At 42.5% G+C, this 72,089-nt stretch overlaps 1 protein-coding gene across 1 annotated transcript; it reads right to left on the bottom strand.

Moving 5' to 3' along the window:
- Nucleotides 1-28,267: 28,267 nt before the first annotated feature.
- On the bottom strand, nt 28,268-67,218 carry MEOX1 (mesenchyme homeobox 1). The gene is made up of 3 exons (XM_069952757.1): nt 66,537-67,218; nt 32,748-32,920; nt 28,268-28,933 (listed from the first exon to the last, which is right to left on the bottom strand). The coding sequence occupies exons 1-3, from the start codon at nt 66,982-66,984 to the stop codon at nt 28,811-28,813; spliced, it is 744 nt and encodes a 247-aa protein (XP_069808858.1). The 5' UTR covers nt 66,985-67,218; the 3' UTR covers nt 28,268-28,810.
- Between the last annotated feature and the right edge of the window lie 4,871 nt (nt 67,219-72,089).

The following is a 72,089-nucleotide window of genomic DNA, read 5'->3' as shown; positions in this document are numbered from 1 at the left end:
GGAAGTGGTGTATTATTTCCAGTCTGACACAGTGCTCTCTGCTGCCACCTCTGTCCATCTCAGGAACTGTTCAGAGCAGTATCTCCGTAGAAAACCTCTCCTGCTCTTCATGCCTCTTAATGAAGCCGGCTGACCTTGCACCTGTACGGAGCAGGCCTAGGTTATTGCATGGTCATCCATGATAAATTAGGCCACGCCTCCTCCCAGCCTTGCTGTTCCCACTGCCCACCCAGTGGGTGAGAGGTGGGTTACGGCCCGGGAGAAATTAAGAACCTGCATATTCTCTGTTTTGTACACCATCGACGCAAGTTTGATAAATCTTCCCCAAAGTATTTAAAGTTGGCAAAATGTTAATTTTTTACATTTTTTTTTTACTCTACCCTATTACATGGGATGTTATCATACGGAAAATTGTTATATCATTCGAATTTAAACGATAATCTTTGTGAATGCGGTCAAACGACTCACTGAAATTTGTTCACGTGTCGTTGATCGCATCATCTTTTGAGCTGATCATAAAATCGGTGTTAATCTTTCGCTAATCTTTCAGTGTATGAACAGGTCGTTCATGATTGTTAGTGGTCATAGACTTTAACCCTTTAAAGCGACTCTGTACCCACAATCTGACCCCCCCCAAACCACTTGTACCTTCGGATAGCTGCTTTTATTCCAAGATCTGTCCTGGGGTCCGTTCGGCAGGAGATGCAGTTATTGTCCAAAAAACAACATTTAAACTTACAGCCCCGTGTCCTATGGGAGTATCTGTGCCCTAACTTTGCATTTTGTTTATTTGGAGGGTATTTGTTTTTACACCGTGGGGTTAGGGTTATTCCCCCTGGGGATGGGGTAATTCCCCCTGGGGATGGGGTTATTCCCTCTCGGGTTAGGGTTATTCCCCCTGGGGTTAGGGTTATTCCCCCCAGGGGTTAGGGTTATTCCCCCTGGGGTTAGGGTTATTCCCCCTGGGGTTAGGGTTATTCCCCCCTGGCTTTAGGGTTATTCCCCCCTGGGGTTAGGGTTATTCCCCCCTGGCTTTAGGGTTATTCCCCCCTGGGGTTAGGGTTATTTTCCCTGGGGTTAGGGTTATTCCCCCCAGGGGTTAGGGTTATTCCCCCTGGGGTTAGGGTTATTCCCCCTGGGGTTAGGGTTATTCCCCCCTGGGGTTAGGGTTATTCCCCCCTGGCTTTAGGGTTATTCCCCCTGGGGTTAGGGTTATTCCCCCTGGGGTTAGGGTTATTCCCCCTGGGGTTAGGGTTATTCCCTCTCGGGTTAGGGTTATTCCCCCTGGGGTCAGGGTTATTCCCCCTGGGGTTAGGGTTATTTCCCCTGGGGTTAGGGTTATTTCCCCTGGGGTTAGGGTTATTCCCCCTGGGGTTAGGGTTATTCCCCCCCTGGGGTTAGGGTTATTCCCCCTGGGGTTAGGGTTATTCCTCCTAGGGTTAGGGTTATTCCCCCCTGGGGTTAGGGTTATTCCCCCTGGGGTTAGGGTTATTCCTCCTAGGGTTAGGGTTATTCCCCCCTGGGGTTAGGGTTATTCCCCCTGGGGTTAGGGTTATTCCCCCTGGGGGACTTCTAGTATAAGCACACTGATCTCTCATTGAGATCTATACAGTATAGTTATACAGCATAGATCAATGAGATGCAGCCGAAGATGCAGCTGCAGACGAAAGCAATCGAGTGCCGAGCCGGGATCATCGCTATTACGGCATTGACCCCGGCCGGTGAGAGATGTGTGGATCGCTCCTCCGCGACAACATCCGGGGAGGCGATCCACCCCACTAGACCCCAGGGATGAGGCTGCATAAAGGATTCAGATGCAGCTGTCAACTTTGACAGCTGCATCTGAATTTTTAATTAGCGGGCATGGTGATCGGACCTAGCCCGCTAATTGCTGCGGTCCCAGGCTACATGCGGCACCCGGGACCGTGTCGGCTCACAGCGGGGTTGCTGAGCAGCCCCGCTCTGAACTCCCCGAGGCGGCTGCAGGGTGTAAATAAGGGGTTAAAAAAAAAAAAAACGTTAAAAAATCTTTGAGGATAGGCTGACCGCCGCTATGATTGCAACTAACGACTATAGTTGCGTGTATTGCGGTGAATGATTACGGCATGTTCACAAAAGTGCTCGTTTTTCGTTAATCGTCAAAAATGAAACGTCGCTTTGTCTAATAGGATCCTAAAATTTTCTTTTTCTTTTCCTTGACAGATGTAGAGCTGGGTGGACTGAGACTTACGGCCTGATAGAATCATATCTCCAGACTTTAGCCAAACTTGAATTAACATCAAGTTTAGGATTCAGATGTCGCAGTTCTTATGAAATGTACCTGCAATAAATGTGTTCAGATAAAGTTCTGAAATAAAGGAAACTCTAGAAATATTTATTTCCTTCCTAACTACTAATATTCACCTGATTTATATGACTCCCGAGTCTCACTGATCACTTGTCTCTATCAGTATCTCATCTACTAAGATTCTTGTGTATGTCATCTATTATAGTAAATCTGACTTGCAATATATCAGCTGTACATGTCTAAATGTTCCATATGGGATACATTACTTTCCCTCCTTAATGTTAGTGAATATTCCTGCATACAGGTACTTCATATCTTACTCTTTCCAGATCCTATGACTTCATATGAAAGTAGGCACTGGAGTTGAGCAAACTCCGAGCACGCTAGGGTTTGTCCCAATCTGAGCGTTTACCATTTGATTACCGGTGGATACTGAAGTTGGATGCAGCCCTAAGGAGTCCTGGAAAATATGGATACAGCCATAGGTTTATGGTTGTATCCTTGTTTTCCAGACGGCCTTAGGGCTGCATCCAACTTACTGCTAATCAAATGCTGCACGCTTGGGTTCGGACAAACCCCAATGCTCAACTCTAGTAGCCACCATGACATAATGTCAATAGAGGAGGAGAGAACTTTGGTGAACATTTTGTTGTCTCTCTTATTGGTAGCACCATGTGGTTCGAGAGTGTAAGAAGTGTAAAGATTTAACCATGTTCACCTCCCTTTCAACTCTATGGGCACTGAATTGGCAGCATGTAAGATTGAAAGCAGACAGTTCCATAAGGTCCTTACAGCCTAAATGTGGTGTCCCACCACGGGTGTTACTGGTCTTTACTAGAGATGAGCGAACTGTTCGGACTTTTGGTTCGAAAGCAGTTCGCTCTCTCGTCATGCCTGTGATCCCGGCCGCATAGCTGCGCTCCCGGGAATATGCGGCCAGGATATTCCAAGGAATCGATGTTGAAATCCCTGGAATATCCTGGCCCTATATTCGCAGGATCGCAACTATGCGGCCGGGATCACAGGCATGACGAGAGACCAAAAGTCCGACGGTCCGCTCATCTCTAGTCTTTACACCCCTCGCAAAAGCCTGTACTACAAGTACAAGTGGTAATGAAGTTGTACCTAAGTTTTGCCACTATATGTATCTGTACTTGTATGTTGCACAGCTGCAGAGAACAAGGGGTATTGTTTGGTTGTTATCAACGTACCAATGAGAGCTTTTTTCTCTTCTTCACCTATCTCTATTCTCCTTCTTCTCTCTGCAATTTGTTCTCCACCACACACAGGAGGTATTACCCACCCTGTAGGAAGTTGTCATATAGGGAGAGGAAGTAAACACTTAGGAGTCTTATCCAAGTTTTGGTGGAGAGAGGACGCAAGACAACACGGTCCTTACTGTAGTTCAGCTGGGCCCTGGCTCTGACGGGTGCCCCACCAGTCCAGTGTAGTCTAGTCAAGAGTGTGGTAGTGGACAGCTGTATGGGAAGCACTAAGACTCTTTTCTTCTCCATAGCAACACTTACCCTTATTATGCAGTGCTAAATTGCTCAGGAGAGGATAAGTTAGAAATCACCCCAACCCAGGCCATGAACATCTCTAAAAGTGCAGAACAGTATCCCGAAAGAAGAGGAACTGATCCGGATAGAGCAAAGTTGCTACAAGCCTACGTACTCTATCTTGCAGTGCAGGTGTAACCAGGTAATTTGGCTACCTAGCTCAACTCAGGTAATAAGTTCTGGGGCTTGTGTCACCCTAGGAGGACAGGTCACCCCACACTGTAGGGCAACAGGTGGTACAGCAACAACAAAGGTTGAAACACGGGCACAAGTAGTCTTCTATTCTCAAGTCTTCAGTATTCTACTTCTTCTTCTAAAGTTCCGGCAGAGCAAACTTCCACCCTGGGTTTGACTCTCAGCACAAACTCCTTTCTACTACTCTAAACCCTCAACACAAACTCCTCAAGAGGGCACGTTGGTATGGTGGTGGTGGGGATTAAAAAACAAAATTAGGTTAATACCATTGCAGTAGGAACATACAGTACATTTTACCACCACAGATTGAGCCAGATCCATATACCTTAGTGCTATTAGATTACTAAGGTCTAATCATCCAAATAGCATAGTCCAAAACTCCATAGAGCGCCATGTGTCACTTGTCACATATCAAAAGCTTGTAGAGTTAAGCTAACCTCGAGCATGCTCAGGTTCATCCTAGGAGCAGACTATTCCTAATCTCTGAGTACTTTGGTGGTTGCTGTGCAATACCCAATTTTCTGTATACGTAAAAAAAAAAATTACCGTTTTGTAGTCATTCTAAGTAAATCGATATTTTTTTTCACTGTTCAAATGTTTCCCACCGCTTATGTGCAAACACGTCACTGACATAAGAATAAACTGCCTATGAACTGTCAGACTTTTTCCCAAGTCAATGTAAAATGAATGTTTTTGGGGCGTAAACCGCCTAAAAATCCAATCCAGTTAATTACATGTGACCATTGCCTTTGTAATAACAGGGAAGGGATGTAAAGCCCTCAACTATCCAGGTCAGAAGTAAGAGGTCATGTAATAACAGAATCAGCAGCAGGAACAGTCCAAGGGTCAAACAGCCAGGAGGTCACGTATCAGGAGAATCAGCAGACAGAGGGTAAACAGGGAACACTTCCAAGGCAAGAGGTCGAGATGATAAGGAATCAGCAGACACAGGGTAAACTGCAATCTAAGCAGAGGATAAGAAACACAGGAGGTCACAATACAGATCCAAATGCTACTGAAGTCAGTGGGAGAAATGACCACAGGCACCTGCCATGTTACATAAGCCAAAATTGGCACAAATAGGCACTGCATAGTGCTGAGTGGACCTGTCAAATTTGGAGTCCGCCAACATTCACCAAACCTGAATGCTCTGCATTTGATTCCTGGGGGCTCCAGAAGTTGGATGCCACCCTAGGACTAAAAGAAATACATGGATATGGCCTATGGCTGTATCTCTGTTTTCTAGGACTCCCTAGGGTGGCATCCAACTTTGGCAGATGTGGGGAATCAAATGCCAAGTGTGGGTTCAGAGAATGTTGCCGAATCCTATGAGTTTGTACACTACTGTAGACTACTCAGCATCTCTATGTTGGGATTGGCTAAATAGGCCCTGCTCGCCCAGCTAGGAGCCATGTTGATGGTGTGACACCTGACCTCAGCACATTGGAAGCAGCAGGAGGCAGCATAGGCAATCAGCAACACTTAAAGAAGGTCCCAGGCCATTTCCTGGTTTGAGTGAGGACATGGCGTATCAGGTCCAATCAGCCAGTCAGCACCCAAGGACCCCACTATGGTTGCTAACGTGACACGTCACGTCCCAGGTCCCCTGTCTAACAAGAAAGTGGCCAGGGACCAAGGAACTGGATTGGCGGTATACGGCCGCCAGCACTGGAGCCAGGGAGGTAAGAGCATGAGCTCTGAGAGATAGGTGTTTAATGACTGGTTTGCATACAAAATCCCGAGCCGTATTATGCTATTTAAGTGCAGTTAGAAGCTGTTGGCGCTCTTTAAAGAGGAACTATCAGCAGGTTAGATGAGTCTAACCTGCTGATAGCCCCCTATAGCACGGTGGACCCTGAAGAGGAAGGTATCCCTATAGCACAGTGGACCCTGAAGAGGAAGGTATCCCTATAGCACAGTGGACCCTAAAGAGGAAGGTATGTGTGTTACCTTCCTCCTCCGCGCCAATCCCGGGCAGTAAGTTGGGGTAAACTCTGGAGCACTGGCGCGTCATCCAGCCCGCCCCCCTCCAATATAAGAAGGTGTTTTATTTTTGCAGAAATATAGTACTGTGCTTCACCCTTTTTTTTTTTTTTTTGCTACAACACTTTGGATCTGATGTGTTCTGACCCTGACTTGTTTCCTGGAATCCTGCTTCTGGTTTTGGCCTTGATATTGCCTTCAGGTTCTTGAGATTGTCCCCGACCTTATGTCCTGGCTCTGACCTTGGCTCTAACAATAAGCTATGGTCCTGATTTTGGCTTACATTCCTGTTAGATTTGTACCTAGCTTGCTAACTATCCTATCCTTCCCGCTTTTGTGCACTTTGTGTTTGGGGACATTGTCTTGGATGGATACTCCAAGTCGATAGGGTTAGGGGAGCAGGTGATATTAGGTCCTCTATCATTACATAATGTTTTTGGTTTGCCACCTGCCACTTTTTGGGTCATTGACAGTAACTAAACTCAGTAAAACTGTTCATGATCCCTAATGGAAATAGAACAGAAGAAAAGAATACAGCAGTATGACCCTTTCAAATATAGTAATTAAAGAAAATTATCCTGTTGTCAAACTACATCAACTAAGCTATAACATGGGTCTCAATGGGAGCCATATAGTTTTTCATCAGTCATTGTGTATGTATATTATATTTTGAGGACAAAAAAAAAACTACTCATGTAAGCTGGGAGTATTGAGTGATGCCCATAAACGCTACTGAAACCGAGTAGTCCACAGTCATATATCCTGTAGTGATGTAGATGAACAACCCTGTCCTTTACAATACAGTCTGGAGACGTGAGATGACTTTTGAAGTCATTTTTCTATAGGCTATAAAATTGCTTTATGTTCCTCAGCACAATGTTAGATTCCAGTTCAATCACAAAAAATACACCTACCATGTAAAGTATAGGCAGCCAAAGGCAGGATTCCGTGGAGCAGAGGGGGCTGTGAAATGAACAGATCAGGTTTCCCCCAAACCAATAAACATTTTAAGTGCAGGAACATTAGAACGGAAGCACAATGTAAATCATAATTTTTCCACATGTCTTCCCCCATGCAAAATTACCACAATTTTTTTCCCTCCCCAACCTTACACCACAAATTTATTTCATCCGTCGATATAGAGTGACATAGTATTGTGCCGGGTTCTGGCTTTCACTGCAAAAACATTGTCGAATAATTTCCCTTCTCCAAAAAACATCACCCCCCACCCACCCACTCCAGATCCCTGCAGATAAAGCGGCATTGTCTGCCCCGGCAAAATCCTGGCATCAATTATGTCCAACAAACCTTCGGAGAGGGAGCGAAAAAACGCAGGAAGGGCAGGTAATTTAATGTCGTGTTGTGTGATTGTAGCTTGTCCAGAGTGATTGGGCCTGCTGGAAATGGTAGTGTTATCCGTCCCAGAAGGATCGCAAAATTCACCGTTTCAAAAAAAAAAAAAGAAGAAAAAAACAAGCAAACTGCTCTTGGCTGTGTCCATCTTACACACGCAGACACGCAGGCCTTGAGATTTCTTTTGCTCTCCGAGAAATAGGCCTCTGGAGAGGATGTGTGCAAGACAGCGCAGTATTTTTTTTTCATCGACTTTCCCAGTTCCAGAACAGTTTTACCATTGTGGGATCCTGTCAGTAAGAAAAAGAAAAAAATTGGGCAGGTGGTTAAAAAAAAAAATAAAAAAAAAAAATCAAAAACATTAACAAGGATATGTCATAGGTTTAAAGTGTTTGAAGGGAAATTGAGCTGTTGCTTTTAATTTTTCACCAAGCTGTCTCCCTGATGAAATACAGTCATCCCCACTTAAGTAATACGTTTCGAAGAAGGAAGTATAGTATTTTTATTGGACACCCTTATTACGAGGGTTAGTGAAATGCACGCTCTTGCAACCAGGTATCCGTTCTAAAATCCTTTCACCAGCCAGTAATCTTGATAGAGGGAATTTTCAATGAGCGGGACGAGAATGTCGAGCAGGACGGAGACTGGAGTGTGTAAAGTCGAAACGGCTAAATGGCCCGGGATTGAATTCGGCCTCTACGGATACACGTAATTTATGAGGTCTAATGCCAGCGTGTGCGTCTTGAAATTATCGATACCGGTGCTTGCAGCTAAATAGTTTCACTTATTCTTTGGTTTGTTCCAATTTTTTTTAATTTATGCTAACCTAGAAAAGGGCTGGAGGAAATGCATCATTAGAACTCCGATTCGCAGGTAATCCGTCATGCTAACTACCAGATATGACAGCAGAGACAGTGCGGTAATTACACGAAAGTCTGGAATCCAAATGCTACCTTAAAAACAAGGATTTGGTTAAAATCCTATAAAATCCCCACATTCATGTTGTTAATGTAAGGAGACAATTGTAAATATTTTTTAAGCGGTTGCAGAATATTTTGTCCCGTGGAGCCTGAAGAAATTTTTTTTACTTGCGTCTCATTTCAGTTTTGCTGCTGGCTGCTTGCTGAGCTTTTCATATTTGATGTTGTGTTTGGCCAAAGGAAAAGTTAAAAGTATAATGGACTTCTTTATACTTTTAAATGTCTTACATATATGCTTTATGACTTTGTTACTCATTCTGATGACACACGCTAAGGCATGTGAGTACGGCTTTGAGATGAGCAAATCAATTTTACATGAATCGGATGGGGACCGAATTTCACAAAAATGTTTACTTGTTAGAACTTGAACTTTTTGTGTTTTGTTTTGATTAAAGATGAGCGCATGTCCGGCATACTGGACTCTGATTGTTCGGCGGTTGATTACCAGTGGCTGAAGAAGTTGGATGCAGCCCTAGGGAGTCTGGGAAAACATGGATATAGTCATAAGCCATAGGTTGTATCCATGACTGCCTAGGGCTGCATTCAACTTCTTCAGACACCGCTAATCAAATGCTGAAGGATTGGACTCGAGCATGCTTAAGTTGCACTCATCTCTAGTTTTGATACATTTTGTCCCTGCCAGTACATGACCTGGAAGTAAGTGGCAGTGCTGTACTTATAGCTTTTTCCACTTACTACAGTTGTTGGGCTGGGTATTCTGCACCAACTCAACTTTCCAGTGTACTGTACAAAGACAGGGATTCCCGTCTTTAACACAAGTCCCTGCTACTGTGCATACTTTGGTGGGAAATGACTGGGAAATCATTGCACTTCCAGATCTAAAGTCGAAACAAGTCTGATAGTCAGATTGGACCAAATTGGACATGAAATGAATCTCAGGAGATTTGCTCATCTCTAACACCAAAATGTATGGAACTATGCTTGCTACTCTTTCCAAGTGATGACCCCAGAGTAGAGATGAGTGCAACTTAAGCATGCTCAAGTCTGATTTGAACAGCAGTGGCTGAAGCTATTGGATGACGCTCTAGAGAGTCTGGGAAAACATGAATACAGTCATAGGCCATAGGCTGTATCCATGTTTCCCTGGACTCCCCTGGGCTCCAACCAACTTCTTTAGACACCGGTATTCAAAATGCCAAATGATCGGACTTAAGCATGCTCGAGATGTACTCATCTCATCCATGACACTTGTGAACAGGTTCTTTAGATCACCCTCTATATATAGGCTGAATTTACAATGATATCCACTCTTAAAGAACCCAACAGTAGCAAAAAACAAAAAAAGAGGCAGAACAACTAGTTCATAGACAACTTTCTCAAGTATTGGGGGTTAGATGTGTTCAATGGTATGGAATAACACCCAACACCATAGCTTGACTTAAGCTCCTTTATTTATACCCATGATTCAATGCATTCATAATTCTAACAGTGGGATGGTTACATTTTGTGGTTTTATGGTTTTAAGTTAGAGTAAATAACCTCCAGAACTAAAAGAATCCAAAGAGTAATCTCACCCCTGTATGAAGAATCAATTTCTTCAACCACTACCAATACTACTCTCGGTCTACGGGAATAAGCATCACAGAAACTCCATAGCTTTTGCCTGGTACCTGTCTCTGGAAAGGAAAGTACACATGGCTATCACATGACATGAATAGATAGAATTGATTCTACATGGCTTTCACATGCTGTATATATGTAACAACCTTAAAGATTTTAAGAACTGTTTAAAGTTATGTACTTCCATTTGTGTGAATGAAATTACTTGGTTTAGTTAAGTTAACTGTTTGCAATGTAACACGTTCCCTCCTTCTTCTCTAGTTCTTCCCGATACTGTATACATCCCTCCCTCTGCAGTAAGGCCCCTCCACACTTTATACCTCCCTCCCCCCTCTGTAGTCGTCATCCCCATACTGTATACCTCCCCCCTCTGAAGGTAGTCCCCAAACTGTATACCTTCTTCTCCCCTCTGTAGTTGTTCCCCAATACTTTATAAATCCACCTCTGCAGTAAGGACCCCCATACTTTATACATCCCCACCCTCCGTAATTCTTCCCCCATATTGTATACCTCCCTCCTCTGCAGGTAGCCCCTATACTTTATACATTCCCCCTCTGCAGGTAGTCCCCATATTGTATACATCTCCCCCTCTGCAGGTAGTTCCCATACTTTATACATCCCCCCTCTGAAGGTAGTCTCCCATACTGTATACCTCCCTCCCTCTGTAGGTAGTCTCCCATACTGAATACCTCCCCCCCCCCCCCTGTGCAGTTAGTCCACATACCGTATACCTCCCCCTGTGCAGGTAGTCCACATACTGTATACATCTCCCTCTGCAGGTAGTCCCCATACTGAATACCTCCCCCCCTCTGCAGGTAGTCCCCTTATTGCATACATCTCCCCCTCTGCAGGTAGTTCCCATACTTTATACATTCCCCCTCTGCAGGTAATCCTCATACTGTATACCCCCCCCCCACCCTCTGCAGGTAGTCCTCATACTGTATACCTCCCTTCCTCTGTAGGTAGTCTCCCATACTGAATACCTCCCTCCCCCCTCTGCAGGTAGTCCCCATACTGTATAGATCCCCCTCTGCAGGTAGTCCCCATACTGTATACATCCCCCTCTGCAGGTAGCCCCCATAGTATATACCTCCCTCCCCCTCTGTAGCCCATGTACCCTCCATCCCCCCATATACAATGTCCCCTACTGTGCATCTTCTTACCCCTCCTGCCTCCCCTGCACTTTGTGTTAAGCAGAAGGGGGCGGACCATAACAAGTTAGGCCCTGATTGGCTGATGCTCAGCACCCAGTGTCAGGGAGCTGATCAGCTGACTATAACTAGAGCTTATTATTGGAGTAGGCCTTATATTTCAAGCCAGCACAATAATGCTAGGTCTTATTTTCGGGGTAGGTCTTTTTTTTTGTGGAAAATTGTGGTATACCTATACTAGTCCGCATACCAACTATGGTAGTTGTCACACACTTTGTACTTATTATTTGCACTTTTACAGGCCTATACTATAAGTGCTATAATTGACCAAGTTACTGTTGACCTCCCGTAGCCATTGCAGACTACCCTTACAATTTTGATGAATACCTCCGTTTCCATGACGTTTTCCATTCTGAATGATGATAGGATGAGTCGGGCGCTGCACTTCATTGACTAATCAGTAACTGATTAGAACAGGATTAAAGTCATTTCCCAGCGACTTCTCAAATGTGTCCACAATTACGGATGGTAATGGTTCATTTTCCTAATAGGAGCCATTACGCAAGGTGTTTCCTATGTATAGAAATGCCTCGGTAACGTAATGTCTCCTCCACTTAAACTGCCCAAATTGTATAAATTGTTTTGACATTCACCCAAATGTTATATTTCACGGGCTGGATAAAATACTGACTTTATTTTTGTTATTCTGACTTCTTTTTAACTTTTGCTCATTTGCAGATCCCTCTAATCTTTATGCAGAATGTAAAACCGATAGAGCCGACACAATTTTCCACATCTGTAAAAGCACATTAAGAAATCAGACTTTTACAATGTGTGGGTTCACTTTATTTATGACCTCTTCTAAATAGCCGGCAAGCCTAAATAACAGATATTTATGATATACTTTTATTAGCTCTTGAACTTAGCCGCTTTGTCTATCGCATCTACAGCCTCTGGCAGGTGGTAAAATAAAAATACCCTGTAACCTACAACCCTCTATCTATAGTGCCGGTATATTCCACAGCTCTGGGCTATGATTGTTAGGACACACTTTCCCATATACAATCTAGACTTCCTCACTAACACAGACATATTTTATAGGTCACCATTTAAAGGAGAAGTCCGGCCATTTTTAAAATCCGGCATCCGGCAGGGGGGAGTACAAACTTACATCTCCCCGTGCCCACGGTGAGCAGCGGGACCGGCCTTGGACCCCCCACCGGGATGTCTGTCCCGGCTGATGTACTGGCCGCTTAGCCAGTCAGTGACTGGAGAGGCGTCACGTCACAGTCACTGACTGGCTTAGCGGCCAATCCATCAGCTAGGTCGTGATTTGTCAGTGCCGGAGATCCTGGAGCCTGGCTGGGGTCCTAAGACTGGTCTTGCCACTAACCAAAGGCTCGAGGAGAAGTAAGTTCCTACTCCTGATCAAATTCTTCCCCTGCCCTTGCCGGCTACCAGATTTTGAAAATGGCCGGACTTCTCCTTTAACCGATCTGTATAAATTAACATTGTGTAAACTGAACTAGACACTTGTCGAAAACCCACACCAACACAGTAGAAATGAACTCCATGTAGATGGTATTATCCTTATATAATCCTAATTATATCCCAGAACCAAAATACTGCACTTATTTTTATTTATTATGCTGTAAAGCTGTCTGTGTAGTCTGGACCGCCCCCTTCACCAACAGTTAGATGTCATCCACATGACAAGGGCATGAAGCCCATAAAGAAACAAATGTAAATGCAACAATCCTGTACAGAGTTGTAAACACGCCGTGTGCCTCCATATGATGTCTCGGTATGGTGCCACATTACATGTTCATGGCAAGCTATTACTACAGTGGTGCCTTGGATTACCAGCATAATTCGTTCCGGGACTGCGCTTGTAATCCAAATCCACTCTTAAACCAATGCAAATTTTCCCATAAGAAATAATTGAAATTGATTCCACACCCCAAAAATAATCATTTTTTTTTTTACCAGATGAAAACAGATGAAACAAACATTCAGAAACAGCAGAATATGTGATATAAGTTACTGTACAGTATAGAAATCAGCATGTGGTGTATAATGTATAGTAAGTGCATGAACCTGAAAAACAGCAGCAGTTTGTAGACACAGGATAGAACTGCGGATCCCCATAATGCAGTAGCGTAGTACAACAGGCTAGAATAGAGAAGCAGGGCTGCTGTCAGAGGACTGTGTGGTCATATGACAGCAATGGGGAAGGGGTGTGTGTTCAGCATAGACCAATCAGGAAGTGAATTTCGATTTTTGATTCTCAGTGAATTGGGCGTTTAATTCGCCTAATTGCAATTTGCGAATTCACCAGATTTACTTTGCAAATTCCCCGAACATGGCAGCCGCAATAGTGAACACACATGTTAGCTTACACTTACACAGTTGTGTATGTTCGCATTTGTGAATATTACACAATTGTGAATATTACGCAGTTGTGGATATTACGCGGTTGCGTACATCACAAGATAAACGTTCGCATGTTCGAAAATGATTGTTATAACCATTCCGATTATCGAACAAATTGTTTGAAACGGCGAACACGGACAATTAGCGGCATGTTCATATGAATATTTATGAACATGTTCGCTTGCCACTATTTTTTAAGGAAATTGGTTTTTATGCTATTCGCAAATATTTGTGAATTCGTGTGAATATTCGTGAACGAATTTCCGAGTGATTTGCTTATCTCTACCCAAGATGTAGAAGTCCAACTTCCGCATTCTGGATTTAAATGAAGAATGAAAATCTCAAGGGTACTTAGTAGAGATGAGCGAACCGGGTTCAGGTTCGAGTCGATCCGAACCCGAATGTTCGGCATTTGATTAACGGTGGCTGCTGAACTTGGATAAAGCTCTAAGATTGTCTGGAAAACATGGATACAGCCAATGACTATATCCATGATTTCCACATAGCCTTAGGGCTTTATCCAACTTCAGCAATCACCGCTAATCAAATGCCGAAAGTTCGGGTTCGGATCGACTCGAGCATGCTCCAGGTTCGCTCATCTCTAGTACTTAGTCTTCGAATTAAGAGTTCCGATCCTGAGAGTTGCCCAAAGCCAAACTGGTTGGGCAACACATGGTTGGGCGCTGTCCCATTTAAGTCAGTCAGTGATTGGCTGAGCAGGTTGTTACTCTCGTTGGGAGTGACAGCCTGCTCAGCCAATGACAGGCCACGGTGCTGTCCCATCTCAGTCAGTCAGTGATTGGCTAAGCGAGCTGAAGGCAGTTGGAAACATCGGAGACCCATAGCAGAACACAAGGGGGGCCTGAACAGGTGAGTATACTCTTGTTAGGGGGGTGTGGACAGGTGAGTATACTCTCGTTATGTGTGTATTGGATCGCCATCTTTACTAACTCATTCCAGACTTTGCAAAGAGTGTAACAAATCTTGGTTGATGATATTCTGTTTGCTCATCTCTAATAATCACATAAAAAAAAATTTAAAAGTATTAAAAAGCGACATAAAATATATAAAAATAAATAAGAACAGATCATTTTCTGACCATCGATTCCCATTTGAGCCTGTGGCATTGCACATCTATCTTTGATTTATGTACGAGATTAAGCAACTTTTACAATGGGTAATATTTCCCTTCTCCGATCTTATATAAACTGACAGACTCCTTAAGAGGAGTTGAGAGGTCACCGCATTGTTGGCTATAATGGGAAATAGAATTGTACATTCAGCATCTGGTGTTCTGTTGAAAGACATAATTTTGAGGACAAGCTGAGAAGATCCATCCATATGTGATCCTTAACTTATTAATCACGTAGAACCAGCACTTGCTCATTCTTGCCTGAAAGATGTGATTTAGGATTCTTCTAAAGCTTCCTCCTCCATGAGTCACTTTCCCCTGTAAATTTGTTAACCTTATTCCCAAGAGTCGGAGTTGTATTTCCTGTGCAGCAGAAAGCATCTCTGTCTGTGCACCGGCAAGGAAATCCCAACATCCAACCTCCAACCGAGTGGAACAAGATCAACAATGGTTGCACAGTGGAGACATAGTTATTGACTTAGTTCAGGAGATGAGAGTCATTACGGTATTGCTCAGGGCCCTAATCCACAGGAACGATAATCGGCCGAATCGGCCCCATTCAGCCCCATTCGGCCGATTATCACTCTGTGGAATAGAGAGAATGATCAGATGATGATCGTGTCATCGGCTGATCGTTCATTTAGGGCCAGACCTAAAATCCTCGTTCCCCCACCGCGCATCGCTACGGTGGAATAGTGGTGCGCATAGGGCGACCGACGATTTGAGAAGCGCAGTATACATTACCTGCAGGGCTTCTCCACTCTTCTGTCTTCCTCTCCGAGTCCCGCGCGCTGTAGCTTGAGAATGGCCTGTCAGCTGACGGAGCGCTCAGCCAATCACAGGCCGGGACCGCCGCAGCCTGTGATTGGCTGAGTGGCCTGTCAGCTGACAGGCCATTCTAAAGCCAGAGCGCGCGGGATCCGAGGAGGAGGACGGAGCGGAGGAAAAGACCTGACAGGTAATGTATGCTGCAAGGGCTGCAAGGACATCGGTAACGATGTCCCTGCAGCCCTCGCTCAACAATCATCGGGTCGTGGAATAGGCCCAGTAAACGAGCGGTGATCTAGCAGATCGGCGCTCGATTACATCGTTGATCGGGCCCTCCTCGGCCCATGAAATAATGAAAACCTATAGTAACCTTAGAATATCTTGATGTTCTGAAATCTTAAAGAGACTCTGTCAGTAGGTTTATGCTGTCCTATCTAAGAGTCCTAGTAGATAGCTCGATAATAAACTGTAAACGAGCACCGATCTGCTAGATTGACTCTCATTTACTAAGCTATTACACAGGCCGACTATCGGGCAGAAAGGGCTGCATGGACATCTTTAGCGATATCCATGCAGCCCTTGCCTTTAGTGTAAAATAGTTAAGTTTTAACTTAACATACCATGTTCCCTGGTGTCCTTGGGCCTTCTCTGGTAGCCTTCTGTTCCAGTCTCTGCACTGACAGACCACTGCCCGCTATTACACATAACGATGCACACCCAATGGCAGATAATCTTAGGTCTGGACCTAGAAAAACAATCGGCCAATGATCGTTTCATCGGCTGATCATTCTTTCTATTACATGGAGCGATAATCATCTGAACGGGCCTGATTCAGACCATTATCTCTTTCTGTAATAGGGCCCTAAGAGTAGCATAAACTAGTGACAGAGAAGCTGAACAGAATGATGTATCACTTACACTGTTCTGTGCAGCTGATCCAGAGATCTCCTCATGAATAACATGGACAATAAGTAGTCCTTCCCATTATGTAGGCCCAGTAGTCCTGGATATTCATGAGCTCTGCCTAGCAGCTGCAGTTATCTATCCATGCTGTGTTTAGGCAGTCAGCTGTCAATCAGCAGCTGGAGGGCAGGGGGAGAGGTGTGGCATGAATCTCATTCTCCTGCATATTAGGAGAACTGTTGAACAGAATGATGTAAGTAATTCACAGATCTGTTCAGCATTTCTCATTTAAAGCAGCGTAAACTTAGTGACAGATTCCCTTTAAATGTTTTATTCTTAACCTTAAAAATATTTGTTAAACTCTCCTGTAAATGATCGTTCTTGAAATGTTTTAGTTGGCATATGGAATATGGATGTAAAGTTGTGCAACGCCTTCTATGTAGATGTGTATGTGATGTTTAGGCATGAATATATAATGATGATACTCTAGCAGGGTATACAGCTGTTGTTATAGGGCCCAGGAGACCATTTTAGTGCAATACTTATATTTATGCGGGGAAAGGTACAGTGATGACTTTTCACTGTTTACTTCCATATGCGGGTCTCCCTTTGTGTAATGCAAAGATAAAAACTATAGTGAGTGAAAGGCAGCAGTAATAAAAGGTATATCCATTGTAGTATAATCCTCTGTACTGTCGCTATAAATTGTGCAGATTAATATGATGCACTTCAGTCGGTGAAGCTTTAGCAGCGGCCTTTGCCATGCTGATAGTCCACATCCAATGAGTCTTGGTTAATGTTGGGCGGATTTGTCAAAATGTTCTGGTTCTACAGCGTTCTCCGAACACAAATGTTCGGAATTTGATTCCCCGCAGCTGCAGAAGCTGGATGCAACCCTGGAGCTACCTGGAAAACATGGAAACAGCCTATGGTAACAGTTTGACAGGTCTGCTCCACACTAGTCTCGATTTGGAAACCCCATAGGTCCAAGGTGGTCGGCACTAATTTGCACCAAAGGGAGCTGCCTTTAGGAGCTGTAAAAAAAAGATGTGAGTATGTGTGACAGTGTTCGGAGGCTTGTACGATGCTGACAGCAAGAAAGAATGCTGGCGCTGATGTGTATAAGGCCTCTTTCACACATTCATTTCTATGGCGTCATACACATAGGATCCCCTCTCTTGAATAGAGGGGTCCGTGCCCTTGCAGACAGGTTGCAGACGGCTACAGGTGCACATTCATAGTCCTGTCTATTACAGAAGCACTGTGCTGTTTTGGGCTGTCGCTCTACTGAACAGTTCAGAGACTGGGAGCAGCTAGAATAGTGAGAACAGAGTTGGTCACAGGAAATCTCCTCACATGGGTTTTACATTTGGTAAAACCAAATCCTTCCAGAGTACTTGTACCTGCTCTGAGGGTGCGAGCGTGGTGTTTATGGTACGGGCGGAGATGCCTGGTGCCGCGAGCAGGGGCCAACAATGGAATCCACAGCATTCTTTACGCGCATATTCTGTAGTGTGTACGCACCCTTAGGCTTCGTTCCCACTGAGCAAAACTAACGGAATTCTGCAGCGGAATTGTCCGCCGCGAAATGCCGTTAGCCTCCCTCTCATAATGGGAGTCTATGGGAGGCCAATGTTCATTCTTCAGCGCGGACAGAGCAGGAGCGCGCGCCTCCCATAGACTCCCATAATGAGAGGAAGGCTAACGGCTAGTTTTGCTCAGTGGGAACGAAGCCTAAGACGTTTCCACAGTGCAAGAGACCGTCCGTTCCGTGACCCAGCCAGGCCGGTCTCTGAAAAGATAATCTTTTCGGCCGCAGTGTTCTGATGCAGGCACATCCCTGCGCGCCCGTATCAGAACTCTCCACTGCACGCTATGGAGCGAGCGGCCGGATCCGCTCACTCCATAGTGTGCACTGACAGGGTTTTCTGTCGCTGCTATTGATTGAATAGCGGCCGCAGAAAACTGACATGTCGGTTGTTTGCGGCGCCTCGAGAGATCCCGGCCGGAGCGTATACTATGTGTATACGCTCCGCCCGGGATCCCATAGAACAGTAGGCAACGTATCTTTTCGCAAAAAGTAAAGCCGTTGTTGTCGATTTCAACAATGGCCGTACTTTTATAAAAAGATACGTTGTGTGAACGTAGCGTTATACTGCACCTAACTGCAGGCCCTATTACACCAAATGATTACTGGCCGTTCCGATCAGCTGATGTGCACTATGTGGGCTGATCGTGGTCTTTCAACAAGTTAAAATGGCCCAATCAATGCAGCGACGGTCTGCTGCTCGGTGCTCCGTGTCTGCTTCAATGGACCACCCAGACGATCTAAGGATCACCCGGGCATCCCCTCCCACAGCTCCTCTAAACCACCCCACTCCTCTTTGCTCACTCTCTGTGCATGTAATGGTCAGGGCAGCTTCTTGCATGAGGCGGAATGAGCATTCCACCTCAGGTGGCAGATTCTGCGGTCCTGCAGGGGGCGGAAAAATGTTCCCCCTGCTGTCATTTTAGTTAAGTTTCACTTAACTAAAATGACAGCAGCCCTGCAGCCGCTCACCTATCCCGCCGCAGCCGTCCCGCCGTCCACACTCACCGCTGTCCCCCACGTCCCGCCGGGCTCCCGTGATGTCACCTCCCTCCAGGATGTGGTGAGTGCCCGGGGTTGGTGGGGGTCGTGTTGTGGCGATCCGGTCGGCGGGTGGGATTTTGGTGGCGGTATTCGGCTTGTTGCGGGGGGGGCTGCGCGCTAGTCAGGGGACGGAGGCGGAGAACCCAGAATCGGCCCTGGTAATAGTGCAGGCAGCGACCGGGGAATGTTATAACCGTGTGTAATACGCCCTAAAAGAAAGTAAAGTTTCATTTATTTAGTGAACTTTGATCTATGTTAATCTCCTATCATTGCTGTGTCTTAACCTTCTTGCAAGGCAGCCACTTGTCCGATCCGTCATCTCCCTATTGCTTCCTGACATGCATTACAGCTGCACTTGGGATTTGGTGTGTAGGCCAACATGCGACATGTCCCATTTACAACAATCCTTATATTTTAGATGGCCCAATAGGAGGGTGATTAGTTACGGTTTACTGTCAACAATATCAAGGATCCATACCTCAATATGGGGCCCCGGGAATTCTACAGTGCCTCCTATCTGTCCATGATCATATATACATCTAGTTGTGGAGATATATTGGATTGGACTGGCTTTCATCAGCTGAGACGTGGTATCCTAGACCACATGTACTAACTTGCACTTGGTTACTGATCAAAGCAGATCTTGACCTTTACTATGGAAGTCATCCATCATCAGTGCTTATTTCCTGCTCAGTTGCTGCTCACTTTGGTTTGACTGTTGTCTGGATCTGATCTTTTATATTTATTTAACTGTGTTTGCTTTTGACCTGGAAGCTTCTACTATACCTAGAGCCATCCACCTACCTAAGTTGATACATTTTTGGGGAGCCATCATTTTGCAAAGGAATAGGAAAACATTCACCTATAACAAGCAGATTCCAGTTTTAGTGTTCAGTTCTGCAGGTTCGCCAAACTTTGAAGATAAGTTTGGATTCGTCCAAACCACACTATAAACAGCTATAGCGTATACATGTTTTAGTACAGTTCAGCAAGTTTGCTCATCAATACTTACCTGTCTGCGCTCCCCTGGTGTCACCCGATGATTGCAGCTGCCTCCACATCCTGCCTGAGACGAGACTGACAGCCCTTTCAGCCAATCACTGGCCACGGTGCAGTCCCGTCTCAGTCAGTGATTGGCTGAGTGGGGTGGAGGTGGCTGCAATCAGCGGGGGACACCGGAGACCAATACGATGGCACTGGGGGAGTGTGGACAGGTAAGTATAGTCTCTTTTTTGTTTTCTATGTGCATTAAAATGTGAGGCCGTCATCTTAACAAACTCATTACAAACTTTGCAAAAGGTTTGGTTCTGTAGCAAAGTTTGGTTTGCTCAACTCCACTTTTAAGTAGAAATCTGATTGCTTTTATGATCAACTGCTCCACTGGTAATAATATGGAGTATTCTGTTTCTACATTTTCCATAATGCTGTACCATACACGCTTCTCACCCTGGTGGCCCACTCATCTAATCTATGGACCATGATTAAGAATAATGGTTGTCATGCAACACTACATGGAAATTTATCAATCAGTGATGCCTGTCGTGCACAGGCTATGCAAGCCTATTATTGAGTAGCCTTTACCAGATAGCATTCAGCTGGGGGGGGGCTAAATATAGTTTTGAGGGCACACTATGGGGGCATTTTAACAGCAAGAGGGGACATTCAATAAAGCCTGGGCCACTGTGACAGATCTGTCATATTCTTAGACTGTCTAGTCTAAGGGCAGTATTACACGGCCCAATGACTTTCTGTAAGCTAGCACTGATTGAGCATTGATTGAGTCTATATACTGGCCTATAATTGGGCAGCAAGGGCTGCACGGACATCATTAGCGATGTCTGTGCAGCCCTCGTAAGAAAAAAAATGCTCCATACCTCTCCATGCTCCCTGATGTCCTGTTAGGTTTACAGGCCTCTTAGCCAATCACTAGGACAGTGCCACGTCCAGTGATTGGTTGAGCGGCCTGTCATTTCAGACAGTGCCAGGAGCGGGCTAAAGCTAGCAGGATGTGCAGGAGCGTTGAGAGTTATGTAGGGTTTTGTTTATCGCTCTAATTGGGCCCTAACTTCACACTGTGTAAGAATTGGGCAGCTTTTATTTTTCTTTCTTCACAAATATTGTTTTGTTATGAGAGATTAACACAATTCGAGCGTGCTCAGCTCTCTCCGAGCCCCATGAAGTCCTGGAAAACATGGATACAACCAGGGGCATAGCTAGGATTCATGGGGCCCCATAGCGAGAAACTGTACGGGGCCCTATGAATCCTGTACGCTCCCCTACCCCCCCCCCCCCACACACACACACACACACTGCCAAGCACACACAATGATGTACATATATACACACAGAGGTACCATTACAATTATATATAGATACGCCACTGACATACACACATATATACGCTGTAATGTGATTACACTAGTGCTGACCTTTGGGTAATGTGATCATAAGGTCCTTCATCCCTCTCCTGTGCTGTGCAGGACCTGGCAGGTCCTGCTCCTCTGTCCCTCTCCTTTTGATGTTCAGCCCGCTCACCCTGCACTACAGTGAGGGGGATGAACAGTGCAGTGGCGGTTCCCTCTTCCTCTCTGGATCCCTGGGAGAGCGGGGTACAGTGGTCGGCCGTCAGTGGCATACAGTACCTACAATGAAGGCAGAGCAGGCTTTCTCGGGCCCCCTTCCTGCAGGGGCCCCATAGCAGTCGCCTTCCCTGCCTTCATGGTAGCTACGCCACTGGATACAACCTATGACCTATGACTGTATCCATGTTTTCTGGGCAGCCTCGGGCCGCTTCTAACTTCTTCAACCACCAGTTATAAAATTCCGCATGCTTGGGTTCAGACGGGCCCCAGCATGCCCATATGCTCATATCTAATTATTATAATTATTTTTATTTAGCAGATTATAAGTGGTATACCTCTGTAAGGCCATTACCCCCCCAGCCTCGAGCGTACCATCTGGATTATCTGCTTCTTTTAATCAGCACTTCAGCCAATTTATCAGTCTTCAAATTGAAAACACATCACAAGTGATAACCATATGTCTCGTGTGCTCATCTCTTACTGTGAGTTCTCATGAGAAATCCAGGGTAAGTCACAGTGGTCTGGGCCCAATAATATACCTGGGTTCCTTAGCAACCACCATTTGTACTTACATTAAGTAAGCTGCTTCTAGATATTGGGGGAGATTAATCAAACTGGTGAAACTGGCTCAGTTGCCCCTAGCAACCAATCAGATTCCACTTTCCATTCCTCACAGACTCTTTAAAAATGAAAGGTGGAATCTGATTGGTTGCTAGGGGCAACTGAGCCAGTTCTACTTTATACCAGTTTGATACATCTCCCCCATTGTCTCTTAGATGCTGCATGGCCTAAATGGTCAGTCCACTCCTGTAAGCAATGTCCACTTTACCTTCCATAAATTTACAGTATGTTGGTCATAGTTAACAAGTCCCTGTATGGCAAAGGAAGGAAGAATGGGAAGCATATGCAACTACCATCTGTATGTGCGGCCCTGACCTGTGTGGACACTAGTCATGTAGTAGGCTTGTTATACAAGCACCCTTAGTTCAAAAGCGGCCTAGATGCCTTCCTAGAAAGAAATAATAATACAAGTTATGTATATCTGGAGATAACACATAGGGGGGAATTTATCAAGACGGGTGTACTCGTATGCTGGTCTTAAATTAGGCCTGTCCCCCAATTGCGCACACCTCTTAGAGAATCTGGCCGGATCTGTGAATCGATGCGTAAATCATGATGAATGAGGTGCGGGATGCCATACCTCCTCACCCTCCTTGCCGTTTCCCCCGAGCCCCCCTCTGCCCGCCTATTGGGCAAGCATGGTATACGGCAGGTGTACGCCCTGGCCCTAACTTTAATAAATGTCCTCCATAATCTACAAAATTATTCTGGTTCCCATTGGAGTCGGATAGATTTTTTTCTCCAATGATATGAAGCAATTAACGTCTATTTTTTTGCCTTATTCTGGATCAACACAATAGAATTAGACATTAGACTTGATGGACTCTTCTCAACTATGTGAGGTGGGATCACGGTGGCTTAGTAGCAATGTTGCTTTGAAGTCCTTGCTTTGACTCTGACCAAGGGCAATAGTCACCTTTATATCTACTCCTTGCTTGTATGGGTTTACTCTCACTCTCCAACAATGTATTGAAATTTGAGCTCCAATGTAAGTGACAGCAATGTCTGTACAGCCCTGCGGATAATGTTGGGCCTATATAAATGAATACATTTTTTTTTACCAAGCTTATTTCGACCATATAAACCATATGTAACTGGTACAGCAAGAGACCATGTTGATGTTAATGGGGTCCTCGGAGAGTAGGAGCCCTGGCTAGTTCTATCTCCTTTGCTTCTTGTTGCAGGATTCCCCTCTCCAGATAAACTGTAGATAGCAAGCAAAGGGGTACTGAATAGTGTTCGGGTTTGGCAACGTTCTTCCAAACCCAAAAACTAAGCATTCAACTCCCGGCGACTGGGGACAAGTTGGACAAGTCTGCTTAACACTAGTAGGTAATTGATCCAAAGGCCATGGAATGCACATAGAGAGCCAACTGAACTCCAGTACCTTCTTTTCTGTGTGGCAAAACCAAGAACCATAATATTGAGGCCATATTAGTCTTTGCTATGTAGGTTGAAACAAGGATAAGCGAAAGGCTAATTTTATAAGTTGTATGCCGGTGGCTCTCAATATGTCTGGTTTCGATTACCAAACATTTCTTCTCTCCAGACCAGAGCTCTTACTACCCTAAATAAATTGAAATAAAACGTCATTAAACATGGATCATGCGCTAACATTGTGGGGTTAAAAGATTATAGGCAGAGAGCACTTAATTTTCAGATTTATTTAACCACAGAGATTAAGGCCGATATTATATTGCAAACATATTTTGTTTCCTAATTGCTGGAGGACCTTCCATTATCATGTGCGTACAGATATGATCGTGTTATTGCAGCGGACGAGAAATCCCTTCTATACTATAAAAATCATCAATCAAAGACAGAAGTAACATCACACCAGACAAAGATTGGACCCGGGGGGGACCACTATCTCCCAGCATCTGGTTTTGTCCTTAGCAGAAAATCCACTGACTAGATAATAAAATATAAATGTTTTGAACTTTGAAGTCGGATTTATCAGAACGCGATCATGCAGCAGGTGGATTAGGTTTCAAAAGACGCATTAGAACTAAAACCAAGACTGTCCAAGCTTCCCATTACTCTTCCAAGGTCAATGACATATAGAGTAACTGAAACGTTCATGGACGTAACCTGTTTATTGTTGGCCATACGCAAGGTAATGGGGTGTCGGCTTATTTTTTTTACTGGTATGATCCCTCCTAAGGTTTAAAGGGGTTGTCCGTGATTAGAAAAACATAGCTACTTTCCTCAAAAGGTTGTATCTGTTAGAGTGGTTCAGCCTTATTAAAGGGGTTATCCAAGGTCCTACCTCTTCTGGTCTCCAACACTGTGCTGATAACTTCCGCAGACTAGAGGGGGCAGGAGCATCGGGCATTGCCACAACAGCGATAACATTAGGCTACTGCAGGTCATTACCCGCAACATGCTCCCTTCCACTCTTGTCTGCGAAAGTTATTGGTACAGATGGGCAGAAGGAGGAAGTTGAGCACCAGAAGCAGAAGAGGTAGGATAAGGCTGGGTTCACACTGCGTTTTTGCAATCCATTCAAGGTATCTGTTTTTAATTGGTTACTTTTAAAGGACAGAAAAACGTATTCAACACTACTTTTGTGTCCGTTAAAAAAAAACGCATCCTTTCGAGCCTTTTTTTTTTTTAATGGAAGTCAATGGAAAAATGGATCCAAACGGATGATACACAATTGCATCCGTTTCTGCATCCGTTTTTTGCATAAAACATATGCGTTAAACAGATTGCAGAACGCAGTGTGAACCAAGCCTAACCCCTTTCAGGCTAGGGCTTCATGGAGACACAGGTTGAGAAAAAGCTAATCGTGTCTCGTGAACAAAATAGTTTTTGCAACTTATTACAGTTGTGATTTGGCTGTTCGATAAAGTCGCAGTCACACATGAGTTTCATTGAGGTCAAAGGAGGCAAAGTTGTGTGAAGCTTGCAACTAAAAAAGTTGCAACATGCCCACATAGCAGACCCTTAGATGTGAGGTCACATGGCAACATTGCACCATTGGGTATCAGTGAAGCTGAGTTGCTATACCAGATGCAAACCGTGGGCACATGCAGCCATCTCTTTCCAAACCCTGTCAACTCATTTTATGTATCTGCTGATATCTAAGTCCTTTGTGCCGTTCTTGGCCACTTCAAGTAGTTAATGGGCAGGGGTTTCAATTCTAATTCTTTTCTGTTAGAAAACATATTTAAAGGAGAAGTCCGGCCATTTTTAAAACCTGGCAGCTGGCACAGGCAAGGGCAATTTGATCAGGAGTACAAACTTATGTCTCCCCGTGCCCGCGGTGAGCGTCATGATCGGCCTCGGGACCCCAGCCGGAAATAATTTTTTCCCGAGTTGTGATGAGGTCACGGCTCAGGGCGAAATGCCTGTCCTGGCTGATGAACTGGCCGATCAGCCAATCAGTGACTGAAGCGGCGTCCTGCCCCAATAACTGATGGACAGTCCATCAGCCGGGTTGTCCCTTGTCAGCGTTGGAGAACCTGGAGCTCGAGGCCGGTCCTGCAGCTCACCGTGGGCACGGGAAGAGATAAGTTCGTACTCCAGTATTTAAAAATTCCTGGACTTCTCCTTTAAGGCTATGTTCACACTACGTATATTTCCGGCTGTAGTTTGTACGCAGCCGGACATGTGCGGCTGAAACTAAGGCTGTGGGAAAAATAGACATGGGGCCGGATTGCGAACATGCGGGCGAAAGGCGAACATACACCCGTAGTACGGTTATGCTTCCTAGCTTGTTTCGAAGCGATCTGAAACAGGTCATTTACTTGGAAATCTTCGCCCAGCCCAATAAACCACACAGCACATTTTTAATCTAAAAATCAAGTTCAATTTGGCTGAAATAAGTATTCCGTACGGGACCGCATTGAAATCCACGGCTGTGAGTTGGAACAATTCCGGCCGCAAACAATGGTCTTGTTCATTTTTCACGGCGCCGTATACGATCCGGTCGTAGGCTCATACGTAGTGTGCACTGTGCGGCCGGAAATCGTATACTTCCAAGCGTATGCATCAACCTCAAAACTACGGGCGTATATATTTGCGTTTGGCACTACGGCCGGAAATATACGTAGTGTGAACATAGCCTAAAAGTAGATATTATACCATAGAAATGTAAACCCTATTTGTGTACCTTATGTACAACAATAGGGGTATGCTGTGTGCTACAGGCTTTTTTATTTTGATTTTCAACCAACATCTATACAGACTCATCAGAAACTCATCAGAGATGAGCGCAACTCAAGCATGCTCAAGTCCAATCGTTTGGCATTTGACTCTAAAGAAGATAGCTAAAGAAAGATGCAGCCCTAGGAAAAACATGAATAAAGTCTATGGGCTGTGGCTGTATCCATGTTTTTTTTGGAGCTCCCTAGAACTGCATCCACCGGGAGTCAAATGCCGAGCATTTGGGTACCTTGCAACAGGCAACCTCGCAATAGAGCCCCGCCTGTTTTTGTATTGTATAGCCAAACATTCAGCCATTATAATTTTCTATTTTGAGACAACCTCTACAATGTATATGTCATTAGACTATACTGTCCTGTATAAAGGCAGCCTAGTATGGGCACAGGTACAGTATGCTCTCCAAAATACCACAAATAAATATTGTCTGAATGTATATCTGTTGAATATATTGTTGAATGTATATCTGACATTAATCTGGTATTTTCATGAGGGGGCTGCTCCCTTCTTTTCCCTTACCTTATACCCTCATTTGTCCTCACTGTGATTGATGGGCTACTAGGCAAGTACTCAGCACCAGCCATATCAGTACAACCACAGATTTAACTACAGACCACCCCCATTTATTGAGCCTAAAAGTGACCATACATCTTCAATAAGTGATGGCCAAATGATCGTCAAGACATCAGTTATCTCTCCCGACCAGTCCACGTCCTTCCCATACACAGAAACATTCATGTGTTGGTGGATGGTTAGGAAAGCCCGACAAAAATATAAGGTGTATGGGGACTTTTTGGCTAGGTTTACATCTCAGTTGTCGATTCTGTTTAAATACCTTTTTGTTGAAATCCAACAAAATGACGGACGCCAACTGGAAAATTGACAGACCCAAGTCAATGGGGTCTTTCAGGCTCCATTGGTGTCCATCATGCACCTCAAGAATACCCTATGCAGTATAAGCAGATTCTTTGTCAAAGAAGGAGTATGTCACATTGTGGGTCCAAAACACAAACAATGGTGGAAATCTTTCTATTCTATTTTGCTCTCTATACCGGTACCCCTCCTAACAAATTTCAACCAAGCAATAACCAAAGTTCTAGTGATCCCAGCCTTAGGCCACGTTATCACAATGTAAGACACAGGCCGTTCCATGAAAAGATCATCCGCATGATCATTACCGCCACTGAATTTGGATGCGGGCGCAACCCTGCTCACCCGCATCAGAATTGCCCACTACACACAATGCACATTGCATTGTGAGCACTGACAGGTTTTCTGTGGCCGCTATTCAATAAATAGCGGCCACAGAAAACTGACATTTCAGTTTCTTGCGGCGCCGCAAGGTATCCCGGTCAGAGTGTATACCATGGGGGAGATTTATCAAACATGGTGTAAAGTGAAACTGGCCCAGTTGCCCCTAGCAACCAATCAGATTCCACCTTTCATTTTCCTAAGCTTCTGTGAGGAATGAAAGGTGGAATCTGATTGGTTGCTAGGGGCAACTGAGCCAGTTTCACTTCACACCATGTTTGATAAATCTCCCCCTATGTGTAAACACTCCGTCCGGGATTCCCTCAGCCTGCAGCACTACGTAAATAACATAGTAATCACAGCCGTGTTCAACAACGGCCGTGATCACTACGGTACTTACATAGTGTGAACATAGCTTTATTCTGTGATACTGATTCAAGTTGAAGAACAGGACATGAAGTCCATATGGATTTCACATTTCGGCCCTAGAACCTGCACCACACGGCCACAGGAATACAATATCCCACATAAGTTCCATATATATTCCATTTGATCAAAATTCTTTGTAAATAAATGATAACAAGTAATTTGCAAACAGCATATTTTATTAATAAAAAAACTAGTAATAAAAGAGAAGCTTTACACAGTATTCCTTGTAATTTAATACAATTAAAAAAACAACGGAAAAAAAAAACCAACAACATAAAACGGTGAATTATCTTGAAGGCGAAAGGGTAAAAAAAAGGAATTATTTTGGCATTTCATTCAGCTGAACCGTTAAACAATATGAGATGAATACTTGTTTGTACATTAAGTAATACAAAGACATTGCGTAAGACCTGCACGATACGGATTTATCTCCTTCAGCGTAAAGGAACCTTGTAGAAAAGTAGTAAAAAAAATATTATTACAATATACATTTTCTGTATACATAGATAGCTGAGAGAGCTTTATCAATATGTTACAACTATAAGATGGGGTAATGGTATGATATGTCAGTACATCGAATAGTCTCAAGACGTTATAGGATGATGACGCTGAATAAGTCGGAGGTGAGTTCCAGTATCTTACCCATTATGTCGACAAATATGAATTAAAAAAAAAAAGTCATCATGAGATATTGGCTTGGTCAACCGGCATGATCAAAGTTGGCAGACCAAAGAGAAGAACGGAGTATTGTCTTGTAAAAGTATGGCATAGTAATAAAGTTCACGGAGCATGTTGGAGCCATGCTATTCAGAGCTGGGAGACGCTGTAGAGTCTAAATCATCTGCATCTTGGTCATTTGGAGACACTGGTTGGCCTCCTTTGACGCGTTTCCACTTCATTCTTCGGTTTTGAAACCAAACTTTAACCTGCAAAAGTAAAAATAAAGATGTCAACTCAGACACTGCTAGGTGTTTATAAGGCCAACCCTAATAAACACAGGCCCTCGGGTGCAGTGTCGGACTGGCCCACCAGAGGACCAGAGAATCTTCCGATGGGCCTCCAGCTTTAGAACCTGCACTAACGGACTGACATGTCTTTTCTCACTGGTTCTTCATTGGTGGGCCCCCAAGATCATTTCCTCTGGTGGGCCCCAGATACCGACACTGCTCGGGTGTCAAATTACGCTTGGTTGCACAAGCATAAAACATGTTTTTATTGATAACACAGGCCCCATAAAGCGTACCTAACATGTCATCAATAGAGATGAGCATAACTGGAGCATGTTCAAGTCTGATCGGTCGGCATTTAACCCCTTCAAGACCCAGCCCATTGATGCCCGGATGTCCGGGTCAAATTAAAGCAATGTTCCTTCTCCCATTCTAAGAGCCATAGCGCTTTTATTTTTCCACCTACAGGGCTGGTTGGGGTGTCGATTTTTTTGGGCCATGATCTCTAGTTTTTATTAATATATTGGTGTAAGAGAAATTTTTTGATCGCTTTTTATTATTATTTTTTTTCTAATATATAATTTAAAAAAATCAGCAATCTGGTGGTTTTTTTTCTGTTTACGCCGTTCACCGTGCGGGAACAATAATGTTATATTTTAGTAGATCGGACATTTCCGTACGCTACGATATATATGTTTATTTATTTATTTAATTTACAGATTTTGATTTTTATAATGGGCATTGAGGTATTTTAAAATTTTATTGGACCATGGTTGCGGGGGTCCCGATCAGTCAGTGACAGGGGCTCGTGCTGTCACTGACTACTTTAAACGCCGCTATTGCTGTGCATCACGACGTTTAATGGGTTAATGACAGGCAGCTGTGGGATTGCAGCTGCGGTCAGGAGATATAGCTGTGGGTAGAGAATGCAGTGGGCATGACTTCACGATCATTCACTTATTCAGACAGTTTAGCCTCATAGACTATAATGAGGCTAAGCTGCTGGAATTAGTGAGCGGCTGGAGAGTGGATCTCATGGCCGCCGCTCTCTCCCCGGCTATATTTCCTGATTGCAGCAGGTTTCAGCTGCAATTAATAACTTTTGACATGTCAAAAGTATTTTTAATGACAGTGACTCTTTAAAGGGGTTGTGCCATTAAAGCGAATGTACCATCAGTACATTCGTTTTAAGCTTTGCATAGTTTTGGATTGCACATGGATAGAACAGCACCAGTGCGGGGAAGCCAGTGAAGCCCGGTTCCCACATACGCGCCGCTCTTTTGCCCGGGCACCGGCTGGGGGTGAAGCACTGAAGACGGCCCGCCCCGCCCTGCCCCAGTGGGTAGTGATTTTAGCTATTGAATTACAGTACATGAGATTGAACGCAGCTCAGCATATTCCTCTGTACTTCAATTGCAGCTCCATAGTCACAACCATAGGCCTTAGGCTGGACCCATGTTTTCCCAAACTCCCCAGGACTGCATCCAACTTCTTCAGCCACTGGTAATAAAATGTTGAATAATCGTACTCGAGCATGCTCCAGTTGCTCTCATCTCTAGTAAATGTTTATCTGAAATCCTGACAGTCTAGGGAAGTGAAGGCGTTAAAGGGGTTAACCAGTAAAAATATTTTTATTTCAAATCAACTGGTTTCAGAAAGTTATATAGATTTGTAATTTACTTCTATTTAAAAATCTCAAGTCTTCTAGTACTTATTAGGTGCTGTATGTCCTCAAATAAATCTTGTTTTCTTTTCAGTCTCACACAGCGCTCTCTGTTGCCACCTCTGTATGGAACTGACCAGAGAAGGAGAGGTTTCCTATGGGGATTTGCTACCGTTATGGACAGAGGGGGCAGCAGAGAGCACTTTGTCAGACTGGAAAGAATACCCCACTTCCTGCAGGACATACAGCAGCTAATAAGTACTGGAAAGACTTTTAAATAGAAGTAAATTACAAATCTATATAACTTTCTAAAACCAGTTTGTTTGAAAGAAAAAGATTGTTGCTGGATAACCCCATTAATGTAAGCCAACCTGTTGGTCTAGAGCAGTGAAGGAAACAATGTCTGCTTTCTTTGTTGTCTATGGCAGTCAAAAGGTTAATGCCAATATCTAGCAAAATCGAAAAGATTGATTTCATTATCCCTGGTGGTCTAGGGCTGTGTAAGCAATTAGTGGTGCATACCATGGGGGACATTTATGAAGACCAGCGTACTCGTACATCGGTTTTAAATTAGGCCCCATCCCCAATTGCTACGCTGGATTCAATAAGAGGTGCACACCTCTTAGTGAATCCAGCCTGACCGACAGGCATAGTAATATACATCGGCTCCTGAAGCCCGTCACTCCTCCTCCCGCCTTGCTGCCCCCCTTCCTGCCTGCCCATCAGGCGAGTGGGAGATAGGGCAGGCATATGCCAGGGAGAAGGGCGTCATGGCTTACACCCCTGGCGCCCCCCTGGCCTTACACAGGCCGCTATGTATGACTGTCTGCTATGCAGTCAGCTCCTTATTTTGTCTATTAAAGCACACAGCAGTCCCTCCCATTTTTCCATCTTCTTTGACAGTATCTGCTTATGGTTGCCTCCTCTTGCTTCCTCCCCTCCTCTAGGTCCTCATATTCACACATATAACTACCAACAAATGGCCTCCCAGAGTGCCCCCATTCTTTCTGTGTGTTAAAGGAGTACTCCCATCACCTTAAGGTGAAAGAGAATGCAAAAGAAAACAATTTAGCAAATGCTTTCTTCTGAAATTTGGCCCCTTGGTGGCCCTGTAGTGTTGACCACCGATCTCCGCTCTGAAAGTGGTGACCAGGCTGTGACGTACTCAGGAGCCATATATGCTTTCCACTCTTTCTATCTCTCCCACTGAGCCTACACAAGGGCTTGGATAGTCCCTGCAGACATGTGTAACCTCCGTGAGAGACACAGTCATGCCGAGCTGATTCAGCAATGCCAAGCTGAATTTTTAGCAGAGAATAACTCTTTTTTCCTAGAGATGTGTGCAGAAGAGAGAATTAATCTGCCTGATTTCTAATGCAGGACCTCTCAGAGCACTTGGGTCAGTGATCTATTTGGACCACTAGGAACAATTCAATTGTCTAGGCCTTAAAGGAGAAGTCTGGCCAAAAATTTTATTAAAGTATTGAATTGCCCCCCAAAAGTTATACAAATCACCAATATACACTTATTACGGGAAATGCTTATAAAATTGTTTTTTTCCCCCTGCACTTACTACTGCATCAAGGCTTCACTTCCTGGATAATATGGTGATGTCAATTCCTGGATAATATGGTGATGTCACTTCCTGGATAATATGGTGATGTCACGCGCCGACTCCCAGCGGTGTGCGGGCTGTGGCTGCTGAAGAGGATGATGGCAGAGGGACACTGAGGGACACAGGGCACTGAAGGGACACTGAGCATCCCCCTGTCATCATCCTCTCCAGCAGCCACAGCCCGCACAGCTCTGGGAATCAGGGCGTGACATCACCATTTTCTCCAGGAAGTGACATCACCATTTTATCCAGGAAGTGACATCACCATTTTATCCAGGAAGTGAAGCCTTGATGCAGTAGTAAGTGCAGGAAAAAAAACAACTTTATAAGCATTTCCTGTAATAAGTGCATATTGGTGATTTGTATAACTTTTGTGATGTAATACAATACTTTAATAAAATTTTGCCGGACTTCTCCTTTAAGTGTTGAATCAATGTTCTTCACTTGGATGCTATTGATAATGGAGGCTTCCACTATGTTACCCAACTAATAACCCCCACGGTTGGAGGACCTACCTGTCTTTCAGTGAGGTCGAGGTTCACAGCTATTTCGTATCTTCGCAGCCGGGTCAGGTAATTGTGATGGGCGAATTCGGCTTCCAGCTCCCTTAGTTGCTCTTTGGTGAAGGCTGTCCTCTCTTTTCTGGCTTTGCTGTTTGTTTCTGGTTTGGGGATAGGCTCTCCATTTTCTGCGCAAGAGAAAACAAAAGGACTTGTAAAAAAAAGACTATGATGGGTGGTAAATGGCTTATTCTTCATTAGAGTTTAGAGGTAACATGAATTATATTTATAAACTATTACAAAGGTCTACGAGTCACTGGCTTAAATCTGGAGCAAGATGGTCCTTGAAACTGATGCGACAAACCTATAAACCATCTATGGTGGTCTGTGGACCTAAGAGTGTCACAAAACCGTCTGCAGATCATGAATGGGGTTGTCCGAAGAGCCCTCTTAAAGGGGTCATATGACATATTTAAAGGGGCAGACTGAGTAAAAGAACATAAAGAAATACTCACTCGCCTTCCTGACCCTTCCTGCTGAGCTCCATCTTCTGGTTCCAAAAACTTGTGGCCCTCCCCCATCAGTGACTGACTCAGTGGGCATTTCCTTTTATCAAGAAGGGACCAGGAGGTGGTGATCAGGAAAATGTCCTGCCAAACAACCCTTTAATTTCTATCATAGTTACCTCAAGGAAGAATGACTAAACATGGTGTAAAGTTCCTCACAGAGTCTTTGGAAAATAAAAGGTGGAATCTGATTGGTTTCACTTTACACCATGTTTGATAAATCTCCCCCACAGTTACTATATTTAGTATGACGACATAAATCAACCACAATATCTCCAGGCAAAATGGACTGATGGCGCCCGACACCTATGACGATCAGTTGTTCAGCGCCCACGCTACACAACCAATGGAATTCATCCCTTGACTGTGTAGCAGTGAGGCTTAGTGTTGAGCAGAGAGGCCAAACTGTTTGGGTTCAGCAACATTCTCCAAACCCGAACGCTCGGCATAGGACTCCCTGTCGGTGCAGAAGTTGGATGCCGTCCTTGGGAGTCCTGGAAAACATGGATACCGCCATAGACTAGTGAGGACCTATAACTATAGAAAGAAAGAAACCTGAGCTGCAGTTTCAGGTCGCCACTGATCCGCCACTGATCTTAAAGGGGTTATCCAGTACTACAAAAACATGGCCACTTTCTTTCAGAGACAACACAACTTTTGTCTCCAGTTCAGGTGCGGTTTGCAATTAAGCTCCATTCACTTCAATGAAACTGAGCAGCAAAACCTCACCCAAGCTGGAGACAAGAGTGGGGCTGTCTCTGGAAGAAAGTGCCCATGTTTTTGTAGCCCTGGATAACCCCTTTAAAGGGGATGTTCACCTTTCATTCATGTTTAGGTTGTTCCAAAGCAACTATAAGATAATGGTGGGTACCAACTCAAGTTAGACCCAAGCTGTGCACAATGTAAATCTATATACCAGAGCACGCATGGGTTCTATCATACCGAAACACTCTGCATTTGATTACCGGTGGCTGACGAAGGATGCAGCCCTAGGGAGTCCTGGAAAACATGGATACAGCCATAGGCCATAGGATATATCCATGTTTTCCAGGCGTCCCTAGGGCTGCATCCAACTTCTTCAGCCACCGGTAATCAAATTCTCAGGGTTTGGAAGAACCCAAGCATGCTCAAGGTTTGTCATGCATTCTTCGTTCTCCTGTACAGCAATGGGGGGGAAGAGGAAAGAAAGCAATGGGAGAAATCTATCACAGGGCTTTGCGCCTATTTTTAGATGGATAATTGGATTTTCCACCCATTTTTGGTCTAAGTTCTATTTATGAACCAGTTTTCGATGGGTGAATATTTTTTAGCTTCAACTTTTTTGAGTATTCACCCAAAAGTTTGCATAATCCAGGATTTACGCCAAATCTATCATTTGCAACTTTAAAAAAAAAAAAAGTCGCAAAAACTCGTGCGTGCCTACGTCTGGTGAATTTGTTTGCGACTTTTATTTGCCACCTTTTTACTTAGACTCGTTTACTGCGTCTTTTCCATAAATCACACACAATATATTGGAACAAAATAAACACCAACCCACATTAGAACAGTGGCACACGTTAGACTCCTTAGTAAAGTTCTTCAAGGTTCCTTCCTGAAAGTTTGTAGAAAGTCTTATTAAAATTTTTTGCTCTACATGTGCAGACAACTTATTTACTTCACTCTTTTATAAGAAACCATGCTTGATGCTTCCCTGTTACGTGCAATAAAGCCATAAAGAAAATAAAAGAGTGCTCTACGCAGGTATGTCAGCTTCATTACTCCGATGAATGAAACATAGAGCAGCCCCACATAAAAATATGACATTGAGGGTTAGCAGGTTTTAAAAGTGTACTCAGACAGCCTCCCAGACGTTGGCCGTATGATATCATTACTATCCTTGGAACTCCTTGACATACTGCAGCCATCCTAATGGAATATTTTGTCTCATCTGGAGTTTTTTTTTTTTTGCTCTTTAAGACATTGTTTTAAGTGGCGGACTCTTTCCACTGTGTTTTCCTCATGCTCCACATGAAAAGACTCACACATTGGATCACAAATGAGGCAGCATCTGGAGTGTGCACAGTAAAGCCTAGCAGAGATCACACCTCAAGCTGCTTCTTGCTGCTCGTAAACCCTGTGATAGTCATGCACCACACAAAAAAAAAATAAAAAAAAAAATTGCACCTTCTGTAGAGGTGGAAAGAAAAATAGGACTTTGAAGTGTGCGAAAAAGGAAGATCAACAAAACGTTGTAGCCTGGCCAAAGTACGGTTCAGACTAATGGACGTTCTAAGCAGCCATAGACGGCCAGGGCTCTGTCTTAGGATGCTAAAAAAGCAGACTTTTCCATTTTCTCCTTGCTCTCTTCTTATAAATTTTCAGACATTAAAGGCATTAATATGACAATGCTTTTAAGGATTTTTTTCGCCCCCCAAAAATTATTATTATAGCCGTCAACAATAATTACACTAGTTTCTAGAATCAGAAAATTGCGTTAACAGTGGTCTACATCCGGAATGTTAATGTTGAAGCACTGTGTTGTGCCTGGGACGGGGCGTGAGAGGGTGGAGCATGACACAATCTCTTTAAGATTCTCTTAGTTGCCCTTAGCAACCAGTAGGTGGATGAAAAAACGTTGGGATCTATCTCCTGCTCAGCCAATTACTGGCACTGTCCTTTCTCAGTCAGTCAGTCACTGACTAAGTGGGCTGTTAATCTTGTTTCACTCACTGACTAAGAGAGGAAATTTCTGCGGCCAATGATTGGCTGAGCGGGGTGTCACTCCTGAGATGAGATTGACAGCACGTTAGTCAATCACTGTCCTTTGGCACTCCCTCAATCAGTCAGCGATTGGCTGATTGGACTGTCACTCTTATATTCAATGACTGACTGACTGAGTGAGACAGGACATTGCTGCGACCAGTGATCGACTGAGCAGGCTGTCACTCTCGAGGTGAAAGTGACAGCCCACTTAGACAATCACTGACTGACTAAGACAGACAGTCATTGGCTGAGCACACTGTCACTCTCATCTCGGAAGAAGGAGGAAGCTAGGGGAGTATAATGAGCAAAATTTGTGAACTGCTCTAAAACAGATAAACACCTGCAACCATTAAGCTGTTTTAGTGTGGATTGTTTAAAGGGAACCTGTCAACCCGCCGAAAGAGCCCCTGATACTTACCCGATCCTGCTGGACCTACTCCCAATGCTGGTCCCGCCACGCTTTCAATATACAAATGAGAAGTCCGATGTCCGTAGGAAATCACTGGAGTGCGCGGACGAGAGGGCGGCGATATCTCTGCAGCGGGACCTTCATTGGGAGCGGTACCAGCAGGAGGGGGTAAGTATCAGGGGCTCTATCAGGGGGTTGGGTGGGTTCTGCCCCAGGTGCCAGGCTGACAGATTGCCTTTAAGGTTCTGTTCGGCCTCAACGTTTGGCCAAGCCGCCCAGTAGCGGATTATAATAGGTCCGTTTCGGGCAGTAGCCCGGGGCCATGAGCTCCTGGGGGACCCATGGCCTCCCACACAGACATACTTTCAGTGGTTTATTATCTCCAGGCTACAGTTCTGCCATGATTTGCATAAAAATCACTGCTTTTTCCCACAATTTTGCACAAATCAGGGCAAAACTGCAGCTAGGAGTCAATGCATTAACATTAGAGAACATTCTGAAGGACCTTATTTTGTGACAATGATGTCACCACAGGTCCTTTACAGGCTGCAGTATGGAGGAAAAAGACTAAATCTGGTGCCGCCATTCTTACAGTGGGTTGGGGGGGCCCAAGCTTGGTGAACAGCAAAGGGGCCATGGTAAAGTTAATCCGCCCCTGAAGCCGCCAAACCATACTTATGAAAAGTTCTCTCATCTCTACATGTAAATGACCCATAAGACCAAGGGCAATACCTCTAGGGAAAATACCACAACTTTTTGATGCCATCATCGTGTATGAAAATAACTTTACCATTGAAATGATAAACTCACTGGGTTATAGTGGCCCTATAGATTTTACTGGATACCATATTCTGTCCAACTTGGAGGTAACACCTAGCCATAATACGCAGGAACCATAGAGCTTTAGTTTCTGAGAAATTCATTCTGAACTCATTACACAAAATGGATTTTACTCTTTGCTTTTACCACTCGGCTCAGTTTATATAAAACAGTATGTGGTATATTTGATACTTCAGCATTGGCACACACTGCCTAAAATACGAACAGATTTTGCCCCTCTTTTGGCACCTGTATCAAGTTAGTACCTTGGCTCGCAACGATTATGACTCTCGAGCACAGCATCTTAATGTAGAACACATGTTCGTGTGATTCAAGATGTTGAGTATATCATTAGCAGCGGAGGAGATGCCAACAATATGATATGTCATGCTAGACCCTTCAGAAGGATAAGCCAGGTGGTTCTCTCGGAAGGTGTCAGATTCCAGTAGGTAGCAGGCTTCTCTCCACAGTGACCCTCGACAGATCACAGACAGGGTTTAGAAAAACAAAAAAAACGATGAATGTGACCGAAATTTAAAAGACCGTGAAAAGTAATAACATAAACCGAGTTATATAAGATTAAATAATATTAGTATTTTAGATTTGGTAAAAAACTAGAAAATATACATGTTCAAAATTAAATTCTACTTTCGAATGAGTTTGACAAATTAACAAATAAAAATGGAGTCTCATTTAATTTCACGCCTAATGGAAGTGATGGATTTTTCCCATCCAGTGACCTATGATCGGTAGAGAAAGGCCCCATTGATTTCTATGGGTGCTATATTATAGTTTTATACCCCTTACACACGAGCCCTACAGAAAGACTTAGGGCCCTATTCCACTGGACGGTTATCGTTAAATCGTTCGAATCTAAACGAAAATCGTTTGGTTGAATAGCAGTTAACGACTAACGATCGAACGAGAAATCGTTGATCGTTAAATAAGACCTCGACCTATTTTTATCGTTGCTCATTCGCAAATCGCTCGCATTGAATAAGAAGTCATTCGGTCGTTTGCAGTAGTGACGAACGCAATAGCAACGACAAGACGACCGCAAGAACAATCATAAGTAGCGATCATCTTTCCATGTAAATGGGTGAACGATTTCAGGTCTTTCGTAATAGCGGTCGTTTGGATCGTTTATCGTTAACGATTATGCGAACGATAATCGTCCGGTGGAATAGGGCCCTTCACACTACGTTTTTTTTAATCCGTTTTTTGTAAAAGAAAACGGATGCAAACAACGGATGCATTTGTGTGCATGCGTTTTGATACATTTTTCCACTGACTTCCATTATAAAAAACGCATCCGTTTTTTTTTTAACGCACACAAAAATGTAGCTGACCTTACTTTTGTGTACGTTAAAAAAACAGATGTATTTTGATCCGTTTTTTTTTTTTTTTTTAATATTGAAACTTAAATAAATGAAATTTAAAAATAGATCAAAACAGATGCACACAAATGGATCAATTTTTTCCATCAGTTTTTTGCAAAAACGGATTGCAAAAACGTAGTGTGAACCCAGCCTTGGCAGGGAAAGACAGGAAGGAGAAGAGTATATGCTGCAATTTCTATGCAAATGGTTAAAAGGGGTTCTCCAATTAAAACCTGCCCCCCCCCCCATGACTTTATTCAGTGGCTTAACTAGAAATGGCTGGGCCCCATAGCTATCTTTTGATTGGGCCCCCCTCCTTCACGACTGACCCTAAGCCGTCAAATCTAGTCAAATTTGCACTCTTCAGGAGTGATTGCAGCAAAAGGGACATTTGCAGAACCTGAGAGGCCCGCTTAGCCACCTGGTGCTGCAAATGATGACAGCTCAGGGGGCCCAGTGTATTGCAGGAGAGGGCAACGGGGCCCCCTGATGCAGTGGGCCCCATAGCAGCCGCTATGGCTGCTCCAGTGGTAGTTACGCCCCTGACCCTATTCATTCTCTATAGAGCCACCGGATAAAGCATAGTATAGCACTCGGCTCTTTTCAGCAACTGTATAGAGAATGAATAAAGTCGCGGGTCATGTGCTGCCCAACACAAAGAAGCCTGGGGTCGATCTGGATATTACCAGGGATAAATACGGAGGTCGGATAGGGGACAGATTTTAAACGGAGAACACCTGTAACTACAAAATAAATTTACATAGAGCATCAAAAGGGGCATAGATGCACAGAATAAACACATAGGGGAGATTTATTAAACATGGTGTAAAGTGAAATTGGCTCAGTTGCCCCTAGCAACCAATCAGATTCCACCTTTCATATTCCAAAGACTCTGTGAGGAATGAAAGGTGGAATCTGATTGGTTGCTAGGGGCAACTGAGCCAGTTTCACTTTACACCATGTTTGATAAATCTCCCCCATAGTTCTACCACTGTACAAATCACTAGTCAGTCTACACATAGAATACTGTGAAAAGTTATGGCCGCTAACAGGTCTCTCTGCCTGTCCATCATTCCGGCACTGACCACTGACAGACAGAGAGCCGTAACTAGTCATGGACAGCTCCCCATCCAGATGACTAGTTGCTTCCATTTAACATGATTCCCAATAAGATAAATTCTATAAATCTAAACTGATGCAATGTCAGAGAAAACAGTTCCTGACACGGACAGAGGTGGCAGCAGAGAGCACTGTGTCAGACTGAAAAGAATACACCACTTCCTGTAGAACATACAGCAGCTAATAAGTACTAGAAGACTGGAGATTTTTAAATAGAAGTAAATTAGAAATCTGTCTAACTTTCTGACACCAGTTGATTTGAAAACCTTTTTTTCCCCCACTGGAGTTCCCCTTTAAATGCACATATACATTGCTTAGTCAATGACATCACAGGCTGCCTTTGTAGTCGTGGACTGGTGAGAAAGATACTTCAGAATAAAGTGGAATTTCCGGCATATAGATGGAGCGCGGATTGTCTTTCCCCAACTATTTTCCTACTTGTGGTTACGTAACAAATGCAGGAAAGCTTATATCATTTCCCGCATATAATAATATCAGGGATGTTTATCATGAACTAGAAAGAATGGCGACTCCTGCTTAGGATTTATAAGTATTGTGAGCAAAAATGAGGAATTTATGATACGGGGTTAGGATTTAAAGGGGTTATCCAGCAAAAATCTTTTTTCCCGTCAAATCAACTGGGGTCAGAAAGTTATATAGATTTGTAATTTACTTCTATTTAAAAATCTCCAGTCTTCCCATACTCATCAGCTGCTGTATGTCCCGTAGGAAGTGGTGTATTCTTTTCAGTTGGACACAGTGCTCTCTGCTGCCACCTCTGTCCATGTCAGGAACTGTCCAAAGCAGGAGAGGTTTTCTATGGGGATTTGCTACTGCTCTGGACAGTTCCTGATATGGACAGAGGTGGCAGCAGAGAGCACTGTGTCAGACTGAAACAAAAACAACATTTTCTGCAGGACATAAAGCAGCTAATAAGTACTGGAAGACTTCATATTTTTAAATAGAAGTAAATTGCAAATCTATATAACTTTGTGAAATCAGTTGATTTGAAAGAAAAAGATAACCCCTTTAAATACAGCGCCTGCTTATGTTTAAAAGGCTTAAAGTGGATTTGATCCTGCTTCTTGCTTCCTCATAGAAATGCATATACCATTAGGTTATACTAGCCCCGGCTGAGGGATGTGTAACCTTACCGTGTCCGCTCTGTATCGGCATCTCCATAACATTATACGAGAGCTCAGATCTGAGGAATTAATGTGACTTTAATGATCCGATTAAGGTTAAAAGGTGCAAGCAAACCTATTAAACTCTCCCTCTCCTGCAATATATAGGAAGCAAGTCATAAACATAGAAGTAGCGGAGCAGCTAAGCCCACACTTCACTACATGTCGTTTTTTGGTTCGTTGAGTATTTCATTTGTTCTTGTTGTTTAATGATTGTAAATAAAAAAAAAATGCTGGATAATCCCTTTGAATCAAGTGGTGTCAGAAAGTTATACAGATCTGTAAATTGCATCTATTTAAAAATCTTGCGTCTTCCAGTACTTATCAGTTGCTGTATGTCCTGCAGGAAGTGGTGTATTCTTTCCAGTCTGACACAGTGCTCTCTGCTGCCACCTCTGTTCATGTCTGGAACTGTCCAGAGCAGGAAAGGTTTTCTATGGGGATTTGCTCCTGCTCTGGACAGTTCCTGACATGGACAGATGTGGCAGCAGAGAGCACTGTGTCAGACTGGAAAGAATGCACCACTTACTGCAGGACATACAGCAGCTGATAAGTACTGGAAGACTGGAGATTTTTTTTTTTACAAATATGTATAATTTATTGACACAATTAATATTACGATGTTAGACATTCATGGTGTCTGATAAATGGGAGTCTAGCCTCTAGAACTGTCTCTAAAATAGGAATGTGTCAGGAACTGTCCAGATCAGGAGAGGTTTTTCTATGGGGATTTGCTCCTGCTGTGGACAGTTCCCAATGCAGATTGTGTCAATAAGTTATGCAGATTTGTAAATGGCTTCTATTTAAAAATTTCAAGTCTCCACTACTTATCAGCTGCTGTATGTCCTGCAGGAAGTGGGGTATCCTGTATTCTATGGAGAGCAGGAGAGGCTGTCTATAGGGATTTGCTGCTGCTATGGACAGTTCTTGACATAGACAGAGGTGGCAGCAGAGAGCATTGTCTCATACTGGAGAGAATTCACCACTTCCTGCAGAACATACAGCAGCTGATAAGTACTGGAAGACTCAAGATTTTTTAATAGAAATAAATTACAAATCTCTGGCACAACAGTTGAGTTAAAAAAAAAATGGTGGACTGGTGGATAACCCCTTTAACCAATGTATAGCTTTTAAGATTATTGCATTCATCCATTGCCCGGGTAAAAAAACAAAAAAAAAACGCTCTTTATGGAAAGCAACAAATTATTCCAAATTATTTTGTGGCCTTGGCTGGCTGCGGATCCAGAGCAAGGCTGATGGAAACAGATAAATGAAGCGTTACTTGCAATATGTGTCTTTCCTGCCAAAACTACTATGTAAAAAAATAAAAGCATGTGTAAATGGAAGATGTTTTCTAAGTAAGTGAGTTCCAGTTATTTATGTTTTGTTGACATTTTAAAAGATGAAACTGGCAACGAACCATTTAGGATCGGGGCCATAAAATGCGGACAATTCATCCACCATAAATTACAGTCAATTTGTTTGCCTAAGTCTTGTAGTGTGGAGCGCTGGTAGCTAAAATGATGAGACAGATGTGTTGGTTTACTGCAGCCGCATATTCCTTCCACTGGACTTACATACTGGGTCCTATTAGAACATGGACTTAGAACTATCCCTCTGGTTGGAGTAGTTGTCCGACCAATCAGATTGTTCTGGTGAACAAGGGTACTTTTTCTTTGAACCAGTTGACCAGTTTCTATATGTGATATAGGAGCAAGACGGCACTCTGTAATGTAAGGTGACGGTGCTTGTGGTTGGACGAAATCCAGAGAAATAGTGAAAAAGTATCCCGGCACTCACCATAGTTCGTATATGCTTGTGTATTTAGTCAAACAGTTTGTTTAGAGCAGGGATGGGGAACCTTTGGTCCTCTAGCTGTTGCAAAACTACAATTCCCATCATGCCTGGACAGCCAAAGCTTCGCTTTGGCTGTCCAGGCATGATGGGAATTGTAGTTTTGCAACAGCTGGAGGGCTGAAGGTCCCCCATCCCTGGTTTAGAGAAAGGTTGAATTCACTGGACTTCCATTTTTCAAAATCAACTTTATTCCATGAAAAGTGGGGTCAAGGATGCTGACAAGAGTTTCGCGCAGATGTGCAGGGCGCTTCCTCTGGGCCAGAGGAAGCGTGCTGCTCATGCGCACGAAACAGCTGTTAGCATCCATGACCACACTTTTCATGGAATAAAGTTTATTTTGCAAGTAAGAAGTCTGGTGAGTGCCGCCTTTCTCTAAACAAACTGTTTGACTGACTATTGTAACTGTTGGTGAGCAACGACGGTCACTTGTCAGGTCTACAGCCATGGTAATTGTGCAGGCGTCCCGGTTTGTGTGTCCGTGTAGTGTCGGGATTCTCTTGTGTTGAGACTTGTGTATTTAGTGTTGCGTAGAAAACAGGTAGAAAAAGGACGCGTTTCGGCTCATAGTCAAGAGCTGAAATGAGTCCTTTCTTATGTACCTGCTTGATGTGACACTAAATGAACATACAAATTTTGGTGAGTGTCGGGCTACTTTTTCACTATTTACCAGTTTCTCTATGACTCCCCCAGTGGGTACAGACCAGCTGTTTACTATGTTTCCATCACAATGCTCAATCCTTATGAAAATACAACCGTAAAAAGTATGAAAAATATTCTCACTATTTCAAGGTTAAAGGGGTACTCCACAGATTTTTTTTTTTTTTTTTTGCTTGATAACCTTCCTATAGAAAATAAAAATGATAATAAAACACTCTAATAATGACTTGTGCCCATGATAAATACTCTTTGAGAAAGAATTGTTCCTTTAACTACCTCTTTATAGCCCATATGGCAAGTGCACACCTTATAAAAGTGGTGGCCGGGGTCAGAGGTTTGCGGCTATACACAGTTCCCTCTCACATGTTTTGGTGGCGGGATTTGCACATAGTCTGCAATTAGACGCTTGTGCTTTCATGGGCTGGAGAGAGATTACACATGGCCTGTACGGCAATAAAACCCTGTGGGAGAGACCTGATCTCCAAGTGAACCGGCCTATTACCTAAGGCAAAGGAGCATGGGGAATTATTCTAGAGGTTATAGGGGAGATAACCTTCAGGCTTTGGTGGTGGATGTGTTACTCAGATTATATGTAGAACGTTTTACAATGTACAAATTGTGATGGGAAACTGTACAGAACATAAAATTATCTGAGGCTGAAAAAACTAAGTAACTTATATAGGTGTATGTCATTATCCTCTCTATTATTCTTTGTAAGTAAATTCAGAATGCTCAAAAGAGAGCAATGCATTGTGGGAGGGAGGAGGAAGATGAAAGGGTTGGAGGACACATTTCAGACCGCAATGAGGAGATACACTGTACACCTGTGGAATTCAGTCTGGTGGCGTAATAGGATAAAGGAAGGTAGGAGAGATGGAGGGAGGGAGGGAGGGAAGGAGGGAGGGAGAGAAGGAGAGATGGAGGGAGGGAAGGAAGGAGGGAGGGGAGGGAGAGAAGGATAGAAGGGAGGGAGGAGGGACAGAAGGGAGGAAGAAAGCAAGAAACGAGGAAAGGAGAGAGGGAGGGAAGGAAGGAATGAAGGAAGAGAGGAAGGAAGGAAGGAAGGGAGGAGGGAAGGAAGGGGAGATGGAGGGAGGGAAGGAAGGAAGGAAGGAAGGAAGGAAGGAAGGAAGGAAGGAAGGAAGGAAGGAGGGAGGGAGGGAGGGAGAGAAGGATAGAAGGGAGGGATGGAGGAAGGAAGGAGGGGAGGGAGAGAAGGATAGAAGGAGGGATGGAAGGGAGGAAGAAAGCAAGAAACGAGGAAAGGAGGGAAGAAGGAAGGAAGGAAGGAAGGAAGGAAGGAAGGGAGGGAGGAGGAGGGAGGAAGGAAGGAGGAGGGAGGGAGGAGGGAGGGAGGGGGAAAGGAAGGAAGGGAGGGAGGGAGGAAGGGAAAGAAGGATAGTACGAAGGAGGGAAGGAAGGAAGGAGGGAGGGAGGGATAAAGGAAGGAGGAAGGGGGTAAGGAACAAACAAAGGAACGAAGGATGAAGGGAGAGAAGGATAGAAGGGGGGACGGAAGGGAGGAAGAAAGCAAGAAACGAGGAAAGGAGGGAGGGAGGGAAGGGAGGAAGGAAGGAAGGGAGGGAGGGAGGAATGGAGGGAGGAAGGAGGAAGGGAGGGAGGAAGGAGGAAGGGAGGGAGGAAGGAGGAAGGGAGGGAAAGAAGGATAGTACGAAGGAGGGAAGTAAGGAGGAAGGAAGGAACAAACAAAGGAACGAAGGATGGAGGGAGGGAAGTATATTAGGAAGGGGGAACGGAAGCAAGGAAGGAGGAAGGAATGAAGGAGGGAGGGAGGGGAGAGTGTTAGGAAAGAAAGAAGGAAAGAACAGGAGAAAGGGAAGCGAAAAAAGGAAAGGAGGGAGGAAAGGAAAGAAGGAAGAAAAGAAGGATACAAGGAAGGGGGAAGGAAGCAAGGAAGGAAGGGAGGGAGGAAGGGATGAAGGAAAAAAGCTAGGAAGAAATGAAGGAAGAAAGTAAGGAAGGAGGGAAGGAAAGTGGTAGGAAAGAAAGAAGAAAGGAAGAGGAGAAGGAGAAAGGGGAAGTTAAAAAAGGAAATGAAATGTTTGGAGGCAGAAGGAACAGAGGGAAAGAAGAGTAAAAAGAAAGAAAAGCAGAATGGAAATGGCAAGCAAGGGAGGGGTAAAAGAAGGAAAATCATTAGAGAGAAGAGAAATAACAGGGGGGGGGGTGAAATGCGGGATGTGAAAATAGACAAATTACAGATATATCCTAAAGCATATAAAAATATACAACCAACACTTTGGGACTGATGATCGGCACTTTATTTGTAGCAATTGACTCAAATTACTAGAAAATTCTCCACAATCCTCCTGGGATGAAAGTTTTTTTTCCGTAGCTCAGAATACAATATTAGCAGTCATATTAGACTGTACACTGTTGTTTTTAGTAACAATCCTATCAAAAGTCATAAGTGTGAATTAAAACAAACAAGCAAAAAACTTTATATTTTCTATGTTTTTTTTTTTGTTTGTTTTTTTCAATTTTTTTTTTGACGGTTAGTAGATGAGAAATTACTTTGTGTTTTTTTTTAAATAGAACTGATTGAAGCGTACGTCTTATTTTCTGCCCCACATCACTCAAGAATATTCAGTGAGTGATATCTCTGACGCTCTGCTTGTTTTAATAGCTATATCACTTTCACACTGGGTTATTCCCATAGGCTACGAAAGGGGAGAAGGAAAATTTTGGATGCTGACATAGACTGGCAGACAGCCAATCAGAATGAAAACCTAGAATGCAGGTGTCCTGGGTGATTCGTGACCTCGGCTTCCCTGCTGCGACCCTGCGGTCCCGGGGGTGGGATGTCAGCCTCTCTGATATAGATAGCTACACTCAGATTTTAGTTTTTTTTCAATGAAGATCAAGTAAAGTTAGGTTGGATTTAGTTGACATTTGGCGTAAGTAGACAACAGGCTATGGTATACAAAATGGAGGCTGAAAACGAAAAAATCCTGGTATTACGCACGCACAGTTTCCATTTCCGAGGCTTAATTGACATCCCTCAGAGTCCATCTAAATGGAAGCTGAAAGTTTCTTTATACGTTGAACACGTTTCCTAAAATTCCTCTGGAGCTTTCGGTGGAAAAAAAAATCTAAAAAATCACGTTTTTTTGGAAAACAATCAGATCTGTAAAATTCAATCTTTCATTTTAATAACCGCTGTATAAATCCCTCTAAACGCAGCATCAGATGTGGGGGCAGGAATTAAATGGTCCATGTCGAACAAGGGAATCGCTTTAAAATCCTTTGTGGCTATGGGATCTTTCCACATGAGCTCAATTCAATGTTCATAAAATACTTTTGACTAGAATGAGAACACTTGTTAAAAAAAAAGGATTTGAGAAAAAGTAATATTTGCGAAGAGTAAAATATTGCCTAGATAGTCCTAATTCCAGGGTAATCTGACTCCTCTTGCCTAGATAATAGAACTTCATCTGTCCAGATGATATGACTCCTCTTGCCCAGATAATAGAACTCCATCTGTCCAGATGATATGACTCCTCTTGCCCTGATAATAGAACTTCATCTGTCCAGATAATCTGACTCCTCTTGCCCTGATAATATAATATAATGCCTGCTACCCATATAATCTGATTTCTCTTACCAGATAATTTAACACCTCCTGCCCAGATAATCTTACTCCTTCCTGCGGGGGGGCGATCGGAGCGGCGGCGGGGGTGGCGATCAGGGCGGCGCAGGGGGCTGCGCTTGAGCGGTGGGCGGGCTGCGGGCGGGCCGGGCTGCAGGTGTACGATCGCAAAACGATTTTTCCGTACGATATATCGTACCATCTAAACGCTGATCGTTATAAAAAAAAAATTGTTACTTCGAAATCGTTAATCGTACGATCGGGCCAATAATCGCTTCGTGTAAACTTAGCATAAGTCCTATTGCTTAGGTAATATAATATATCACCTGCTACCCAGATAATCTGACTCCTCTTGCCTAGATAATATAACTTATTTTGCCCAGATAATCTGACTCCTCTTGCCCAGATAATATAACTTATTTTGCCCAGATAATTTGACACAAACAGTGCCACTATTGTCAGTTTGTGTGTGTGGTATGGCAGTTCAGTTCTATTGAAGTACATAAAGGTAAGCTGTGATACCACACACAACCTGAGCACAGGAGTAGTACTGTTTTTGGAAGAAAACAGCTATGGTTTTGTAATCCTGCATAACTCCTTTAACTAATAGAGGCTGTTCCAAATATGTCTCTCCATAGTCCTGGATAATGAAGAGACACATTGTTAATAAAGTGACAACTACTACTACAATGCGAGAATCCCCAGAATTCTCTGCTGCTGAAATACAGTACACATGTGCAATAAAGGGCGACACCTAGTGGCCATAAGTATAAAAATGATTTACACATAGAAAACTTAAAAAAATAAATAGAATATATTTTAAAACTGCTTACTATCACAACCCCTGTTGATTTCTAAAAAAAAAAATGTGACAGTGTCTCTTTAATAGGGAGAGGATAGAAAGTCCCTGTCAGAGAATGAGAGGGCCACAAGGATCAGGGGGCATGTGGAAATCCATCATGCTCACCCCTAGTCTCCACTGCCATCTGCCATCAGGGAAGAGTTGGAGGCGTCCAATACACATTACATGGTTGCCAATCCTTTCAAAATTAAAAAGTTTGACCAACTTTAATGTAACTTGTAGCTTTACTTAAATCTATTTGATCTGTATCACTGCATGTGTCATATATGTCTATATGTCCCACTATATGTACCACTATCTGTATCACTATCTGTACCACTATATGTATCACTATCTGTATCACTATCTGTACCACTATATGTATCACTATCTGTATCACTATATGTACCACAATTTGTATCACTATATGTATCACTATATGTATCACTATCTGTATCACTATATGTACCACTATATGTATCACTATCTGTATCACTATATGTATCACTATCTGTATCACTATATGTACAACTATATGTATCACTATCTGTATCACTATATGCGCCACTATCTGTATCACTATTTGTACCATAATCTGTATCACTATATGTACCACTGTATGTATCACTATATGCGCCACTATCTGTATCACTATATGTACCATAATCTGTATCACTATATGTACCACTCTCTGTATCACTATATGTGCCACAATCTGTATCACTATATGTATATGTACCACTGTATGTATCACTATATGTATCACTATATGTACCACTATCTGTATCACTATATGTATCACTATATGTACCACTATCTGTATCACTATATGTATCACTATATGTGCCACAATCTGTATCACTATATGTACCACTGTATGTATCACTATATGTATCACTATATGTACCACTATCTGTATCACTATATGTATCACTATATGTACCACTTTCTTTATCACTATATGTACCATAATCTGTATCACTATATGTATCACTATATGTACCACTCTCTGTATCACTATATGTATCACTATATGTGCCACAATCTGTATCACTATGTGTATCACTATATGTACCACTATATGTATCACTATATGTGCCACAATCTGTATCACTATATGTCCCATTATATGTATCACTATATGTACCACTATATGTAGTGTACCACTATCTGTATCACTATTTGCATCACTATCTGTATCACTGTATGTACCACTGTATGTATCACTATATGTACCATAATCTGTATCACTATATGTATCACTGTATATATGTATGAATATGATGCTGCTACTAGGTAGCCTACAGCTGTAATACTAATATATAAGGTAGAGAATAATTCTGAGGCCTATGTGCCCTCCAGCTGCCTGTCACCTGAGATATTTATGACCTCACCGGCCGCAGTCAGGACTGTGACATCATCTGTCTAGAATGAAGCCTTCCTCTGTAGTGATCAGTGTGCGGAGTTTGTTACCTTCAGGTTGCTGCCATTTGTAGAAGGATTTCCTTAGACTTAGATGTAAATATGTTTAGGATATAAATCATGAGGACGGCCCAGGCGGCGATCAGGAAAGCTGCCGGAAATAGGATAGAGGGCAATTCACAGCCAATCCAGTCAGTTCCAAGCTGGAGTTATAAGCTGAACTTGTACTTTTTAGAATTTGAGTTTATCTAAAAATGAGAGATAGCTAGCTAGATCTCCTCACTAATGTAAGGGTCCGTTCACACAGAGTAAGAACGGCGAAATTCCACGGCAGAATTGTCCACCGCAGAATGCCGCCAGCCTCCGTGTCATAATGACTCTCGGCGCTGAAGAATCAACATTCTTTAGCCTCCCATGGACTGTCATTCCGGAGGCTGGCGGCATTCCGCGGCGGATAATTCTGTTGTAGAATTTTGCCGTTCTTACTCTGCGTGAACGGGCCCTAATAGAGAGCTATGCAGACAGCACATCCAGGCTGCTTTTATAGGGGGCGCCAGGCTACATAGGCAGATACCTATCATAGGGAGTGTGCAAATTAGACCCAGACAGGCTGCTATTATACTGTATTTGGCTACCTTCACACAACGTAACTTTTCTTAAAAGTACGACCGTTGTTGCAATCAGCAACAACGGCCGTAATTTTTACGAAAAGCTACGCTGCTTAGCCTTCTATGGGATCCCGGCCGGAACGTATACACATCGTATACGCTTTGGCCGGGTTCTCTCAGACAGACATGTCAGTTTTTTGAGGTCGCAGAAAGCTCTGTCAGTGCACACAATGAAGCGAGCGGCTCACAGGCTGCTGTCATACCATATTATACTATATACTCTGCCCTCCAGTCTCACAGACTGCTATTGTACCGTATTATACTGTATACTCTGCCCTCCAGTCTCACAGACTGCTATTGTACCGTACTATACTGTATACTCTGCCCTCCAGTCTCACAGACTGCTATTGTACCGTATTATACTGTATACACTGCCCTCCAGTCTCACAGACTGCTATTGTACGTATTATACTATATACTCTGCCCTCCAGTCTCACAGACTGCTATTGTACCGTATTATACTATATACTCTGCCCTCCAGTCTCACAGACTGCTATTGTACCGTATTATACTATATACTCTGCCCTCCAGTCTCACAGACTGCTTTGCCATTTTAGTTTCTCTGTTTGGAAGGAACAGTCCAGCATCTCTAGACTTCTAGATTTCTTTGTCCCGGATCTGGGTAAAATCTAGGAATTGTACTAGAAAAACATCACCAACAAGTCACAGAAGTGTAGTCTGGGCTTCAGGCGGATGAAGATTTTACGAGCCAAGATAATATTTACTATCCAGAGCTTGTCATAATTTACACTTTGACTATTGCATTACAAACGTGAGGGGCGAAGAGCGGGTTCTGCTTGGAGCTTCAGTACATCTGATATCGCTATTAGCCATAATGCAGAACATGTGCGGGGATTGTGGTCGAGGACCCGGCGAGCTTCACTGGTGTGGGGCAGCGGTTTAGGATGCAATGCAATTTATTCTATTACGGAATTATATATCTCTCCAGTGCAAGGAAATTGTTGGAATTAATAAAATCTTGTATGGTTAATAGACCAATAAAACAGAAGGAAATAATAACAATATGTGTCTGACATCAATCTGCCAGAAGCCTGAGCTCACTGTTTGGGCCATTTTCAAGAGGTTGAGTTGCCACAAATGGACGTGAGCTTTATCCGTACCTGTCAATTGAGTTCTTTGGAAATGGATGCGGGCCCGTCAACTAAGAATAGAATAAAGGTCATATATTTTCACTGGAAAAATATCTGAAAATTAAGTTTATTGGATGAGTAAACCTTATCAGCTGCTGTATGTCCTGCAGGAAGTGGTGTATTCTTTCCAGTCTGACACAGTGCTCTCTGCTGCCACCTCTGTCCATGTCAGGAACTGTCCAGAGCAGAAGCAAATCCTCATAGAAAATCTCCCCTGTTCTGAACGGTTCCCCACATGGACAAAGGTGTTTTTCATTTAAGAAAAAATATGGAGGGGGGGGGAGTTGCTTTTCACATGTATTATTGGATTAATTTCTATATTTAATCACTACTTTAATATACCATCCCCAGCCTCTGTTTGAAAAGTCTGCATTGGACTCGGAATGGCTAGTGTTAACCCCCTTAAAGGAGTTATCCAGGATTTAAAAAGAAAAACACTTGTGCTTTTTTCAAAAACAACGCCACTCCTGTCTTCAGGTTGTGTGTGGTATTACAACTCAGCGTAATTCAGTTCAACAGGACTGAACTGCAATACCTTAGACAAACTGAGGATTAGAGTGGCGCTGTTTTTAGAAGGGAGGGGCTATGTTTTTCTAAGCCTGTACAACCACTTAAGAAGGGAAAAATGAGACACTGTCTTCCTCAGTGATGTCCTCAAATGAAAATCATTCAGAATTACTACAAATTTTATTATCAGTTTTAGACTTAAAATAATAATTATTATTATTATTTTTTTTATATCAACTGGTACCAAAAAGTTATGTAGATTTGTAAATGACCTCTATTTAAAAATCTCATGTCTTCCAGTACTTATCAGCAGCTGTATATCCTGCTGGAAGTGGCATATTTCTTCCATTCTGACACAGTGCTCTCTGCTGCCATCTCTGTCCATGTCAGGAAGTGTCCAGAGCAGGAGAGGTTTTCTATGGGTATTTGCTCCTGCTCTGGACAGTTTCTGACATGGACAGAGGTGGTAGCAGAGAGCACTGTGTCAGAATGAAAAAAAATGCGCCACTTCCTGCAGGATATACAGCTGCTGATAAGTACTGGAAGACGTGAGATTTTTAAATTAAATAGAAGTCATTTACACATCCGTGTAACTTTCTTTTACAAGTTGTTTTGAAAAAACAATAATAAATTATAAATTATATATATATATATATATATATATATATATATACATACTGTATATATATATAAATTTAAGAATTTATTCTTCAATTTCTTAGACAAAACTTCCCATTACTAAAACCTAACACAACCACTTCACATAAAATCCATTCCGCACGTGGCATAGCGAGGGAGCACACAAGGCTCCAGTGTCACCAGACCGGGCTCTATATGATCCTCCAGCCAATAAGGTTAGTAAATGACTGTAATATTAAGGCCTCAGACACTTGGTCTGTTTTATATATTTTTTTTAATTAACCTATGCCGTCTGTCACAAAAAAAAAAATAATTCAGACAGTTTTTGTCGCGCAGTTTTAGTGCCGTTGGCTGGTGGGTTTTTGGGATGGATAGGGGAATGGGAAATGAGCGCAGTGCAAACAGTTGGAACAGCATCAGAAGTGTCTGCCAACTTTCTAATGTGCTCTATATCCTCCGCCAGGTTAAACCAGGGAGTTTAAATAAGGGTGTTTTAATATAGCAATGGTATGTCATTCTTCTTTCTTAAATAAAACCGATACTCGCATTGAATTCCTTAGCGAATAATGTTCAAAATCTATAAGGAAATGCAACATAAGAGAAGTCTTATCCATGTAAAGAACTATAAGGACGTTCTTCACTTTTTGGTTGTGGTCAAAATTTATACCGTATTTATATATTTATATCGTATCAGAGTGTATGGTGATATGGGGATAGTAATAAGTGCCGAAAAAAGTGTTGATCCGACCCCTGACACCCTCATCTATCCGGATAATGAGGTCTGCTACACCCCCCATACTGTTCAATGGAGAATGGCACCAATTGGGAATGATACCGGGTGGATAGAGCCGAGGGTTCTGTGTATTGATATAGTATGTCAAAAATGCTTAAAGGGATACTCTAGAAAAAAACTATGGGGGAGACTTATCAAACATGGTGTAAAGTGAAACTGGCTCAGTTGCCCCTAGCAACCAATCAGATTCCTCCTTTCATTTTCCAAAGAGTCTGTGAGGAATGAAAGGTGGAATCTGATTGGTTGCTAGGGGCAACTGAGCCAGTTTCACTTTACACCATGTTTGCTAAATCTCCCCCTATGTGCCTATTCACCTTAGTTATTATTTATTCTACTTTTTTACTAGTTTTCCCCATCAGTCTTTACTTTAGGTAATGAAGTAAAGATTTTGGCTTTGGACCCTTTTACACAGAGAGATTTTGTCTGACAAATTACTAAAGCCAAAGCCAGGAACAGACTATAAACAAGGAACAGGTCAAAAAGGAAAGATTGAGATTTCTCCTCTTTTCACATCCATTCCTGGCTTTGGCTTCAATAATCTGTCCGATAAATCCCTGTGTAAAAGGTCCCTTAGGGCTCTTTCACACGTCCCGTAAAATTGTCCATAGTCGCAGACAATTTTAGGGCCCGTTAAAGTGAATGTGGCCATTCACATGATCCGTGCCACGACCCGCACCGTGAAAAAATAGGATATGTCTTAATGCGGGTCGCGGCACGGATCCCCCCCGCCACCCAGCCGCAGAGATGACAGGAGAGCATGATGTGCTCTCCTGTCATCTCATCTACTACTCACGACTTCATCTTCACCAGAAGTGGCAGGGACTGCGCTACCTTCTCCCGGCAGCGTAGTCCCGGCCACTTCAAGGGAGCGCGTGTAGCCGGTCAGCACGGGGAGTAGGTGAGTTGTAGATGAGATGACAGGAGAGCACATACGGCTATAGCTGATCTTCTATCTGCAGAACTACTATGGTTGATGTTATCCCTCTATGAAACACTGCTTTTCCTTTTGTCTTGAGACACTGAAAGAAGCAGTTCACAAAAAATATTAGGCGCTGGCAGGGGGGGCAGCTGCCCCGGGCGCCGAGACCAGGGGGGGCGCCATCACAGGGATCAGAGAGAGAAGGATCCCAGTGGATGAGGCAGCCTGGAAGCCTCCTGCCCTCTGTCATTGTGAGGAGGCAGGGGGCGATTTTTACTTCATCAAAAGAGGTATTTCCCATACTGTACTGTCTCCTGGCTGCTGATTAGCTATAATTTGCGCAAAATCGCTGCGTTTTTACCACGATTTTGCACAAATCAGGGCTAAACAGCAGCCAGGAAACAGTACAGTAAGGCCCCATTCCCACTGAGCAAAACTAGGGGAATTCCGCGGCGGAATTGTCCGTCGCGGAATGCCGTTAGCTTCCCGCTCATAATGGGGGTCTATGGGAGGTGCGCGCTCCTGCTCTGTCCGCGCTGAAGAATGAAGAATGAGTTTTGCTCAGTGGGAACGGGGCCTTAAGAGATGGGGAAGGATCTTGACATGTGACTATGATGTCACCGCACTGCACTATGGAGGAGGAAGAAAGAAGATACAGGTGTGTGGGAAGGGGAGGACAATTAGGGGTGCACAGTCTGGGGAGGGGAACAGGGGGGTACAGGGTGACACCAGTCTGGGATGGGGGAGACACATAAGAGAGTTGGGGTCCAATGTCTATTTAGGGGTCTGGCTGCACATTATTCCATACTTAACCCCTTAATAACTGCCCTCCCCAAATATATATCACATTTATATAAAGCTTACCTACTGTCTGCAGGGGTAGGGAACCCTGGCTCTCCAGCTGTTGCAGAACTACAACTCCCATCATGTCAGGACAGAGTTTTAGCTGTGACTGTCCATGTATGATGGGAGTTGTAGTTTTGCAACAGCTGGTGAGGCAAGGTTCCCTACGCCGATCTATAAAGCTCCTGTTCCTGTCATTTTTCTAAATTATTTCTATTACCCTACTGAAGGTGACAGGATACCTTACTGGAGGTGACGGGATACCTTACTGAAGGTGACAGGATACCTTACTGGAGGTGACGGAATACCTTACTGGAGGTGACGGAATACCTTACTGGAGGTGATGGAATACTTTACTGGAGGTGACTGAATACCTTACTGGAGGTGACTGAATACTTTACTGGAGGTGACGGAATACCTTACTGGAGGTGATGGAATACCTTACTGGAGGTGACGGAATACCTTACTGGAGGTGACGGAATACCTTACTGGAGGTGACGGGATACTTTACTGGAGGTGACGGAATACCTTACTGGAGGTGACGGAATACCTTACTGGAGGTGACGGAATACCTTACTGGAGGTGACGGGATACCTTACTGGAGGTGACGGAATACCTTACTGGAGGTGACGGGATACCTTACTGGAGGTGACGGAATACCTTACTGGAGGTGTTACTGCTGTTGTCTCCGCTGCTGAGTGGAGTTGATGGAACCTCGGGAAATCCTAGGTTCTATAGAACTCGAACATTTATGAACCTGCCGCATTAGATTGCTGATGCCTTCCAGGTCTATGGGGAAGGAGGAGACAGCCCTGGTACTGCCTGGAATTCCGGGATTTATCCTAGGTAATAGCTGGGTACTCTCTTCCTTTCCCACGGACCGGAAAGACATCAGCAAGCAGGGAGGGGAGACAATAGCGCCTCCTCAGGTACAGACAGCAGGGAGCGGAGACGACGGTGCCTCCTCAGGTACAGACAGCAGGGAGCGGACACAACAGCGCCTCCACAGGTACAGACAGCAGGGAGCGGAGATGACGGCGCCTCCTCAGGTACAGACAGCAGGGAGCGGAGACGACGGCGCCTCCTCAGGTACAGACAGCAGGGAGCGGAGGCAACAACACCTCCTCAGGTACAGACAGCAGGGAGCGGAGACAACAGCGCCTCCTCAGGTACAGACAGCAGGGAGCGGAGGCAACGGCGTCTCCTCAGGTACAGACAGCAGGGAGCGGAGGCAACGGCCCCTCCTCAGGTACAGACAGCAGGGAGCGGAGACAATTGCGCCTCCTCAAGTACAGACAGCAGGGAGCAGAGGCAACGGCGCCTCCTCAGGTACAGACAGCAGGGAGCAGAGGCAACGGCGCCTCCGTTAAGGTACTTAGGGACCAAATTTTAAATGGGAACATTCCAGGTACACAGTAAATATGACATTGTGTATTCCATATTGTGAACCGAATGACCGAATCGCTCATCTAAACTATCGCTCACCTAAACTTCATGAAAAAAAAATATATATATATACGGGCCCCCCCTACACCTCTGGGCGCTGGCACGTATACTTACCACAGCTTATTGGTGTCCCGCGGCGCGGCTTCATTCCGGTCCCATGGCGCCGTTAAAATCCAGCACGCGCTCACTTCAATCTCTGCAGTGACTTCTCTGTCCTTTAATTGAACATGGGAAGTCACTCGCTTCAATGCATTCTCTATGGAAGCACGTGCGTGTGACTTCCGGCGTATAATCACAGGACAGAGAAAAAGAGTCACAGCAGAGGCGCATGTGAGCGCTCGCCGGATTTGTATATATGTTTTTTTTTACATCTCAACATATGGCTTTAAAAAAACGCTAAGTGAACAGGTACCTGTAAAGGTAATGGGGCCTGCAGCTCTATGTAGAGGATGTCCTTATTCTCCCCAATGTCAAGTTTAGTACTCCAGAAGACTGTACCCGAGGTGTTTGTACACTCCCCATACTGTGTATGATCATAGCCTTCTCTGCCCTCTGTAATACAGTATGGGCTCCATGGCTTAGGAATAGTGTTAAAGGGGTACTCTGTCAAAATCCTTTTTTCTTTCAAATTGACTGGTGTCAGAAAGTTATAAAGATTTGTAATTAGCTTCTATTTAAAAAATCTCCAGTCTTCCGGTACTTATCAGCTGCCGTATGTCCTGCAGGAAGTGGTGTATTCTTTCCAGTCTGACACAGCGCTCTCTGCTGCCACCTCTGTCCATGTCAGGAACTGTCCAGAGCAGGAGAGGTTTTGTATAGGGATTTACACCACTTCCTGCATAACATACTGCAGCTGATAAGTCCCAGATGACTTGAGATTTTTAAATAGAAGTAAATTACAAATCTATAAAACTTTCTGACACCAGCTGATTTCTGACACCCATTTATTACAACCTGTCATGGTATATGAACAGCCGCACCAGAAGTTTGACAATATAATATGGGTGTAATCTAATCTGAGTGTCACTCGACCAAGTCTTCGCCCTATATCACATTATACAGTGTATATCAGGGGTGGGGAACTTTTAGCTCTCCAGCTGTTGCAAAACTACAATTCCCATCATGCCTGGACAGTTAATGGATGCATATATAGTCTTTATATTAAATATACATTAGTATATACATAAGCAGGAATTTTATACAGAAACAAAGTGTGCAAATACACAGTGCCTGCATACTATAAAGTGCCACCACAGGCCCAATAGGTTACATGATACACCATCATCACTTTGTCACTGTCATACAAGATATGCCATGCTTTGTAACAAGTGGAGAAGCAATCTCAGGGATGCCTACAATCTATATGGGTGAAGGGGGTGCAGTGCAGGAGTAACCCTCCGCTATCTTCTGAGTCTCTCCCTGTATGACCACCCATGGGCCACACTGAAGTACAATGCAGGAAAAAATAGCAAGAGGAACGAAAATCTTCTTTCGAATCAACTGGTTTCAGAAAGTTATATAGATTTATAAATTACTTCCATTTAAAAATCTCAAGACTTCCAGTACTTATCAGCTGCTGTCTATCCTGCAGGAAGTGGTGTATTCTTTCAAGTCTCTCTGCTGCCACCTCTGCCCATGTCAGGAACTGTGAAGAGCAGGAGAGATTTACTACTGCTCTGGACAGTTCCTGACATGGACAGAGGTGGCAGCAGAGAGCACTGTGTCAGACTGGAAAGAATACACCACTTCCTCCAGGACATACAGCAGCTGATAAGTACTTTAAGACTCGATACTTTTAAATAGAAGTAAATTACAAACCTATATAACTTTCTGAAACCAGTTGATTTTAAAGAATAACATTTTTGCCGGAGTCCCCCTTTAACATATACTATGTTTCCAGTTCATCTGTATCTAATCATGTATATGTAATCCGTCACAGTTTATCCTTCTTTTTTTTGTTAGTTTTACCTAGGACTGTAATATCACAGTATAGAAACCGTTGAAACAACAAATTCAGCTCTGCTACATCTGTGAGGATGACATTTGGATGCGCTAAGTGTATATTCAGTGTTTATTATGTCCATTGTTTTACTGGATCTTTCACCATCACAAGCAAAAAAAAAAAAAAAAGTCCCCAAAGTCAACACAACCATTTGGTGTGAAATTGGTTGCAAATCACAAATCTCCGAAGTGTCTTCAAACACCTTTCTGGGAGCAGAGAATTCGGCCCCTTCTTTTATCTAACCTCCTGTTTTCCCAGCCACCTTGTAAGCTGTGAAAACAACAGTTTATCACCTCCTCCCTATCTCGCCACCTATCAATCCAATTCCCAGTCCCCCCAGAGTTCTCCACTCACTATCCAAACAATCCCCGACCCTTTTGGCCGCTCAGGATCACAAGCTGGGATTCTTCTTCTCCTCCTCTAGTGCAACCATACTGCTGCCTTTGTTTAAAAAAAAGTATTGGTAAAATATAAAAAAAAATATAAAAAAATAGATGTACTAAAATATAAAAAAAATATTAAAAAAATAGATGTACTAAAATATAAAAAAAAATGTTTTTTTTTTATCCCAAAACATGACATTTTTCCAACATTTGTGTCGGTAGGAAGAATTTTTTGATGATTTCACAACCACAACATTGGGGGTATGAATAATACTAAAAATAAAAGGGAATATTTTAAATGATAGGCATGGCATATTTTAATAGCTGGTGTTCACAGTTTCAGAATTTTATATATATATATATATATATATATATATATATATAGCCATTTATAGCTAAAAATTTGGGTTAAAAAACTGGATGTGACTATAGATGTAACAAGGCAGAATGTTACAGAAGAGGATAATAAATGATAAAAATATAATAGTAAAAGAAAATAATAAAAATAATAATAAGTTTACAGAAATATACAGAAAAAGTATAAATAGTATATAGTAGTAAAAAGTTTATATGAAATCATAGAAATAATATTTTTTATTATTATTATTATTAGGAATAGGATATAAAGCTTATTATTATCAAAGGAAGAATTTTCTAAGTGTACAGAATCAGCAATATACATTGGAAAATAAATGTGTATATGTAAGGCTATGTTCACACAACGTTCAAAAATAGAGAAAAGCTGGCCGATTTTGCTATTTAAAATAACGTCAGTTATTGGGCGATTTAACTGATTGCAATGGCGATACATTGAACTCAATGGAAAGATGGACGTCAAAATAATGATCATCATTAACATTATTTTTGGACGTCTTTTGCAAACAGCGGACGTTTTTTATTAGTCGTTCACACACAGTTTTTCTTTTCTCATCGTTCTTTCTCTGTTTTTACTATTAAATTCAATGGACTTTTTAATTAGGCCGCATCCAAAGAGCAATAAGTAACCCCAAACTAGTATAATCTACCAACAGCCGTCATTGCACTAGGGGGAGGAAAGGCTGCTAAATGACGTCCGTTATTTTAGACTCAAAATGACGGATGTCATTTTAAACAGAGCTGAAAAAACGTTGTGTGAACATAGCCTATATGGGACTTCTTTCTGGGCTCCCAGTCTGGAGGGTTTGGACACAGAAATAGGCTCTGCTTCTTTTTTTTTTGACCATTTACTATATTCACTTTGTTAGATTTTTGTATTAGTCATTAGTGCTCCTAATATATCATAATTTGGTAAAATGTTATATATTACTGCATACGAGCCGTATAAAGTGTGCCCCCCCCCCCCCCCCTTGTTACATATGCTGTAGTGCTCAGATAGATAGGAGATAGATAGATAGATAGATAGATAGATAGATAGATAGGAGATAGATAGATAGATAGGAGATAGATAGATAGATAGATAGATAGATAGATAGATAGATAGATAGATAGATAGGAGATAGATAGATAGGAGATAGATAGATAGAAGATAGATAGATAGAAGATAGATAGGAGATAGATAGATAGATAGATAGATAGATAGATAGAAAGATAGATAGATAGATAGATAGATAGGAGATAGATAGATAGATAGATAGAAGATAGATAGATAGATAGATAGATAGATAGATAGATAGATAGAAGATAGATAGGAGATAGATAGATAGATAGATAGATAGATAGATAGATAGATAGATAGATAGATAATAGATAGATAGGAGATAGATAGATAGGAGATAGATAGATAGAAGATAGATAGATAGATAGATAGATAGATAGATAGATAGATAGATAATAGATAGATAGGAGATAGATAGATAGGAGATAGATAGATAGAAGATAGATAGATAGAAGATAGATAGGAGATAGATAGATAGATAGATAGATAATAGATAGATAGAAAGATAGATAGATAGATAGATAGATAGATAGATAGATAGGAGATAGATAGATAGATAGATAGATAGATAGAAGATAGATAGATAGATAGATAGATAGAAGATAGATAGGAGATAGATAGATAGATAGATAGATAGATAGATAGATAGATAGATAATAGATAGATAGAAAGATAGATAGATAGATAGATAGATAGATAGATAGATAGATAGATAGATAGATAGGAGATAGATTTTCTCCAGCTCTCTAAAATATGATTTTATTTGATAATGTTTAAAATTTTAATATTTTAAACATTATCAAATAAAATCATATTTTAGAGAGCTGGAGAAAATCTATTTGTCTTTCTTCTGTTGGATGCCCTTGGGTCCAGGGACTATTCTCACGCGCTCTCAGAGTGGCATACAGCCAAAACAGGAACACCGCACTTTGATTCAAGGGACCTTGTTCTTTGAGTGCTGACCATTTACTGTCTAGATAGATAGATAGTCTTATGCTTATTCTAAGGTAGGAAAGGACCAAAACTTCTATTTCCTCCAGCAGCTTGGACGGTGTGAGGCCTCCATATACCTCCATACCGGGGTGAGGGCAAATGATTGCTCTGCACATATCCTGGGTAGTTCCAGCTTCTGTATATATATATATATATATATATATATATATATATATATATATATATCTATCTCAGAGTGTGTGCTGTGTACTTTGCGGTAACACACATTACCCCACTAATAGAGCGTTAGTCACTAAGTCCCATTAAGACCCATATGTGACTCAAAGCTGACGGCGGCCTGTTAATGGTAATCTGTGATTTACCAAGTGTAATAAAGAAAATCCAGAGAAAGTTATGTCTGTTCTCAGTTAAACCAATGTCATGTCACTTTCCCTACTGCAGGAGGTTTATTGGCCCAAACACAGAAGGGGCTGGGGGGGAAGGGTGGGTAAAAAAAGTAATAGCCAGCCAGATGATGTGGGGACAGGCTGGGAAATCGAGGAGATTGCAGGTTTTTACTCATTTTTGCACAGTTATTTGAAAACAATAGAGGGGGGGGGGGGGGGGGGGGTTACAATATTATAGTGTTAAAAGACGATGGATGGAGAGGAGTGAGTACATGTATAAAACTATAAAAGCGGAGCAAACAACCACATACAATAGAATAGATCTATTTCATTGTGGACAAATATCCTATTATTTCATCTAATAGGGGGAGATTTATCAAACATGGTGTAAAGTAAACCTAGCTCAGTTGCCCCTAGCAACCAATCAGATTCCACCTTTCATTTTCCAAAGAGTCCGTGAGGAATGAAAGGTGGAATCTGATTGGTTGCTAGGGGTAACTGAGCCAGTCTCACTTTACACCATGTTTGATAAATCTCCCCTATGTTTTTTTTTTTTTTTTTTTTTTGAGATGCAAAGTACCTATATTGCATAGCTACAGTATATAACATATAAGAATCTCCTGTATTATATGCTTTGGGTATAATAATTCAGACTGACAAATCTACGGCAATGTTGGGTTTGGCAACTGAAATCCGGACTGTTCTATTGTGGGAAGTTCAGCAAGTCACAGTATTGGATCTGACAACGGAACGTAGCAAAATGATAATATTTGAGCAAATTTACTTCTTTTCCATCTGCTACGAATCTATTGTTACTTGCCAAGATGGCGTCAAGGATGGGTGAATTATTTTGCAGCATTACAGTAAATGTGGGATGGGTTATAGTTCGGTGATGGAGAAAACAAGTCTGGATTGTAGTCTAAGGGCGAGATGGTCTGTCGACGTTTAGTTTCTGGGTTGTAACCTTATGGTCGATGACGGCGTGTAGGTGCAGGTAACTACAGATATTGCATACATCTCTATACGTGTATGTGATCAATAAGGATACGTGCTAGTAAATAATGCATGTCAGGAAATGCTGCAATAATTGAAGTGCATTGAAACATTTTGCAAGTGCAACACACAACGTACAACAACATGATTTTTTTGAAAGGTTGCAAATGATATATAAAGTTTTTGCAGTCGTTCCTGGGCCTCACATTTCAGTTCTCTCAATGGTGACATACAGAGAGAGTATATATACTCTCTGATATATATATATATATATATATATATATATATATATATATATATATACATATATATATATATATATATATATATATATATATATATGGTATAATCATACAATGGACTAAGGACATGTCCCAGAATGCCCCATAAATGGAAACAGTTGACTTCCTGATGCCTCTGTATCAGTAGATATACTGTAGGGTCGGCTTTGATGTGTCCGGTCTAGTGATTTAGGGACTTTGTGGATTTGCCAACATGAGTGTGACTGTGGAGAGATGATGGTTCTTAAGGGTCACTTTATTCCCTATTAACCTTTGCTCAGATGACACCATTTACAGTAATATATAGACGATCTTATATACAGAATCCTTAGCGGTATGTATTATTAGAATACTGCCACATGTCCAATCGGATATTACTAAGTATTACATGTGCTCCTCTATATAATCCATCAGTATGTGAATGCAAGGCTTGAAGTAAATGCAGGCCCCATATTGGTGGAATACATGGGTAGGGAACCTTGGCTTTCCAGCTGTTGCAAAACTACAATTCCCATCAAGCTAAAGGATAATGGGAGTTGTAGTTTTGCAACAGCTGGAGAGCCAAGGTTCCATACCCCTGGTGTAATACAATGCAACAACATGGATCAATTTATCATGCCTATCATAAGCAATGGGGATAAGGACAATGTCTGGTATATACTGTACGGTCTATGTAGTTTCTAACTTAAAATGATTTTTAATAAGGTCCTGGTAATAACCTTATACCTACACCTGGGCCTGTGAGCCTGGGAGGACCAAAGGATCCCTATGTCCTTTATGAGACGACCATTACTATAAATCATAGTTGGGAGGCAATATTATGGATTCCAAGCTACCATACAGTAGCTGTCGCTAGGTGTTCTGGAATATACTATAAAGGTGGCCTGATAATATATAGTATACCTATACATTGGGGGAGATTTATCAAACATGGTGTAAAGTGAAACTGGCTCAGTTGCCCCTAGCAACCAATCAGATTCCACCTTTCATTTTCCAAAGAGTCTGTGAGGAATGATAAGTGGAATCTGATTGGTTGCTAGGGGCAACTGAGCCAGTTTCACTTTACACCATGTTTGATAAATCTCCCCCATTATCTTTATTGTGTCAGTATAGGGAATATTAGGATTGGAACTTGCCAAAAGTTCCAGTTTGACAACATTCCTTCGAACCCAAACATTCGGTATTTGACACCCTACTCGAGTCCGATCGTTCGGCATTTCATTACCAGTAGCGGAAGAAGTTGGATGCAGCCCTAGGGAGTCCTAGGAAACATGGATACCGCCATAGGATGTATCCATGTTTTCCAGGACTCCCTAGGGTGGCATCCAACTTCTCCAAATTTTAGGTGTCAAATGCCGAGGGTTCAGGTGCGGCAAGTTCGCCCAACAAATTATGAAGCTTATTTAATATGAGGGGAGACATGGCGGTATGCTACAGTCCCAGTACAGCTGTTATTTTCCAGTGTATTCATATTTTAATAAATATTATGGAAATTTGTTCGCAATGAGTTCTTCTGTTTACTAATACAACAGTACTATTTACATATTATGTATAAATACAGTGGCCTTCAGGAGAGGCACAGACACCTAAGGCGCCATATGGAAGAACAGTGTAGGGGCCCTTTCCTCTTCAAGAGCCCATCAGGGAATACCCACCTTATGTGTTTGAAACAATCCACCAGTCACTTTTAGCTACTATAAGGTGACGGTGAGTCTCCTTAACTTCTTGTAGCATCCCTGGTAGTACTATAGAGAGATGATAGATAGATAGATAGATAGATAGATAGATAGATAGATAGATAGATAGATAGATAGGAGATAGATAGATAGGAGATAGATAGATAGATAGATAGATAGGAGATAGATAGATAGATGGATAGATAGGAGATAGATAGATAGATAGATAGATAGATAGATAGATAGATAGATAGATAGATAGATAGATAGATAGATAGATAGGAGATAGGAGATAGATAGATAGATAGATAGATAGATAGATAGATAGATAGATAGATAGGAGATAGATAGATAGATAGGAGATAGATAGATAGATAGATAGATAGATAGATAGATAGATAGGAGATAGATAGATAGATAGATAGATAGATAGATAGATAGATAGATAGATAGATAGATAGGAGATAGATAGATGGTAGATAGATAGATAGATAGATAGATAGATAGAAGATAGATAGGAGATAGATAGATGGTAGATAGATAGATAGAAGATAGATAGATAGATAGATAGATAGATAGATAGATAGATAGATAGATAGGAGATAGATAGATAGATAGGAGATAGATAGATAGATAGATAGATAGATAGATAGATAGATACTCATGCATTAGTATTATATACTCATTCAGTAATATATGAATCCATATATAGTATATATGGTATTATACACTCATCAGTAGTTCTAAATACTTGCACAGTAGTACTTAATACTCATACAGCTATATTATATACTAGTACAGCAGTGTTTCATTGTATTATGGTGTCATACGTCGATAATCCCTTATAATGATCAGTACTGACCTCACATTCAATTGAATATTAATATATAGGTATCTGAGATATTGGATGATAATACGGTGGCCTCGATATGTCTCATATGACACATGACTTGATGCCCGGGTACTTATTCTTAGCTGCCATTGGTATGTGTACAGTATTCAACAGACGAGAAGATTCCATGTGGAAGAATGTATACAATTATATTGGGAAAATGTATTCAACACTTTTTGGACAATGTCAAATGGTGAAATATTTTATATATATATATATATATATATATATATATATATATATAGTACAACATAACAGGTTTACATGGTTTATCCATAAAAGTTAGACAGGTATAAAATAACCCCATAGAGATCTTTATGGACTCACTACTTTTAGCACAATAGATTTGTGTTAACATCAATGATCAAGAGGATAAAGCTATACACAGGTATGAACTGCTGGCTCTGGGACTCCTCACTTGAATTTAAACCAGGGGTAAAGAACCTTGGCTCTCCAGCTGTTGCAAAACTACAACTCCCACTATGCCTGGGCAGACAAAGCTAAAGCTTTGGTTGTCCAGACATGATGGGAGTTGCAGTTTTGCAACAGCTGGAGAGCCAAGGTTCCTTGCCCCTGCATTAAACCTTTGATGACCCTAGACTTGTATATGAGGGAAGTGCACTATGAGCAGTTCTCTCATACACAGTATAGTTGGAAAAAACTTTATAGGGTATAGTGGGAAAAAGCTTTGGCTGTCCGTGCATGATGGGAGTTGTAGTTTTGCAACAGCTGGAGAGCCATGGTCCCCTACCCCTGTGCTATGGAATCAATGAAAACTTCCCTGCACTGAACGTCCCTCAGAGAAAGCCTCAGCCCCACGCTTTACTATTTAATGGACAATTGCTTAAAGGGAAATTCCCTAATGGAGGAGTCAAAGTGGCTCCAATAGTGCAGCGTTCGAGGAAGTCAAGTAGATCAATACTAGAGATGAGCGCAACTCCGATCGTTCGGCATTTGAAGAAGTTGGATGCAGCCCTAGGGAGTTCGGGAAAACTTCTGTATTCAAATTCCGAATGATTGGACTTGAGCATGCTCCAGTTACGCTTCTCTTTGATCAATACTATGACATACATGAAACCGTTGCTTTAGTCGCCTGAACAGAGACGTATTCGAAGGTCCAAGTAGCATCGAACTATTACATACTATACTATACAAGCCAGTTAGGAACCAGGGCGGTGGATATTTACTGATTATTGGGAATTGGGTCAATAACCTCCCGCTTTTCGCTTACCTGCATTGTCTTTTTTCCGCTTGAGATTCTTTTTCTCCGTTTCTTGAGACGTTCCACCTGCCGCCCCATATTCTTCATTGATGCACCCCGAGCCGTCAACCAAATTTGGGCTGCTGCTTTCTATCTCTCCAGAGCTCAAGCCCAGCTCGGGGTTGAGTCGTCTCCGGGCTTCTGTAGCCGGAAAGTGCCAGTCTGCGTGATGGAAGGTGTGATGCTGTTCTGCGTATAACCTCTCCTCTCGGGGGAAGCTGTGGGGTGCCGTCGCTAGGCATGACGCGGAGAAATCTGAGTATGGCGCATAGTCCGGCTTCTGGTGGAAGAAAGATACTTGTTGGTAAGGGTGCAAGGGAGACGCCGCGTTCAGCTCTCCTTGCGGATTCCGCATGCAGCCCCAGAGAGGGGCACCTGAGTGGCTGCTTCTCATACAGCTACTTGTTGATGGATCCATGGGGTAAAGCGGTCGGGTCGGTCACCGATAAATACGTCCGGCTCTCCCAACAATGGTCAAAAGTTTCTTCTCGTAAGGAAAAAAAAAACTAAAAAAATCTACCGAGACCAGTCCTTCATTGACAAAACACAAGCATCCTCCTTGTACACGTGTGCCGGCCAGACTGACAGGCTGTGTAGTATTGGTGCCTAAAAAACTGTGTTGTACTGTATATCCAAAGGGGGGCAGATCCACTGTTTAAATACTATGCAGAGGGAGAGAGAGTGACAAGTTTGTGAAGTGAAATATGAGAGTGGGGAGGGAGGGGTTAACGACACACATTGCATCCCTCCAACCAAAGCAAACCAGGGCTACTATTAATCATCAGTAACCTTATATCCGCATCTAATGGGATTTGCAGATGCAGACTTTTTTTTTTTTTAAAGATACATTGTCTGTGCTATGAAATGGACAAAGTGCACAGAGGAAAAGGGGGTCTCTTTTATCCACCCCCGCAACGCTGCACCGAAATTTTTATTGCGCTGTTAACAAAATTCTTGAAATTTTGAGGGAAAGGGAGAAAACAAAGTTGTGCAGCTTGGAGCTCGGTTGCCTGGATGGTGGGGGGGGGTCAGACCTTGGTATAGAGACACATGACATATTAACCCCTGCATACCCAGCAGTAGGGACTGTATTTTAAGTATTTACTGTAACGTATACTGTTATTGTATAGGCTGCATTCACACATTCACTCGTTTCTCAGGACCGTATTGGATTGTCTGCAATCTGCAAAAGATTCGTTCACATTGCATATCTATATTCCGTAAATATTGTGCGGATCAGCAAAAAATGGAAAGGAGATAGTTAAATAAGTGGGAATTGTTTAAAATGTTAACTTATCCGCATATTTTTTAACAGATTTTTGTTCTGTAAAAATTAAAGATCGCCACAAATTATGGACGCTCCCCATTGACTTTTATGGGAGAATCCATGCTGCAATTACGGTCGGTACTTGGGGTTGTCAGTTATTTTTGAGGATTGCGGATCCTTAAAACTACGGACGGTGTGAACAGCCCAATTGAAATCAATGGGTTGAAATTTTTCCGTAATTGTGGATCTGCGATAGCGGACACATTTACGAAACATGAGGATGTAGCCTAACTCTGTGTGTGTGTGTGTGTGTGTGTGTGTGTGTGTGTGTATGTATATATATATATATATATATATATATATATATATATATATATATATGTATGTCTTGACTTCGTCCTATGGTAAAGATTATGGGGGATATTTACTATGGAGTCTAATATATGCAACTATTTTAATGAGGATTGGTGTATATTTTGTTGCAATATCTTGTGACTGATTCGAATGCATCTAAGTAAAAGTTGCGAAAATGCAAAAATTGCGCAATCATATTCACCTGGTACTGACCAGACATAGGCCTGCCCCAGTTTGTGTGACTTTTTAAAAAGTCGCAAATGATAAATTGGGCGCTAATCCCGGATTATGTGAACTTTTGGGTGAATACTCAAAACAGGCAGATTAAAAAAAAGTTGCATCTAAAAAATATTCGCCACTCGAATACTGGTTAGAATTTAGACCAAAAATGGGTGAAAAATGCAATTATTCACAAAAAATAGGCACAAAGCCCTTAAAAAATTTCCCTCTTCTCTAGTCCTGTATCTAAATATCTTGGCTTTGTACCTTACTGACACCCAGTCTGCAACTTTAATTTCCCACCCCACCTCCCATCCAATGATATTGGAATATGACACAAAACACTGAAATTGGGTATTTATTTAAAGGGGTACACCCATATACCGTAATAGAGCAAAAGTTTTGGCAATTTATAAATGACAAAAAGGGTCAAAATGCTTGCCTGTACCTAACACTAGGGGGGAGATTTATCAAACTGGCGTAAAGTAGAATAGTTTAAGTTGCCCCTAGCAACCAACCAGATTTCACCTTTCATTTCTCAAAGAGTCTGTGAGGAATGAAAAGTGGAATCTGATTGCAGACAATTCTACTTTACACCAGTTTGATAAATGTCACCCCTAGAGCCGGTACATGTGCTGCAAGCCCCCTCCACACATAGGGGGAGATTTATCAAACATGGTGTAAAGTGAAACTGGCCCAGTTGCCCCTAGCAACCAATCAGATTCCACCTTTCATTCCTCACAGACTCTTTGGAAAATGAAAAGTGGAATCTGATTGGTTGCTAGGGGCAACTGAGCCAGTTTCACTTTACACCATGTTTGATAAATCTCCCCCATAGTTCTACCCCTTACCTGCTCTCCAGTGAATATTAGTGACATAAAAGAAGGAAGAGACAAGGAGGGATTTGAACCCATACGGCGCTCCTTTTATACAGCAAGAAAGAGTACGGCCCAGTATTAAAGGGGTTATCCAGCGCTACAAAAACATGGCCACTTTTCCCCCTACTGTTGTCTCCAGTTCAGGTGCAGTTTGCAATTATTCTCCATTTACTTCAATAGAACTGAGTTACAAAACCCCACCCAAACTGGAGACAACAGTAGGGGGAAAGTGGCCATGTTTTTGTAGCCCTGGATAACCCCTTTAAACCTTTCACCTTTATCTAAGAAACATGACTTGATGTCTTCTTCCTCTGTTCTGTCCCATAGAAATATAATACAGGCCGTCATTGCAATTATTATTGATTTCTTTTTGGTCAGACTACTCCTTGCCGTATACCACGGACGGCTGTTGGACAACGCTGGGCTGCAGTTATGTATCCTGCCAATCAGAGATTCATGACCTGTCCTGTGGATAGGCTATCAATCTGTCTTGCCTGGAAAACCCCTTTAATATATTCCTGTCAGATTAAGCAAAGATACAAAATCAAGTAGATGTTCCCACAGTATGCTTACATTATATACCATACTCCATACACAACTCTGCATTACTCTCCAGTTACAATAAGTATCAGCAATTCCTGTAATTTTAGGTGTTGTGTATTTTAAAGGGTTTCTCTGGCGATATAATTTTTTTTTTTTTCAAATCAGATGGTTTCAGAATGTTATATAGATTTATAATTTAAAAATCTCAAGTCTTCCCATACTTATCAGCTGCTGTATGTCCTGCAAGGAAGTGGTATATTCTTTCCAGTCTGACACAGTGCTCTCTGCTGCCACCTCTGTCCATGTCAGGAACTGTCCAGAGCAGGAGCAAATCCCCATAGAGAACCTCTCCTGCTCTGCACAGTTCCTGACATGGACAGATGTGGGAGCAGAGAGCACTGTGTCAGACTGGAAAGAATACACCACTTCCTGCAGGACATACAGAAGCTGATAAGTACTGGAAGACTTGAGATTTTTTAATAGAAGTAAACTACAAATCTTTATGACTTTCTGAAACCAGATGATTTGAAAGAAAAAGTTTCCATGCGTCTATATAGCAATATTTGTTTAGAATTCTCCTAATTCTCCTATAATCTTCTCCTAGAATATTATAGCGTGTTATAATGAGAACATTACACAAATGATCAGAAATCCAGTATTACTTATGAAATCTGTATTGTGATTTTGTTTCCAAGCCTTACATAAGCAGAAAGCTCTAATGTCCTTTTATGATTGGTGACATCACCGCTCCCATTACAGCAATATAACTTTAAGAAGCCAGAACTAGACATGAGAGTCTCCATAAAAACAAGCTGGGATTTCTAATAAGAACCTTTATAGTTAGCACACAACCTGATGGATCTCTATTTGGATCTTTATGATCATTGTCGAGAAAGATTGTTCTATATATATATATATATATATATATATATATAATGCATGTGGCATAAAAAGGGGGACCCTGTCTATTCATGCATTACACAGCCTGTGGATTTAGAGGGGTACTATGGCGAAATATTTTTCATTTCAAATCAACTGGTGTCAGAAAGTTATGTAGATTTGTAATTTACTTTTATTTAAAAAAAAATCTCGTCATCCAGTACTAATCAGCTGCTGTATGTCCTGCAGGAAGTGGTGTATTCTTTCCAGTCTGACACAGTGCTCTCTGCTGCCACCTCTGTCCATGTCAGGAACTGTCCAGAGCAGGAGCAAAACCCCATAGAAAACCTCTCCTGATCTGGACAGTTCCAAATATGGACAGAGGTGGCAGCAGAGAGCACTGTGTCAGACTGGAAAGAATACACCACAAACAGCAGCTGCTAAGTATTGGAAGACTCGAGTTGAGTTTTTTTTGTTTTTTTTTAATAAGTAATTTACCAATCTGTATAATTTTCTGACACCAGCTGATTTGGAAGAAAAAAAAAATAACTAGAGTACCCCTTTAAATGTGAACAGTGTAATGCTTCATTTCACCTGTGGTTGTGCTGCAGAAAAAATTGAACACTTGTTGAGGATATCAGTATGATTATAGCAATGCCCAATTTATTTAGTTTTTGTTTTGTATTATTTAAAAAAAATTCTAACCCAAATGTTTATTATGGGAAGATTTATCAAATGATTCTTTTAGTTACTTTGCGGGCTGTACTATATGATTACTTCATTGCTTGTACAGGTTCCTGGGCCGTTCATAATAAATGTTGCTCAGGACCTGAGAAGCCAGTGTCCTAAATGAGCTTCCTGTATGAAGGTTCCTAATAACAGGGGTGATTGAAAGGTGAGTGCCTCAATTCTGGGCAAAGTTAAAGAGGTTGTTCAGGCTTAGAAAAACATGGCCACTTTCTTCCAGAAACAGCACCACACCTGTCCTCAGGATTTGCTGCTCACATTTTGGGCCAGATACTGCAGGATACTTCAAAGGTCGTGTTCAGTTCATATCATGCTTTAAAGGCATCAGAGGGACCTACACAATATTAGGCAGTTGGTTTTAAAGGGGTGGTCTGGGAATATATATATATATATATACACTGTGTATATATATATATATATATATATATATATATATATGGCTGAGGTGATGTAAAAAAAAAAGAGATACTTACCTTTCTCCTACCTCCCCAGCTGCCGGTCTGTTAATTTCCATTCCCAACTCATCACCGCCTTGTCCTGGTTTCTATAATATGTTGTCACCTGCAAGAACTGCCCTGCTCGGCTGATCACAATGTCCAACCTTAATCAGTGTTTAGCTAAGTGGGCAGGTATCTT

The sequence above is a fragment of the Dendropsophus ebraccatus genome, chromosome 14 (genome assembly GCF_027789765.1).
Source record: "Dendropsophus ebraccatus isolate aDenEbr1 chromosome 14, aDenEbr1.pat, whole genome shotgun sequence".
Classification (NCBI taxonomy): Eukaryota; Metazoa; Chordata; class Amphibia; order Anura; family Hylidae; genus Dendropsophus; species Dendropsophus ebraccatus.
Note: the sequence above shows the minus strand (reverse complement) of the source record. Positions and strands in the feature narration are given on the sequence as shown.

Excerpts from the sequence above, each read along its gene's own strand:
- MEOX1 (XM_069952757.1), bottom strand. The coding sequence starts at position 66,984 with ATGGATCCATCAACAAGTAGCTGTATGAGAAGCAGCCACTCAGGTGCC. Across the intron at positions 32,921-66,536 it reads GCGGAAAAAAGACAATGCAG|AAAATGGAGAGCCTATCCCC; the intron begins GTAAGCGAAAAG and ends TCTCTTGCGCAG. Across the intron at positions 28,934-32,747 it reads TCGACCTCACTGAAAGACAG|GTTAAAGTTTGGTTTCAAAA; the intron begins GTAGGTCCTCCA and ends TTACTTTTGCAG.